Raw genomic sequence first — 72,089 nt, forward strand, 5'->3', positions numbered from 1 at the left:
AAGGTGCAGATAAAAAGTCGAACAAAACAAAGCCATAAGCAATCAGAATCACTTTTCAACATTTAAGGAAACCGTCAGAGATGGGGGCAACACACCAACAGTAACACACGGTACACCTAAATTAACAAATTAAACATGGGGCAAAGGTAAATCATATAAAAAAAAAAACAATACGACATACCTTTTGTCTTTTAGCCACCAACATCTTAATTTGTGACACAATAAACATACATCCCCCCTACTTATTAACTGTTATTACCAGTCCTTTTCATCAAAATTCTACCCAGAGATTCTATTTATCTTCCTCTCTTTCTGGGGTAAACAGTAAAACCCCGCAACTTGAGACCCGAGAGAGAGAGATTCTGAGCTTCAGATAAATCAAACCTCTTTACTTCATCGGTCCCTCACAGCCACAGACCCTTGATATTGAAAAAGAAGAAAAACACACACAAACAGACAAACAAGAGGTCTTAAGATTTTACGACAACTCATCGTGTCTTGCATGAACGTGGGCCCGTCCAATTACCCCCCCCCCCAAATGATCTACCATATAAGAGCAAGACACATTTGTACGGATGTGATGTTGCATCTTATGCGTCAGCATGGCCACTGGTTTTTTTTCTAATCTCCCTTCATAAAAAAACCCAGATTAACTTCGACCCCGAACGCATCCATATTTGTGTTTTTTTTTTCTTTTGGGAACCATCCAATGAACCGGTCCTCCAGATGAGTGAGAGTTCGTTCATCAGACGACCAAAGCGAGTGTGAGGACTCTGTTGTTTACCGACCTTTTGGGTTACAGTCAGAAAGGCCCCATGTGCAAATTTTGTCGGTTCATATATACATCTATTCATATCATGTAAATTTGATCATGAATGATGGGGCTTACTTGAGAAGAGATAGAGATCCCCCAAAGAGTTGAAGTTCAGAGCAATTAAATAGACATGCAAAAAGGAAAGGAGCACAAGTTACGACATTACTTGTGTGCCGGGTAACTAACCTGATTCAGGATCAGGATGTCCAACATTGCAGTGGGCTGTAGGCGAGGACCCCATCACAAGAATTACAAAAAAAAAAAACGAAAGCAAATGTGGGGTCTTCCTGAAGGATCCCTTCCTCTCTCATATCTTTGTCCATACAAAAAGATGGGATAGGACTTGGGAGACAAGATTCCCCTCCCGAGTGAGAGAGATCATAGCAAGAATTCCACTGCTGCAAACAGAGATAGGTAACAGACAATAACTCTTTCCTAGAAGACACACACAAGCAAGGACTTAAAGGATTCCACATATCAGAGATAGGTAATGCCACCAAATGCTACAAAATTGGGGTGGAGATGATGAGGACTAGATATTGATACAAATTAATGTACTCGGGCAGACAGTGCAGCGATGCCTGAGGGCTCGGGCAAATAGGATTGCGTATCATGCGGAGAGCCCAACATCCATTTCAACTTCAATCACCAACATATCCTTGGTTTCTTAGCAAAGAGGGAAAAAATCAACAATTTTATGATAACCAGTCCAGTCATAAAACGTGTCAAGAACAGATAAAGGTTAAGAGTAAGACTATTCTTATTCTATCAACAACTTTTAACCCAATGTATCATTATCCCCTAGTTTTCTAACACCCAAATCAAGAGAAAGCACAACGTATCTAATTGGAAACCCTTGTTCCTCCCCCCCCCCCCCCCCAATATCTTAAACCACATTTCTTGCTTCCTACTGCTCAAACATGGATATCCTGCTCTTGTGTATTCCACTTTCAACGCGAGCCCCACAACTGACCCATCCTCGACATATCACATGTAGACTTTATCTCTCTAGAAAATGGAGAAATTACCCATCTTCTTTCCTTGTATTTCCTCCTATAATTTTCTTTTCCGTGTTACAAACAAGAAACATAGCAAGACACATGAAAAACACAACTTTTACAGTCAAGCTGATCTGCACTATATAGCCCATGGTCTTATTTGTTCTCACAAATTTGGTGGGCCTAAGATTTAGTTTTAACATGCAGCATTAGTTTAGGTCGAACAATTCTTTATAATCTCACAAGGCCAGTGTTTTACTGTCTGTAAGACATCCAAGTTAAGATTAAGATGTGTTTTTCAGAAATAATTAAACTCAATTGTTAGAAATATCAAGTGTTTACTAAGCATCACTTGCTAGGCCCAGCTTCAGATCTACTGCTCAAACAATTTATAATGCTGATAGGTAGCAATATTAACTCAAAAACCTCTGTCAATTCAGACATAGATCTCTGCATTTAAAAAAAAATTGCACAATTCTATAATTCTCAAGTCATCTTTGCAATGCAGCCAACTACAACCAAAGCTCTATGAGAACAAGTAACTGTATCTTCATTGGCAAACAAGAGTCATTGTAAACTATGGTAGAAGAACAGTTTCCCATAGATCGCTATCAAATCCACTCAATAGATTTATGATCCTGCTGATTAAAAGCTTATCAAACAGAACCAAGGAAAATCTAAAACTATGATTAAACAATTTATTAATTGAACCACTTGTCCTTCTATACAGGTCAGAAATTAAATTCACAAATGCTCTAGAAGTGAAAACAATCCTCGTCACCTTCCATCCTGGAAAGTACTTTAGGATATAAGTTAAAAAAAAAAAAAAAAAGAAGAAGAAGAAGATAAATTAGAGATATATTTTATTGCATTACCAACAAATCATATATTTTCTTGCCAAAGCATTTAATGTGGGGCCAAAAATGTAAGAAAAGAGAATTCTTCATGTGTTTGTCCCAATAGACAAGCAATAGAATTTTCCACAAATCCACACGAATCCAGCTCAACTCCACACGTCTAAAAAGTAGGGAGCATTGAGAGGGGGAAAATTGTCAACACTTGAATGGGACAAAAAAATGTCCCTTTTAATAATGGATTTTTATGGCTAAAATAGCCATTGCCTTATTTACATTAGAAATAAAATTTACCCAGATAAATAACTTACCGAAAAGCGAACGAGGCCTTAGTATAATGTCACTAAGTCGTGCCCAAGGTCCACAAACTTCAGCCGATTCCAAAAAGCCCAGCAAGCTAGCTGTCAATTCGAGAGAACCCCCATATGATTTGGATTTGACTCTCCCAACTATGTCTTTGATTTGATTCTATACATATGTTGACTAATGGGTGGACCCACCTATTCTAAATATATGGTGAAATATCTTTCATAAGTGTTCCATCGGTTCAAGACACTACCAATATTCTGTTCCTTCTTCAGCAAGGACATAGTGTCTCCATCTTGGTCACCTCCATATCTGCATCAGATAAAGCTAAACTTCAATAAAAGCAGTATGGGCTAACCAGGGAGGTCAGGAATAGGAAGAGTATTTAGGAACAGCAATGGTGTGATATGGTTCTGTACTCAGGACCTATAAGTAAAGGTGACTCAACCAAAACTGAACAGCTAGCAATACATCAAGGCTTAAAGCTAGGAAAGTTGTCAAATTACAGAAACATTATATGGAAGATGAATACACACATTTTGAGAGAAGGCAGCTGGCATGGATGCCAGAGCCCAATCTAAGTGACATATATATCATCTTTGTAAATAATCCTATATTTTTTATAATTAATTAACAAAGTGGAAAATTGCCAATAAAAAAGAACTGGTTAATCCTTAATATTTACTTCAAAGATTCGATATATTTTAAATATGTTTTTTATTGTAAGTATTTTTAGTTCCTTTTATGATTAGGGAAATCTGATATCTTGTAGATCTTATAAGATTCATTTTGTTCCTCTATAAATGTTCCATGTATTAGCACATTTGAGCCATTAAATAAATGAATGAAAAGTTTTTCTATTGATGCATTTGGCATCGATTCTGAATTAGGAGTGTCAATGGACCAAATTTGGGTTGGAGCCTGTCAGAATCAAAATCAATTTGAACAGATTGAATGGACTAATAAGACAATTGGACCAGTCCAGACTTAATGGTCCAAAGTATTTATTGGATTGGATTGGGCGTAGTCCATTTGTAATGGATTTATATTGGACTCGGTTGGATTGAACCAATATCCAGTCCACTGACATAAGATAAAGAGTACCGGTGCAATGGACCAGGTTTGGGTTGGACCCGATCTAAATTAAAATCAATTTAAACAGTTTGAACGGTCCAGACATTGAATTGGACCAGTCCAGAATGGTCCAAAGTATTCATTGGATGGGATTGGACCTGGCCCATATGTAATGGACTTATACTGGACCGGCTCGGATTGGACCAATGTCTGGTCCATTGACAGCCCTACTCTGAACTAATGAAAATGTTGACTCAATCTCCAGGCACTGATTTCTAGAGAAACCTAGTGGTGCTGACTACAGTAGGACTATCTTTAAATTACAGCAGATACTTGAAACTAATTTGATGTATTATTTTTTAGATGTGTTACTTCTATTGCATTTTTCTTTCTTCATTGCTGAATTATCCCATACCGTTATTTTTTTTCTTATTCTTCTTTTGTTATGGCTCTGTTTGTTTCTGGTGATTTGCATTGGTGTAAATTTCTGGTTTACTATTGCTTCAGATTTGACCTTACCTTGTATGTGAGAAGTACAATAGGAAGTAAAATCATGTAATCCCCACTTTATATGAGAAAGAATGGAAACAAGAGAAAGATTATTTGTTTAGGGTTAAGGTAAGAAGCAAAATGATGTTGTCCCCACCTTATATAAGAGAGAATTAAGATAGGAGGAAGGTGATGCAAATTTTACACCAGGAGAAGTACAGATCATTCACAAGCAAATAGATGCAAAACTAAACCTGGAACAAAATTTATATCCAGTTCAGATTTGGACCACAAACAAACAGAGCCTAAGTTTCTCCTTTAGGTTGATTTGCTTACAGCAACCTGCTGTTTCAATTTTAGCTTTAAAAGCCATCTTGAACCTACCATACCAACCCTTGTTTTCCCCTGAAATTTTCAAAGAAGCCTCATCATGAATTTCTAAGTTTTTTTTTTTTTTTAATAGATAACAGAAAGTATTTCATTAATATAAACAAGCATATACATAGGATTACAACCAGGGTCTAGGTACCCCTAAAAGCAAATGCAACAACAGAAACCCATACGGACACTCTCTACCCATTAACATACAAAACTCCCTGTCCTTCCCTTACCCACAGGAGCAGTTGCACACTCACACCTTAAAACAACTTGGCCCAAAATAACTGTTCCCTTTCAACCCCTTGTCTTGCTAGAGGGTCTGCCACCCCATTAGCAACCCTTGGAATCCATTGAAAAGTTACTGTTACACCTCTCAGATGCCACTTGATCTTCTTTACCAAATCTCAGTAGCTCCAAGCTGCCTTCTTTTCATTCTTTAACCAACTTACCACTACTTGGGAGTCTCCTCCTATTAACAGCCTTCTTAAATTTAGATTTTCTGCTAATTGGACCCCGTACAATACAGCAGACAATTCAGCCTTAGTTGAATCTTCTTGGGCAATAGGACCCAAAAATATAGCTAAGATAGTTCCATCTTTATCCGTAGATATCCCTCTATGCCTGAAGTGCTTGGGTTGCCAAAACAGCTTCCATCAAAATTAAGTTCTACAAAGCTTTCTGATGGTGGTTCCCAAAGCTGAACTCTTCTAGTCTTTCTTGTAGCTGAAAAGGCCACTTCCCTCCAATTCCTTTTTATGTCATCAAAGGAAAATGGAGAGAACAGATCGAAGGTCTTAACCCAGTGAATCACCCTTAGGAGGATATAATCTAAAATTGCTTCCAGGTTTCTCTCCTCAACTTTGAAGAGTCTCGCATTTCTTTCTTCCCACAATGTCCAAATGATAGCGGCCCTAGTGCATTTCCATAAAATTCTTCCTCTTTTCCTTGGCCACCTAAAAATTTCACCTGCAAACAGACCAGGTAAGCTTGTAGGTAGAGTCCACCTGCACCCAAAGAGGTCAAAGAACCACTCCCAAATACAAGTTACAAACAGACAGGAAATTAGAATGTGAAAAGCAGTCTCACCATTTGCCTTACAAAGTGTGCACCAGTTAGGGGATAAACAAACATTTTTTCTTCTCTTTTGCAGCATGTCCAAGGTGTTGATTTTTCCATGATAAACCTCCCAACAAAAAGTCTCTACTTTTAAGGGGATTGGTTTGCACCGAACCTCACTCACTGGAAAGGCCCTAAAGGAGCTTGAGCAATCAAGGAATGAAAAAAGGAGGCACAAGAAAAAGAACCTTTAAGTCTGGGATCCAAATTCTTTCATATGGGGTGGAGGGGAACATAACAACTGAATCAAGGATGAGCAGCAGCTCAGAGATTGGTGCACATTCAGCCTCTCTTAAACCTCTTCTAAAACCCAAATTCCAAGACACTCCCTCAAAAATGGAATGGAAAGAAGAAATTGGCTCATTTTTTAAACAAAGATAACGAATATAAAAATGGGCAAGCAGTTTTTAAGAATAGAATCACCCACCCAAAGGTCTTCCCAAAACCGAATTTTAGACCCTGAATAAGAATCATACCTGATTTGCTTCAGGAAGCAAGGAAGAACTGCATGAATTGCTTTCCAAGGAGAGGAAAGAGTAGCTCAATTTGAGACTCCAGCATCCCAGCCATTTTGCAACAGTCCATGTTAGCTATTACCTTGTGCCACAGTTTCTTACTCTCCAAAGGGAATCTCCACAAGCATTTCCCTACCAATGCTTGATTCTTACAAAATCATGTTCTCCACCCCTAACCCACCTTCCTCCTTACTCCTGACCACTACTTCCCACTTCACCAGATGATCCCTCTTTTCCTCTCTAGGTTCCCAAAGAAAATCCACCATTACCTTTTCCAACAAGTTAGCTAGGGGGTCTTAAAGACAAAGAGGTAATACACTGGAAGGTTTGCCAAGGTGGAATTGATCAAGGTTAACCTACCACCTAAAGAGATGTAATTCTGCTTCCAAGCTGCTAATCTCTTTCCAAACCTTTCTACAATTGGAGTCCAAAAATTCATACTCCTTGGATTTCCCCCCAAAGGCATACCTAAGTACATCAACGGCCACTCACTAGTTTGACAACCTAGAGTCTTCGTGACTGCTTCTACCTCCCCCTCATCTAAGTTTAGCCCTGCTACACCTCACAACCCCTCATCTGAGAAAAATATTTTAGCCATTCATCTATTGATCCAGCATCACAAAACCTCACAGATTCCGGATTCTGTGGAAAAAAAAAGACCATCCTTGAGAACTAAAACCCCTGAATAAACCTGATGTCTCCCTATTTTTCATTTCATAAGGAAACATGACAACTTCCCATCAAAAGCATTGACCTTCCAGAACAAATCTGAACCCTCTGAAAAACTTAATCCCTTCAAATAGATGAGTCCAGAATAGCCACAATCTAATCCCTGCATCTTAATTCCTGGAGTACCATCTATTTTCTAGTGGATCTGGGGATTTCCAAAGTTAACTACCAAGAAAATTAGAATCCAGCAAACTTGTTTTCATGATGGTTACTCAGAAACCCCTTCCAATCAACTTTGAACTCTCAAATCTCAACCGTCAGAGTTCTTTTGTAACATGACCACACAGACAATTAATACTTAAGTTTCATATTTATATTTGTGAAAATTAATGATTTGTAAACAGATATAAATCTTCCAGCATTTGCTGATGCCAAACATTGAAGTAAAAAATCAGGATACTTTTCATCACCAGAAATGTATATTTCTGTTAATACTCCATTACAATGCTGGCAAAAAATTATGAATTCTTGTAATGCTCTACGAGGAAAATTCCTTTATATTCACAAAAATGCAATCTTTCAACAAACATATTGTGCAACTTGGAATGTAGTACATGTATAAAAAAATACTCTGATGTCCATCTAAAAGGAGCACAACGGTTCAATCATTAATTCTCACCTTTAATTAACTCAATAGAATAACAGATAAACAGATGAAACAACTAAGAATTTTCTATACCCATAGCCAACCTCAGCACCTTCTCCAAGAAACCATTTTTCCTTAGTAAACTGGAATCCCAAACTAAAGTTGGTCAAAACTACCATGCTCCTCTGGCCAACAAAAGGAATGAGTTTTCCCCCCTCCTTTTCCCTTGCCTGGGAAGATGGAGATCAAATCAGAAATGCAGGATCTGACATGGAGCAAGCACAATTGTATGTCCCACAGATGACATGCACATCTTAAGAGCATCAATTTCCAATAGTTTATATGAATCTGTATTAAACACCATAGAACAATAGGTGAATGGGGCTAGGAGCTAATACCACTCTCTTTAATAGTCCATCTCAAGCTATAGAAAAAGAGGGTTTCACACATGTCATCATCATCCAAGCCTTATCCCAACTAATGGGGTCAGCAACACGAATCCTGTTTTGCCATTCCATTCTGTTTAATGCCATATCCATTGTTAAATTATTGGCACTCAAATCATTTCTTACTATTTCTACCCATGTCCTTTTGGGTCTACCCCTACCCTTCTAACCCCTTCAACTTGCAACAAATCACTTCTTATGGGTGCTGTTGATGGTCTTATATGCACTTGACCAACCATCTTAATCTACTTTCCCTCATTTTATCATCTATTGAAGCTACTCCTAGGTTCTATTAAATGACTTCATTTCTAGTTTTTCCACTCATCCATCTAGGCATATAGATTTTTGCCACACTCATTTTCTGGACATGTTTCTTGTTTCTTGACTACCTAACACTCTGCTCCTACAGGATACAGAATAGCTGGCCTTACAACTTTTTTATATATCTTTCCTTTTTGATCAGCAAATGATTTCATTAGAGATGAAGACTAAAATTAATGCAACTGTTGGAGATTCAAACACCCTTTGGTAACAGTTTTACAAGTTTTCCCAGAAAAGATTTGGCCTTTCAACTCCCTGTTTAGCCAATTGCTACCCCATTTGCAGACCTTCACACCCAGCAGAAATGTGAATTAAATTGCTTTGCATATCACATAGAACTTTGGATGCACCCCTCTGTTTTTCCCATCCTGCCCTAATTCTACGAGGGACATCCTCCTCAATCTCTCCCTTGTTATGAACTGTTGAACCAAGGCACCCTAATTTGCACTGCTGTTTACATATCATATATTCTACTTTAGTCCTACTTATTTTAAAACCTCTTGTTTCTAAGGCATTTGCCCATAAGCTTAATCAACCCTTCATTGGTTTCATCAATTAAAACTATGTCATCCGCAAACAACATGCACCATTAGGCCTCCTCCTGAATATGTTTAGTCAGTTCATCCATGACCAGTGAAAAAGCCATACATGTGATCTATGGAAATAAGAACCTACTCTAAACCTTGCATTTAATAGCATTTGCAAAACCACTTTCCACTAGTAGAGAATATCTACATAATGCAGCACCCCCTTGGCTAACAAGGAGGACCATCACTGATCACCCTTACCTCAATAGCATCAGCTTCCGTAATGCTCAGCTCTTGAAGCTTACAATTGTGTAGGACATCAATCACAGCTTTCATGTGATATGATAAAATCTTGGGCTGATAAGCATGTAATAAGAAAATCTAAGAGTTGCCATTTTGTGTGAATAAAAGCCAAAGATTAGCTGGGACAAACATTAGGTAATGGCCTTGTCACAGCTTTTGGAGGGTCCCACTGAAGACCCACCAAGTTCAAGTGGAAATCCAAAGATCATTGGCAAGATGCAAACATGGGGGGAAGATATCAATAGTTACGGCTCCTTATTGTTACATTCCGCAAGTGTTAATCTTGCCACAAGCAACTTCCCAAAACAAACTTCCTCTTGGAGAAGCATTTTTATCAGTAACAAGATCAAAAGAATTTTATTAAGAAAATATAAAAAGAAAGTACAAGGTGAAGGAAAGAAAGAAAAGAAAGAAAACCCAAGCTTTTCATATTACAGCCTCCCTACACACCAACAAAGAGGAAAAAAATACCTACCATAGTAATATAGGACTCTAATGTAACTCCTCTAGTCCTCTTATGAACCCTGTTTCTGGACAGAGAGTAAGCTAAATCATTAGCAGATATTCTGATCCAGGAAGAATCAGAATAAAAATTCCATTAAAATAGATAAGAGTCATACAACCTGGGGGTGTTAAGATAACACCCAACCTAGAAAACAAGCTGATTACATTACACTAGAAAAATCAGTAAAAACAGAACTGATCAAGATTACAAAACTGTAACTCAAGAACATTCCAAAAATTCTCCCCCAGCTCTGTTCTGCTAGTCTGAATGAAGTCTTGCACCAGGACCCAATCTGACACCAGATTTACAATTATTGCTAAAAGACCTTCAATGTTTTTCTGTTTGTTCTCAAATAATCTTCTATTTCTCTCATTCCATAAGACCCAGCAGACCGCTGTAGAGATAGTTGATAGACTATTAGTGTGTGTGTGTGTGGTCCCCGCCCCACACTTTATTTTACTGTTTATTTCTTTATGTTACAGTTATGGTAGTTGAGCCGGTTAGGCCATATTTATTATTTTTTGCTTTTAAGTAGGGGTATTAGAGTAACTCTACTTATTGTAAAGTTATGATTATAAATAAGATTTAGTGGGGTGGCCAGAATAATCTAACTGCACCCTTTCTCTCTTCTTTCTTCTCTTCTCTCTTCTCTTTTCTTCTTTCCTTCGAACCTAGGTTGACTTCTCTTCTTCTTCTTTCTAAATTACATCAGAAAACACATCTTTTTTCTGATTCTTTTATTCAAGTTGGTATCAGAGCCAAGTGAAGAAAGATTAGGGTTCTCATGTGAGCTTGATCTGGTCGGCTACATGAGAACTCTTTAGAACTGGATTTTCTGCAGTAGTGCCTGGTTCTTGGAGGTTGCTGGAGTACTGGAGACTGCCCAAGAAATTGAAAGATTCTTGGAGATTGCCCGATGACCAGGGAGAATCAGAGAAATCAGGCGTGACCAAGATTAGAGTTTCAATTTGAGGTGGCGACCGGTGTTCTTCTGAGAAAGGTATAATCTTTAGTAAGGCCGATCTTGGTTAGAAGTAGTTTAAGCCTCTCTATAAGCAGCAGCTGATAAACCTTAGTATCCCCTGCTGTTTTCTCTCTTTTTAAAACCCTACGATCAGTTTTTTGGGATTCAAAGACTGATTTTTTTACTGATGATGAACTAGGGAGTTGATTATTGACTATGGATGCTTTCTTGGAAGGTGACTAACAGCTGAGACTGAATTCTTGATGATTGTTCCTAGCTGTGAATAAATTCTGGGTTGTATTTCTCTCAATTCCTTAGGGTTTCGGCATAAAAGAAATTCCTTTTGGGTTATTTTCTTGAAGTCTTGACCTGTTAGTGCTCCACATAGAATGGAGAAGGCTGGAAGTGAGCTAAAAACTCAAGGGGAAGGATTTTTAGGGACTGGTAGCATGACTGAAAATTCTTTTCAGGTTACCACTGTTAGGTTTGATGGGACCAATTACTTGGAATGGGCCCAATCAGCAATGATGGCCATTGGAGGTAGAGGTAAATTAGGTTATGTGACTGGAGACACAAAGAAGCCAGCCAAGGATGACATATCACATCCCAAATGGGTTCAAGAGAACTATTTGGTGATGACTTGGCTATGCAACTCTATGCAGCCTCACATCAGCCAAAACTACTTATGGGCAAAAACAGCCAAGGAGATTTGGAACAACATGAAGGAGACATACTCCCAACCTCTTAATGTTGCTAGAGCTTATAAGCTGAAGTGTGAAGTGAATAATCTCAAGCAAGGGGAGAAGCCAGTCCCAGTGTACTTTGCTACTCTGAAAATCCCTATGGCTTGAAATTGATCACTTGGAAACTATTGAGTGGAAAAGTCAGAAGGATGCAGCAACATATAGAAAGCTGATTGAAACAAATAGAGTGTTTGAGTTCTTAGCTAGTCTGAACTCAGATTTTGGCATTGTAAGACAGCAACTTCTTACTACGGAGAGTGTGACATTATCTCAAGCCTACTCAATGGTTCACAGTGAAGAGAGTAGGAGAAATGTTATGTTACCATTTCAGGATGGAATGTGACGAGAAATGTTATCTTAGCAGCAACAAAACCTAAGGTTGGAGGGGAGAAGGAAAGGAAAATGAAGAAGGAAGATAAAAGAGACATTTTTTGAGATCGTTGTAAGAAGCCAAAACATACCAAGGACACTTGCTGGAAGTTGCATCCCCACCTGATGCCAGTGAGACACAAAAACAATAAGGGAAGTGCTAATGTGGCAGTTATTATAGACAGTGCATCCACTTCCAACACAAGGACCACATCCTTAGATGCTTTAGTTGCTATTTGGGCTGCCTTGACACAATTAGAGAACGAAGCTGGTATCTTTGGGTCATCATCTCATCCTTCAGCTACTACATTTGCTAATCCTACTTCATCCTTTGCTCACTGAGGTACAAGAGCTACAGCATATCACACTTCAGCCCCAGGTAACACTAGACCCTTCTGGGTAATAGATTCAGGTGCTTCTAACCATATGACCGGTTTATTCACCTTGTTTACCACCTATTGTTTATCCTCTGGCAGAGATAAAGTATCTATTGTTGTTGGCTCCCTTGTGCCTATTTCTGGCAAGGGAGACACTAGACTGTCTGATGCCATCTCCCTGTCCTCAGTTTTGCATGTCCCTAAGCTTAGTGCTAACTTGCTTTCAGTTAGTAATATTACTAAGAATCAAAACTATTCAGTGACCTTTTTCCCTGATCACTATGTTTTTTAGGATCTGGAAACGAGGAAGGTGATTGAGATTGGCTGTGAGATGAATGGAGTTCACCTGCTTGAGCATCCACAAGGGAAGGAGAGTGAAGTTGGGAGATTGTTGGTTTCTCAGTCTTTGAGTTAGATTATGCTTTGGCATAACCAATTAGGTCTTTTGTCTTTTGGGTCTTTGAAAAGTCTGTTTCCAAATTTGCTTGAGTCAATCCAACTAGTTTGAGGTGTGAAAACTGTGAACTTGCAAAACATTGTAAATCAACTTATTCTTTTAGCAATAAAAGAAGCAATCTTCCTTTTGAAATTGTGCATACAGATGTTTGGGGGCCATATCATATTCCTGCTATAGAAGGGGTACAGATAGTTCTTGTTATATGTTGATGATTATACCCATTTCTTGTGGGTTTACCTTATGCACTCTCGAGATGAGGTCCCTTCTCTGACCTAGGCTTTCCATCAGATGGTACTGACCCAATTTGAAATCAGGATCAAAACTCCCAAATCCGATAATGCCAATGAGTACTTTGCAAAACCCTTGGCATCATATCTCCTAGATCATGGAGTCATTCATCAGAGCACTTGTCCCCATACACCTCAGCAAAATGAGGTTGCTGAGAGAAAAAATAGACATATCTTGGAGGTAGCCAGAAGCATCATGCTCAACTCTAATGTTCTCATACGCTTCTGGAGTGATGCAATCCACATAACTGCTTACCTTATTAACAGAATTCCTTCACGGGTTCTAGACATGAAAACACCATTCAATCTTCTATATCCAAACAAGGACTTGTTCACTATTCCCCTTAAAACTTGTGGGTGTACTTGTTTTGTTCAAATCCTTAGACCTCATCGCTCCAAATTTGATCCCAAAGCTGCTAAATGTATTTTCCTTGGATATGAACAAAATTAAAAGGGGTATTGTTGTTATGAGCCTGTCTCGGGGAGGCATTTTGTGTCCATGGATGTCACTTTTTTTGAGGATATGCCCTACTATCATAGGGCTTCTCCTCAAGGGGAGAGTAGTGTGGAAGGTATTTCAGCCCTAGAAGTTCCATTACCTATTCCAGTTACTGAGGGGGAGTGTCGTGAAGAGGGTTGTCAGAAGTGTAGGGAGTTGATAGTGTATCACAGACAGTGGTGGAGGCAGGTTGATTCCTGTCCTCAGCAGTCTAGGTCGATCCCAACACCTTCTACAACTTCAGATCCAGGCACTACTCCCACTGTTGAGCCCCCTGTTGCAGATACTTTGCCTAACACTGTTGAGCCTCAGCCTCCTCCTTCAAATGACCTTGATCTCCCAATTGCAATTCGTAAAAGGAAGCGTCGTTGTACTTCATCCACTGCTCATTGTATCTCCTAGTTCCTTTCTTATGATTGTCTCTCAGAATCCTATAGATCTTACCTGGCATCTATTGCTACTATTCCTATACCCAAAACAGTGCAAGAAGCTCTATTAAAACTTGAGTGGAAGAAAGCGATGAAAGTAGAGATGGATGCTCTTGTTAAGAACAATACATGGAAACTAGTTGACCAGCTTGAGAGGAAGAAACTTGTTGGATGCAGATGGGTGTTTACAGTGAAGTGGAAGGAAGCGATGAAAGTAGAGATGGATGCTCTTGTTAAGAACAATACATGGAAACTAGTTGACCAACCTGAGAGGAAGAAACTTGTTGGATGCAGATGGGTGTTTACAGTGAAATATAATGTTGATGGTTCTGTAGAGAGATATAAGGCCAGATTGGTTGCAATGGGATTCACACAAACTTATGGCATAGATTATATGGAAACATTTGCACCAAATGCCAAGACGAACACTATCAAAGCCCTACTATCTATTGCTGCAAATTTTTCATAGCCATTGTTTCAAATGGATGTCAAGAATGCATTTCTCAATGGAGATTTGCAAGAGAAGGTGTACGTGGTTTTACCCCCTGGTTTTTACAGTACAAAGTAGGAAAGAAAGCTTGCTGGGTGAAGAAGGCTTTATATGGGCTGAAGCAATCTCCAAGAGCCTGGTTTGATAGGTTTAGAGTGGAAAATTTTGGTTACATGTAGGCTCAGTCAGATCACACTCTTTTCTTTAAGAAGACTGACTCCTCCTTGACCTTACTTGTTGTTTATGTGAATGACATTGTGGTGATGGGAAGTAATACTAGTGAGGCTGACTCTCTTAAGTAGCATCTTCACAAGGAATTTGAAGTGAAGGACTTGGGGGAATTGCGTTATTTCCTAGGAATTGACTATTGAGGTAGCTCGATCTAAGCATGGCATTTTTATCTCTCAAAAAAATTATGTTCTTGACTTATTGGAAGAAACTGGAAAGCTAAGAGTAAAGCCTACTGACACACCCATTGAGTTGAACCATAAAATAAGTGCAGAAAGTGGAGAACTTCTTGAGGACAGGGCTATGCATCAAAGGTTGGTTGGGAAACTTCTTTATCTTTGCCTAACATGACCAAGAATTTCATATGTTGTCAGTGTTGTTAGTCAGTACATGCATTCTCCTAGGACCACTCACCTTCTTGCGGTGGAAAGGATACTTACTTACTTGAAAAGATACCCAAGGAGAGGCATACTCTTTAGGAATAGTGGTCACATGAAGATAGAGGTATATACAAATGCTGATTGGGTTGGATGTATTGATGACAAAAGATCTACCTCTGGGTATTGTGCATTTGCGAGGGAAAACCTTGTTTCCTGGAGAAGCAAAAAACAAAATGTTTTTGCTCGCTCTGGTGTTGAAGCTTAACATAGGTCCATGGCCAATGGTGTCGTAGAAGTGTTATGGCAGAAATCTTTGCTTGATGATGAGCTGAGAATTGACTATGAGAAACCTCTAATGCTGTATTGCGATAATCAAACTGCAATTAGTATTGCCCACAACCCAATACAGCATGACAGGATTAAACATATCGAGGTGGACAGCCATTTTATCCGAGAGCGAGTTGCATCTCAAGAAGTGTGTCTTCCCTATATTGCCTCAGACATGCAGCTAGCTGATCTCTTTACTAAAGCAATCACAAAAATCAAGTTGGAGACAGATTTACACAAGTTGGGAATGACGAATATCTACTCCCAACTTGAGGGGGAGTATAGAGATAGTTGATAAACTATTAATGTGTGTGTGGTCCCAGCCCCACACTTTATTTTACTGTTTATTTCTTTATGTTACAGTTATGGTAGTTGGGCCATTTGAGCCATATTTATTTTCTTTTGTTTTTAAGTAGGGGTATTAGAGTAACTCTACTTATTGTAAAGTCATGAAGATAAATAAGATTTAGTGGAGCGGCCAGAATAATAAAACCGCACCCTTTCTCTTCTTTCTTCTCTTCTTTCTTCTCTTCTTTCTTCTTTCTTCCTCTTCCCTTCGAACCTAGGTTGACTTCTCTTCTTCTTCTTCTTTCTAAATTACATCAGAAAACACATCTTCTGTTTCTCTCATTCCATAAGACCCAGCAGACCACAAAAGGGATACAGCTCCATATGATCTTTGTTTTCTTGCACCCATTAAATCTTGGCCAGGAGGAAAATAACTCTGCCGTTGACAAAGGCTGAAATAAGTCCATTCCAAATAAAAAGTAGAAGAAACTCCAAAGGATATGAGCCATCTTGCACGCGTAGAACTGGTGGAAAGCTGTTTCATCATCCAAACACCAAAGATAAAATAAACTTGCCGTGTAGAAACCTCTATTCTTCAGGTGGCCTGAAGTTAAAATACTGTCCAGCGACACTAACCAATTGAAGGCTTCCACCCTAGGAGGGATAGGATTCCCCCACACTCCTTCGACCTGATCCCCAGGCATCTGCTCCCTTATCAGAGCCAAGTAAAAGGATTTCACAATGAAAATCCCATTTTTGCATTCTTTCCACCACAGACCGTCTCTAGCAGCAGTAGAAATAACAACCTGTTGCAGCTTTTCTAACAGCAGTATACATTCCTCAATTTCCTGATCTCTCAACAGCCTTCTAAACTTTGGGCTCCACACCAATTGGTCTCCTCTCATCTCAAAGCATTGATCCACCCTCACCTGCTGATCAGAGAGCCTGTAAAGTCTTGGACAAACCTCCCTCAGCTTCCCAACCCCACACCATTCATCTTCCCAGAATCTCACTCTTGACCCCTCCCCACCTTAAAACTGACCAAAGCTTTGAACTCTCTATTAAAATTCATTATCCCCTTCCACACACTCATCCCATAGGAATTCAAGACTTCTCTTGATTCCCAACCAAACCTCACTACCCCATATTTCCTGGCTGCCACCCTCCTCCATAAAGAATCTTTTTCTCTATCTAGCCCAAACCTCCATATCCACTTACCCAATAGAGCCCTATTAAACAGCTTCACCCTTCTAAACCCCAATCCCCCTTTCCCTTTTGGTCTGCAAACCTTATCCCAGTTTACCAAATGAAACTTCTTTTGACACCGAACTCCTTCCCAGAGGAAATCTCTCTGAAGTTTTTCAATCTTTTCAGCCACCTTCCTTGGGATCTTTAAAAGTGACAAATAATATGTTGGTAGGCTTGAGAGAACACTCCTTATAAGAGTTATTCTACCCCCAAAGGACAGGTATTTGGCTTTCCACTTCTCTAGTCTCCTCTCCACCCTTTCTAACACCAGCCTCCATACCCCTACATCAGAAATCTCGGTCCCCACCGGGAGACCCAAATAGTTGAAAGGTAACTCCCCTAACCGGCATTCCAACACTGCAGCACAAACACCTCCCTCTCCACTTCCCCCACTCCATTAGAAGACTCTTGGAAAGATTCATTTTCAGACCTGTTAGACTCTCAAAATTTGCCAGAATGGCCCTTAAACTCAGCACCTGGTCCACTGAGGCATCTAAAAAACGAGTGGCATCTGCATACTGCAGATGGGAGATGTAGGGCCCCTCCAAACCTACTCTAAAACCTTCAATCCATCCCAGTTGAACACCCTTCACCATAAGTAATTTAAGCACCTCCATAACCAAGACAAAAGGCAAAGGGGAGATTGGATCTCCTTGCCGCAAGCCTCTAGATGCCTGAAAGAAATCTGAGGCAACTCCATTAAGAAGCAGAGAAAAGGACACTGAAGATACACAAGCATACACCCAGCTCCTCCACTTCTCCCCAAAGCCCATCAAATGCTGCATCTCCTCCAAAAACCCCATTCCACATGGTCATACGCTTTCTCAATATCAATCTTACAAACTAGACCTGGCCTCCTGCTTCTCAGCCTAGAGTCAACACATTCACTAGCCACCAGCACCCCATCAAAAATTTGCCTCCCCTCCACAAAGGCCACCTGAGTTTCACCCACCACTTCATAAACTGATCTCAGCCAAGGAGATGAACATCAGAAAACTCTTAATTGAAGGGGATTCGGAGGTACAAACTAGACCTGGCCTCCTGCTTCTCAGCCTAGAGTCAACACATTCACTAGCCACCAGCACCCCATCAAAAATTTGCCTCCCCTCCACAAAGGCCACCTGAGTTTCACCCACCACTTCATAAACTGATTTCAGCCAAGGAGATGAACATCAGAAAACTCTTAATTGAAGGGGATTCGGAGGTGGTGAATCTGATGATAGGGTGGCTGAATGCAGACAGCAATGGTTTATGGAGGTACAGTAATCAGAGGAGGAAATTTGAGTGGCTGGTGCGAGAGATGGAAGTTAAAATGTGCTGGGTCAAAAGATCAGCCAATTCTCTAGCTGATGGATTAGCTAAACAAGGGGCAGAAAGGGATTCAATGTTTTGGGCTAAGTTGTAATTTTTTTGTCTCTACCTATTCTTTTGTTTTCTTGATTGTACTTGGAAGATAAGGGCTGCTAAAAGCTAATTGGTCCGAAATCTTTAATATTCACAGCCCCATTCTTCTTTTGAATCAAAGAGATAAAGATGGCATTCAGCCTTTTGTCCAGCTCTTTTGTGTTGCAGAATTCCTTTTTTTTTTTTTTTGATAATTATGTGTTGCAGAATTCCTTGATCAATTGAACAAAATCCTTCTCCAAGTAGTTCCAACCGGCCTTAGTGAAGCTAAAATTAAACCCATCAGGCCCAAGCACTTTGTTTCCTTCAATCCTTTTCAAAGCGTCTCTGATCTCCCCAACCTCCACCTCCCTTCCAGCCACAATACTGAGTTGTCATTCAACTTTCTAGGCTCCAATCCCCCCAAGGACACCCACCTCCAACCCTTTTCTGAGAATAAATTCTTGTAGTACTCTACCACCTCTTTTTGAATCCCCTCCCAAGAGTCCACCACCACCTCTCCTACCTAAATTCTCGAGATGAGGTTCCTCCTATGCCTAGCACTTGCAAAAGCCTGAAAATATGCTGTGTTCCTATCTCCCTCCTTCAGTCAAATTGCCCTTGATTTTTGTCTCCAGCTCACCTCCTCCCTCAAGATTAGTCCTTCCAGTTCTCTTTCTAGGGAAACCTTCTCGATTAGAGTCTCTCTTGAGAACCATCCCTCTTCTTCCAGCCTATCCAGTTTTGCTAGCTTGTCCAGAACTTCTTTCTTCCTCAACTGAGCCCCTCCAAATACCTCTGTTCTTCTACCCCTCAACTTCTTTCAGAAGCTGAAATTGTCTCAAAATCCTAACAGCTGCTGACCCTTCCACCTGCACACTCCGCCTTTCTTCAACCCACTCCAAAAAGTTGGGATCTTGCAACCAGACATTTTCAAATCTGAAAGGTCTCATTCATTTACAGCAATGAACTTTCTTAACATTATTGGTTTGTGGTCTGACATTCTTAGAGACCTCTGTTCTTCTACCCCTCAACTTCTTTCAGAAGCTGAAATTTTCTCAAAATCCTAACAGCTGCTTACCTTTCCACCTGCACACTCCTCCACCTTTCTTCAACCCACTCCAAAAAGTTGGGACCTTGCAACCAGACATTTTCAAATCTGAAAGGTCTCATTCATTTACAGCAATGAACTTTCTTAACTTTATTGGTTTGTGGTCTGACATTCTTAGAGACAATACTTCTTGAACCACTTCCCCCATGTACTCCACCCAATCCCCTGAAAATAAGAACCTGTCCAGCCTTCTAAGGATAGCTGGGAATTGACCATTCGACCAAGTGAATTTCCCACCACTTAAAGGTGGGTCGATAAGTCCATTTCCTTCAATAAATTCTCCAAACTTCCTCATTCCCGTTAAAATCCTTCCCTCCCTCCCTCCTTTCATTTCGCTCCTCCTTACCACATTAAAATCACCTCCTACCACCCAAGGACCACCACACAAACCCCTCAGCTCCTCCAACTCTTCCCAAACTCAGCTCTTTCTCCCTCTGTATTTGGGCCATAGACATTTGTTATTCCCCAGCACCACTCCCCATTCACCTCTTTCAGACAAATCGAGATTGAGAACTTCCCACCTTTTTGAAAACCCCCGGGTCCCAAAAACTGAGCAAACCCCCTGACAAACCCACTGCACTTAGCTCCAGCCACTCACAACTATTCCTTCCCCAAATTTCCTCCTTCAGACCCAGATTAAAAGATTCTAGTTTTGTCTCCTATAGCAGAACAACTGTAGGACAATTTTTCCTTACAACAACCTATAAATCATCCGGCTTTGTATTCGACTCCTATAACCTCCTCTGTGCATGTTTTGTTTTCAAATATATGAGCATTTCTTTCCAACCATACTCTCATCCAGAAATAGGTTCATTCCTCATACAGTAATACAACCTTTCAGTTTTCTATAATGATTTGTCCTTGCTCATTGTTCTGGAGCTAAGTCAAGGAGGGAGCATGCTCATATTCATGCCTATGAAAAAACATCAACTATTTTAATAGTATATACTTTTCCATAAATGTGTTTGCAAGTCATGTTTTCTCATGTCGACAAGTCAGACTCTTGGATATGCGTCAGATTCCACTTCCCCTGTCCATGTCCTGCAGGCATGCACCATTGGAAGTTTGGAACCCAGGCTTTTGAAATCCTCCATGTCTCTTTTTCTATTGGTTTCTCTCAACTTTCACTTAGATTCAAGGATCAAAATATTGATACACATGATACCAACACCTTGAGTATCTGTGCATATCAATTGACTGATACTCTCTTTTTTTTCATATTATCGACCTGATAATTTCACGAACAGGCTACGAAGGATATGTTCTATCATCAAAACCTCCAAGGCCTGTGTATTTCAGTGTATCAAAGTGAATCAGACCCTTTGGATATGGATACGATATGCCTGATATGGGACATATCGTATCAATATTTTGATCCTAGCTTAGATTCTGACTTTTAGAAATTTAAAAGTCATACAGTCTGCTCTCTTTTGATTATTAAAATAGGAATTAAAAAAGAAGAAAAAAATTTCTCAAAAAAATTATTAAAATAGTATCTTACTTTTCAAAGAAAAATAAATCTATACAAACAAGCAACTGGTGATAAAAATATATTCAAACAACTCCCAGACTTAACTCAATTCAACTCGGTCTTGTCCCAACCATATGAGGTCCACTACAAAAATTCTGTTCAGCCATAATTTTCAGTTCCATATCCATTGTTAAGCTATAGACCCTCAAATCATCTCCCAGTACGTGTCCTTTTTGGCCTACCCCTAGCTCTTCTAGACCCTTCAACTCTCCAGACTCCCTATTGTCAAAGCACACACATCAAGAAACTTCACCACTTCCATAGCATTCTCAATAGCATACCAAGAAGTGCCATTGTTCTCAGTTCTAAGAATTTTATTTCTTTATGATGTTATAGAATGATTTAAAATCTTAAGCACCAGGACCTTTTTCCTTAAAGGCCTCTAGACTTACTCTGCTGTTTTGATCTACTCTTGATATCTGGTATAAATTGATCCAAACTAATCAGACAGTGAATGACAGACCCATATTGTTAAATCAATCCAATATATGATTACTTTTAATTTCTTTTCCAAAAATAAAATAAAATATAATCATTTATCAAAAAATAAAATATAATATAATATAATCATTGAAGATATATCTTGCATGCCATGAGTTCCTTGTTAGATTAAAAATTTAAAACCAATAAGCATTTAGGTGTCTAGTCAGTCAAATCCCTAGGCTTGGCTGGGACTTTTAACAACAATGCAGGTTACTATTTGATACATGGTAGAAGCAGAGCGATTCTGTAATAATGTTTTTTTTTCCTTTGATCAATGAAAGGAAATCCCATTGGTATAAAGAGGATTACAGAAATTACAGGTTACGAGTAGCCTTGGCTACCTTGGCTACCCCACTATAATTAACATGTCAATTATCAGATTGATTTTTCATTCTTACAACTGAGCCCAAAAACAGTGATCCCTATTTACCCCTTGTTTAGCTAGCACACTATAATTAACCTGTAATAATGTTAATTCACCAATGTTCTATTAGCCCTTTCAAATTCAACACCCAAACATTGTTCAATAAGTTAGTCTTCCAAAATGTACTGTAACCCTCATGAACAACTAAAGCATTCCAAAATTTTCATAATTTCCCTTAAGGAATTTGCTAACTTAATCCTACATCTTTTGGTAATTCACTTTTCTTTCTTTTTTTTTAATGTGACTATAACTTATTTCAGGTGATCCAATATTTTCTTTGTTAAATCATGAGATTTTCTCTTTTTTTCTGTTATTATTTGTTAAACCATAACAATTAGAAATCCATATTATTGGAAATGGAAGTCCTCAAGAAAAAAAAAAATAACTTGGGCATGCTCCACCATCATCACAGTGGAAACTTGGCACAGATTGTACATTTGTATGTGGTGCAAAGTAAATGGGACCATCAAGGTACAAACTACAAAGCATTTGTGGCAAGCAAATTTACTAAAACATATAAAATAAATAGACCATCAAGGAAAAACTGTTCCTGCTACAAAATCAACTTCGAAAGGAACAAGACTTTTCATGCCATAATGAGGTCATGATTGTGTTTAGTGGTCAAATATGTCTGAATGATTTGCCCAAACTTGTATCACGCTTAGAAATAAGGAAACCAGAGCATTAGGAAATTCAGGGAAACATTTGGTTGCAAGCACATTTTCAACATCTTGACGTGAAAGGAATGTTTCTTAGGGTTTTGGAAGGTATATTCCCCATTGCATGAAAGTAATCTATGGCCCAAGTAATCACCAGATGTCCAGTTTCAGACTTTCTGTTAATCAAATGGAGAATGAAACAGAACTGGTTTCAGGAAGTACAGTGCACAACAAGAGAAATGTTGGTTATAAAGCTTTAAACCCTTAACATCAACAAATGTTAGTTTCCTTTATTCAATGCAATTGAAGGTTGCAAAATCCAATTGCAGGTTTTCGCATCTCAACACAATGTCTTGGGTTTGCTTTAGTGAGATAGGTTATATTGGGGGGCAAACCAATCAGTTTTTCTGTGGGAATCAATCATAAAGAATTCCGAGTAGACTCTGCATATAGTGCTACAAGGCCATTTGCCATTTACAATTGAAGATAGGCATTTTACACCTTTTATTTTCTCAAACTTCCTTGCAAGGAAAAGAAATTATATAGAGATCTCTTCAAATAGATATCAAAGCTGTATTACATATACACAAAGACTATTCATAACATACAAAACCCATTACAGGTCAGAAATACTTTTTGAAATAAAAGTAGTGGATTCATGAGATCACTTAACAAATTGTCGTGTGAGAAAGGGATGTCTTCTTGCCATTTGATTTATTTGTTTCTTATTGAATTGTTATACAACAGAAACAAGGACGCTTACAACTTACAAAGACAATTTCTCATCAACGGAGCGCAACTGCATCTCAACCAACCAATCTCTGAATTCTCCATCACTAACTTTCAGCATTTGGGACAGAGGGAGTGAGAAGCCATGCTCGATCAAAAGTCTATGTCGGGGCTTTATCTTCCCTTCCAAACTATAAGAGAAATACTGAGGGAACTTCTTCAACTCAGCCAAATCCCCCTTCATCTCATTCAAAAAATACTCCACCTTGGGCCGAAAGTTATTGGAAATGCTGAATGTCAGTAGCCCAGGCGATCTCAAGACCATCTTGACCGTCTCCTTATATGAAAACCCCAAACCTTGAAGATAATCGAGCTTGGGTATGAGCGTGCCCTCGACGCTCGACACCAGAAGAAGAGTCGTCTGGCACGTGATGGCATGCGGCCCCACGAATCCCAACCTCCGAAGAAAGTAGAGCGTTGGCTTCAATTGATCGCGTACGCTGCAAATTAACAACCGGGGACACCGAACGATGGATTTGCGGATGTCAGAGAAAGGAATGTCAACTTCGTTAAGGAGGAAGTCGAATATGGGGTATAGATCAGTGTAGGGATCGCAGGTGAGGAGCTGCGGATGCATGCCGAAGATCCTTCCGATGTCGGAGCGTTCGATGCCCATGGAGTAGAGGCACTTCTCGACGGACTTGATGGATTCGACAGGGGCGGAGCGGAGATCAGGGTTCTTGTCGAGTGCTTTGGTGGAGTCCACATTGAGGCTTTCGAGGTAGAGAAGCTTCTGTCGGAAGCGGAGGCCGGAGTCGGAAGCTGGGCTGTTGGGGAGTGGTGCAGAGAAGATGGTCCGGGTCTTGAGAGGAGTGAAGCCGTGGAGGACTTGGGAATAATGCTTGTTAGGGTCAGGGTTAGGGTTAGGGTTAGGATTAGAAAAACGATTCTTCCGGCGAATTCTTGGCGAAGGGTGCCGTGATGAATGCCAATGGGGCGTTGAGGTCAGAATCTGCAGTCGAATTATCATGTTGTCTGAATCGAGAGCAAGAGAGACTCTATATTATATATATTTTGCAAGATGGTATACGTTATCGTGAGAATGGGTAAATTAGTAATTATATTTTAATTTATTTTTACTAAAACAAAGCTGTTGGGCCCCAACAGCCAAAACAAAGCTCTTAACCCCTTATATCAATCCTATATACCCCCTTCTCTCTGTTCCGTTAAATCTCACAACCTCTTCCCTAAGAAATCTAATCCGGCACCAATCCCTTCCCCTCTCTTCCTCTCTCTCTCACACCAATCCCTTCCCCTCTCTTCCTCTCTCTCTCTCCTAGATTATACCCAAAGCATAAGCCCCTCTCTCTTTATTCATTCATAGTTTAAACGTGATGGACCTCTCTTTTTTTTCTTCCCTTAAATACATTAAAAATTTAGAACACTACAAAGACTCACGAATAGGGTTGTCCATGAAAAACCGAAAAATCAAATCAAATTGGAAAATGTAGTTAATTAAATTGATCAGTTTAGTATTTTTGAAAAATCGAAGGATTGGTTTGATTTTCGATTAACCTATAAAAAAAGGCAGTTAATCGAACTGATCGGTATATATATTTATATGTATATTTTATATATTTTTTTATTATATGTCACATATTTTCTATATATTATATGTAAATATATATTCATTATATATATATATATATATAAATATACATATATTATATATATAATAATCTATTTATAAATATATTGTATATTTTTATAATACTTATATTTTATTATATATCATTTATTATTTATAATATTATATTATATTATACATATATTTATATATATTATAAATATAAAAAACCGAATAACTGAACCAATCAAAAACTGAAATCAAAGGACCAATTAACCAGTAGTACTAGTTCAGTTTCGGTTTGAGAAAATGGAAAAGACGGTAGTACTGATTTGATTTACAAAAACAGCCCACCAAACCGTAGACACCCCTACTCACGAACCTCCCTCTTCATTCCCATTATTCTACAAAGAAAAGCTATGGTTTTTAGAGGTTTAAAAGGGTTTGTGTTTTATTTGGAAGTAGAAGTGCCAAGCGGGATTGTTAAAACAATGCTACTTGGAAAAGAGTTGGTCTAATGAGGTAAACATTCAATTTTGATTTGATAAGATGGCCAATGTTAGGTAGGAAACCACCGCCGACTATTTGTGATTGATCTAGCCGGTAATACAATAACTAAATGTATTCGGGTTAACCCATATGTGATGCCGGGTGAAGAAGAAATGATATTCGGGCTTACATTGGCCCACCATCAATTGGCCGTAAATTAGAGTTAATGCACAAATACACCTTTTGAATGAGAGAAGGCATCAAATATTTTAACGGACACTTTAGAGCTATCAGTAAATATGTATTCGTAGATGACTAGATGTTGTACTTAGGCCACGTTTGTTTTGGGTGGAAAATATGGGGTAAATTTTACACCTCGTTTTGATTTTACACATGTTTGGAAATAGTATAATTTTATACCATAAATTGGTGTAAAACTGGTTTTTGAATTTTTTACACCGACAATCATGTAAAATATACATTGAAATTATCGGTGTAAAACTAGCGTCTCTTTATTCATCTATCTATTTCTCTTCTCCTTCTCTCCTAGTAGATCTGAACTCAAGGCGCCAACAACATCAACAGCCTCTCTCTCTCTCTCTCTCTCTCTCTCTCTCTCTCTCTCTCTCTCTCTCTCTCTCTCTCTTCTTCTTCTTCCCCCCTTTTTTCTTTCTCTATTCCATCGTTGTCGTTGCAACCAGTTGCAACGAAAGATCTAAACGCAAGGCGGCACCAGCACTGCGCGATCTCTCTCTCTCCCCCCCCCCCTTCTTCTTCTTTTTCTTCTTCCCCTTTTTTTCTTTCTCTGTTCTGTCACCGCTGCTACAATATTTGAACCCAGGGCAGCAGCAACACCGTCTCTCTCTCTCTCTCTCTCTCTCTCTCTCTCTCTCTCTCTCCTTCTTCTTCTTCCCCCATTTTTTCTTTCTTTGTTCCGTCGTCGCCATTGCGACCAGTTGCAACAAAAGATCTGAACCCAAGGCAACACCAGCACCAGCGATCTCTCTCTCTCTCTCTCTCCCCCCTTCTTCTTCGTCTCCCCATTTCTTTTTTCTTTCTCTGTTCCGTCACCACTGCTACAATATTTGAACCCAGGGCAGCAGCAACACCATCTCTTCTTCCCCCCTTTTTTTCTTTCTCTGTTCTATCACTGCCATTGCAATCTAAACCCACCTCTGACCTTTCTCTCACCATTTGTCTCTCTTTCGTTATCTCTCTTTCTCTCTTCTCCTCCTTTTTCTTCCTCTGCTTCCCTCCTCCTCTATGTAAATTTTCATAGAATTTACACCTTGACAACCAAACATGGTCGGTGTAAATTTTCAATATCTACTGGTCCCAATTTTCATTGACAACTAAACCGGTTCACATTCTCCATCGGTGTAAAACTAAATTTACACTTAAAACAAATGCAGCCTTAATGAATTTTCTATTTGTCAAGAAAATATATGTTTGTGGAACTTGGGCAGCAATATACATGCTCATTGGTCGAGCAGTCTAATGTGTTGGCCTGGCCGATCTGTTTTTTATTAGGTTGGACAAACTTTCAAGTTGACATGCTCAGCTTCGGGCTTTCTCAAATAAGCCCAGCTCGAATCTAAATAGAGTTAAATATTATCATATATACAATTCAATAAAATATACAACAATTGTAAAAAAAAAAAAAACCATACACACACAAATTTTATGAACTTTACAATCAATGTAATAGGGAATAGTAAATTTAGAAGCCAAGTTACCATTCAAATGATAACATTGGATATTTTGATAAACTTTCCACTTTCACCATCTCGATATAATAGAGGGGTGTAGATGCAACAATGACAGAAGGTTGAAGAAAGAACCGTGCTATTATCATAAAGCATCTTGAAAATTTTTGGAATTTTCTATATGACTTTGAAAAGTAACTTCAGGTGATTATACAAATGTATTAGTTTTATCTATTTTAATTAAATTAAACGCCAATTAAAGGTTGATAATGTTACCCATTAATAAAATAATGGTTGGATTGGATTTGAATTGGTACATCCAACTCGAGAAGAGATTATTTTCTTCAATTTCGCTTTGATAGGACTCATGTATGTATTGCATGGGTCTCATGTTTGCTAAGTTTGGGCAGTGAATTGGGTCCTAGGTTAATCGTTGAGTAATTTAATTCATTGTTAATTAACAACACATTTTAATTAACTATGAACTAAAATCCTGTAAATTAATTATAAATGTAATTAATAGTAAATTTCACTAAAACAATCATAATTTATGATAATTTTTGAATTTGATAAAATTTTCATTTATATTAGGGAGAATGATTGATCAGTCCAGGTCAGAAATTTCTAACCCCACAGTACACGGATGATGAATCCTGAGTTCCTGACCGTGGTTTATAGTGGGGGACTATTGGAGGTTCTAGCAAATAAGGGCAACTTTTTACCTGAATATTATAATATTTTTATAAAATAATAAAAATAAGGTAAATTTTTATGAAAAATATAAGGCCGGGCAATGATACTGTTCATCGTCTTCTTCTATGTCTCTTCCTCTGTGTCTGTATTCAGACTCTCTTATCTGCTAGAATCCTACAATTGAAGAAGGTTGGTAGAATCCGTTTTCCCAAAAAGGTAAGAGAGAAGCGAATATGGCGGTTTCAACTCTCCATCTCCCCTTCCTCCGCCTCCTCTTACTCGTATGCGTCGCCGCTACTGTCACCACCCTCATCAGCGGAACCGACCACACCGTCGGAGATCATTTTGGGCTTCCAACACATGGAGAGTGTTGGGAGCGTTTGGTGGGTGGTGCTGGCAGATGCCTAATTGCTAAACAGACGCAGCTGAACTAAAGTCTGAGAGCATTGCCAGGAAAACATGACATGATGACATCTCCCCATTCCTCAGTCAGTCCTTACCTCCGTTTATTTTTTATTTTATTCGTTTTCTTTTTATCGTTTAGAGTCTTACGAGTCACAGCTGTCGGTTATGCACAACACGGCGGACTGGTGGACGGACCTTGCATTTGTAGAGGGGGTCAGGTCCACCCCCCTCCTCGCAATCCCTGATAAAACCCCTAAAACCCACAGCTCCAGCCAAGATATCTTCCGGCCGGGATTGTCAACTCTGAGGACTCTGCTGGTTTCGTGCAATAGAGCATAGAATGAAGGGTAAAGGGTAAAGGAAGACAATGAAGAGTGTCATTGCCCTTTCTTGATATTAAAAAAAAGAAAAAACCTTATTTTAGTTACTTTATAAAAATAGTATCTTTTTATTGATATTCAAAAAACTTTTTTTTCCACCGATTTGATATTAGAGCGAGAAAAAAAAACGGTAATAAGCAAGAGCATGCTTCCTTTTCTGCCAAAAGAATGCATATAAGGGTGCAAACTGATAGAATTTGAATCGGAGCAAACAATACCTAAAATCAAATCCGATTAGAAATTTTGATATCAGAATTCATTTTGCTATTCAACGGATATTGAAAAGTGATATTCAAATTCAAATCCGATTAATTAATTATTTTGGGTAATTAATAAATATTTGTATTTATATAAAGTATATAAATATATAAATTATTTATATAATTTAATTATTATATATTATATAAAACATTAAATATTTCATATGTTATATATAAGAATTAAATAATCGATCAAATTTGGATATTTATTGAATCGAATAAGGTCATATCTGATTTTAAATTCAATTAATTATTCGATATGAATAAAATATCCGAATTCAACCGATTAGATATTCAAATTATTCGAATTCAATTCGATTATGTCAAATCTTGAATTCAAAATTTATATACATTAACATGAAACCCACTCTATCTAGTCAATGGCAAGTCCTCCAAGGATTTGGATAAATACAAGTAGCCACCTTGTACCAAGGGGGTAGTGGCACTTACTTACCACTCCCAATATTTTGTTTTGCGACAAACATCCTCTAAATTTACAAATTTCATTACTTTGTCCCACCGTTACCATTTATCCCTTAACATCATTAAATATTCCTTTTAATATTTCTAGAATCCCAAATTACCCTTACGTGTTTATCTTATGTGCCCATGTTGCCCTTTTAATTTAGTTTTTTTTTTTCTAAATTAACTCTCCCTGATCATGGCCCAGGTCGAGCTTAGCAACTATGTTAAAAGGCAATAGCTTGAACAAGACCCCATCCTAGACCATGAGCCCAAAATGTAAACTTGGACGGGTTGGAATTTGGGTGTAACTGGGTAAGTCACAACTCATAAATTAAATTTTATAATATACAATCTCTCCCTCTCCCTCTCTGTCTATACATTACCTTAAAAAGTACAAAATGGCCTCAAGAATATTTCTATAATTTTCTAAGGACAAAATTTATTCTCTCTATATTTAAATTTATTGATAAAAAAAATAAGGGCAAATAGGGTAATCGGTTCTTGATATTAGCTAAGTTGAAAAGAGGTAATTTAATGACATTCAATGCATTCAATTCTTTCATTAAATTCAACATTTAAGTTATTAACTTGTATTAATGTTCATTGAATCATATATTTAAGTCATTTTTTGTTTATTCTCATCATTAAGTTCTATTAATTAAATCAATACTTAATAAATTAATAATTCAAATAACAAAAAAACTTATACTTTTAAAATCTACATAGCAAAAATAGTGTTTTCATCTAGGTGGTGGTAAGAAATTAAATCATTGTGGGTCAAATGGGTTAATTCATATTGCCACGATTAAATATTAAAATAAAAAAATAGACAAAATAAAAATATAAATTAAAAAATTTGGGAATATTTTTACATACACATTAAACAATAGAATGTAAATTTTAAAATCAATTGGAAATAAAAATATTTTCCTATTCTCTCTCATTAAATCCTATATTAAAGACGTATTTTTCTCATCGTTAAATTATTATAATTAAATCCACAATATTAATTTTAATAGTATAAAAATAAATATTTTGAAAAGTAATTTGAAAACAAGACCATTCTTTTTCCTCTCGGTGGTGGGTAAACAATTCAACCATTTGGGGGTCTAATGGATTAATAAATAATGTCATAATTAAATAATATAAATAACTATGAAATGTAAGAAGTATTTTTATTAATGATGAAAATGGAATGCCAAATTCAAAATCTACCTAGGAATAAAATGATGTCATAGTCAAATAATAAAATTTTTAATAATAGAAAATACAAAGAATCACAAAAATAAAAAAGAATGATAGAAAAAAATTTGGTCACATATCTAATGTTATATATTTATAAAAAATAAAATATTTGGCACATCTCTAATATTGTGCATTCATTATATTGAACAAAAATAAGTTTTATACATAATAAATAATTTTATCAATGATGGAAATGTAATACAAAATTTAATGTCAACTTAGAAAAACAATTTTTATTTTTAGATGGTGGGTTAGTGGTTCGAGCCAAATGATTCCATAGACAAACAAAAATTAAGTGTAGTAAATAAAAAAAAATTTATATAATGTAAATGAAATATATATTTTAAAGGGAAAATTATAGTCAAAGTCAGTTGTACATTTAAAATTAGGATGTAGGTTGGTCCAGAAACCAACAAAACTTTGACAACTAGCTCTACGTTTCAAATTATAAAAACCCCCGCCATGTCATTAAAGGCTTTTGTGGCTGTTGCCAACATGGAACTCTTAGTTCATGTTAGACATAGTAAAAAACCTATACCCAAATTAGGTTTTCAGTTTTCTCTCCCACTCCCTCTGTCTCTTGATCTCCCTTTCTTCTCTCTCACTCTCACAGTCATTTATTGATATATTGCTTCCTTTTGTCTTTCCCACTCTTTCATCTTCAGTCTATAACCAAATCAATAACCTCTCTCTCTCTCTCTCTCTATTGTTCTCCCTAAATCGTTCTCATTCTTCACCCTCACTCTCCCTCTTGTTTAATATCTCCTTTTCCCTCAATCTCTATCGTTCTCTAGTTGGTGTATATATCTCATTGTTACTTGAAAAAATAGAAGAAAAATAAAAGAAAAATATTATATATGTTTTTTATTATATAAAATATATTTTTATTATATAATACATTATTAAGCCAAGTTCGGGCTCAGAGCCCAAAATAAAGTCAGGCCTAATATTTTGCACCTGAGCCTGTGGGCCTGAAATATTGTCCAAGCCCGACTTAGATCGGGCCGGGCCGAGTTGGCCCGTTAGGCTACTCAATCCATGAATAGGTATAATTAAGAGTACCATGTTGGCAATAGCCACATAAGCCTCCGATGGCATGGCAAGCATTTTTATAATTTGAAATGTAGAGGCGGTTGTCAAAGTTTTATTGGTTTATGGACTAACTTGTAGCCTAATTTTAAATTTACAGCCAACTCCGACTATAATTTTCCTTAATTTAAAACTAATCCAAAAGCAAAGATATCCATGATGTCATAATTGAATAATAAATATTTGAGTTTATTTTTAATCATATTGTTATTTTTGTTCATTTTCAATTTCTATCTTAACTATGATATATCTAAAATTCAAGTAATTAGTATGAAGAAAAATTTATCACATGCAATGGTCCTTGTCACTTTGTTTTTCCTTGCTTTATTATCCCAACCCTTCATTCTTCTTGCCTCTCTCAAACCCCTTCCCACCACTCCCAATTTGCCATTTCAGCTCCATCTTTCTTCATTCCTCTCTCTTCCCATTGGATTCTCTCTCTCCCCCCCAACTCACGTATCTCACTTTCTATAACAACCTAACTTATCTCCTAAATTAGCTCAGTTTTATTCTTCTCCTTCACTCCCTTCTCTAATTCTCTTTTATTCTCTCAACTTTTTCATAAAAATAAGGCCATAATTTATTAAGATTTGGTTTTTCAAATCAACAATATTAGTAAGTAGGCACATGATTACACGTGGGAGTAGACTTGCTCATAGGCTAGGCTTTGAACCTAACTTACACTGTGTCGGGCTTGGGCTTCGGGCCAGGCCCATTCAAATTTTGGCAAAAGCCAAGCCCGAGCCCGGCCCATAAACAAGTCTAGCGAAAGGTTTGTCATGATAATGATTAAGGTATGAAAAATAAAAAATTATAGAAATAAAGCAACATACCTCTACCTTATCGAATTTAATCTTTTACATCACTAATTGATTTGGACAGTTCATTGGGCAGACAGTTTCAAAAATATCATATGACATATCACACCCCTCATCCTGCATCTAATGCAAATATTACGACACAAACTTCTGGAACGTTGGTTGAGGATGACCTTGGGACAACCCCATGCAAAGATCACAACAATACTCCCCAATAGGTATTTAAAAGGCACACCATATAAGGTAAAACTCCTATTCTCTAACATTTTAGCTCTCTTGCTATCTTAGTTCACTTGCCTTTCGAACTCCACTATTCGGTACTTACTGAAAAATCAGCTTGGGGCAACATCTTGTAGTTGCAAGCTGCTAAATCTCCGTGCGCTAAATGGAATCTACTCGTGTGAGTAGATTCCATTGCATGAATAACACGTGTTCCACTTTTCTCCTCTCTCTTCCCTGTCTATCTTCCCACTACCCCCTCTCTTTCTTTCTCCGCTTCCTCTTCCCACTCTACCTCTCTTCGTGTTTCATCACTTCCCTCACTCTCCTCCTCTATCTTTCCTGGCTTTTTTTTTTTGTGGTTTCTTATTTGCATGCTTGAGCAGCCTTCTCCGTTGAAGAAACCCTAAGTATAGGTCTAGGAAGAAGAAAATCTAGCAGTTCGGGTTTCTTATTTTTTCACGTGCTCCACTTTTCTCTGCTCTCTTCCCTGCCTATCTTCCCACGGCCCCCTCTCTCTCTTTCTTAGCTTCCTCATCCCACTCTACCTCTCTTCTTGTTTCATCACTTCCCTCTCCTCCTCTATCTTTCCCAGCTTTTTTCTATGGTTTCTTATTTGCATGCTTGAGCAGCCTTCTCCGTTGAAGAAACCCTAAGTCTAGCAGTTCTGGTTTCTTATTTTTTGTTATAAATGAAACCCTCCTTTCCCCTGATTTTAGCTCAGTTGATAAGGTGAAGGACTGCGAATGGGTTTGTCGCTACTTTGAATCTGGTAGGTCTGTTTTTTATTTTATTTTATTTTTCTATGGTTTCTTATTTTTATGCTTGAGCTGCCTTCTCCGTTGAAGAAACCCTAAGTCTAGCAGTTCGGGTTTCTTATTTTTTTGTTCTAAATGAAACCCTCTTTTTCCCTTATTTTAGCTCAGTTGATAAAGTGAAGGACTGCGAATGGGTTTGTCGCTACTTTGAATCTGGTAGGTCTGGTTTTTTATTTTATTTTGTTTTGTGTTCATGATTTTCTCTATTTTTGTTTTGAGGATTTGGGTTTATGGTGCCATGAAGAGTATTACTGTTTGTTTTTTGATTGTAGGGGTTTCTTTGGCTTTTCCCTTAATCTTGCTGGTTCTCTTTGTTTTCCAATTGCAGGGGTTTTTGCTGACATTATTTCCTCTATTCTAGAGGTGGAAAGGTTGATTTCCATTGTAATGGATAGTAATACTATTTGCTTTTGTATTGTAAGGGTTTGGTTGGATTTTCTCGCAAAATTTGTTGCATTTGGGTTCTTAGTATTACTATTTGTTTTCTCAATCCGATTACGTTCTTTTGAAAAATTTCCTTTTCATGTTTTTTTTTTTTTTCAAAATTTCCAGACTTGAATTTTTGGTTTTGTAGCTGGTTTTGGGTTTTGTTTCTTGTACTAGCACTAGTGCCCGACGATGACCTTCTTGCTAACAATTGTCTTTGGTAACTTCTGATTTAATTTCCACTATCTTTATAATTTCTGATTTAATTTCCATTGTTCTACCAAAAAAATCGCATTCGCATTTTTGTTTGTTGATTTAATTTGTTTTCCATTTTTTTAAAGTGTCTCTTTTGGTTTGTACTGCAGGCTACGCTTATTGTAGAGTTGTTGCTGGTTTCGGTTGGTGTTTCAACTTTTCTTTTGTAGTTTGTACTCCGATTTGGCAGTTGTTTAGTTTTTTCCTAGGGTTCCTACATGGTACATCCATGTTCCTTGGTTTTATTCGTTTTGATCTATTACTAAACAGGTACAGGAAAAGGTTTTTTGACCACTATTTTCATTTGATTCACCTCTATTTTTTGTATTTTGGAACGTTTGGAAATTTAAGAAATTTTGCTATTGTATATTTATTTCACATGTTGTTGCTTTAACCCTTGTTTATGCAATTTCTACATATTTAACATGTTGGGGTTTCTGTTCCTCAAGTTAACTCCATGGATCATGATTAGGTCTATGCTTCAAAAAGGGCTTCTTCTTTCTGTATGATTCATGTTTTCCCTTAATTTGTTGTCTATTTAATTATTTGTTGCCTATTTGATTCCGGTTTATTAAATTGTTTCTTGCTTGTTTGGTTATTTGATTTGTGTTTTGTAGGGTATTTTATTTAATTGTTTATTGCTTATTTGATTTGTATTTTTGCAAGGTATTTTTATTTCTTGGCATTTATATTTGGCTTTTATTTTCTTTGATATTTCCTAGTTCTCTTTATTCCCACTACCTTTGTAATTTATGATTTAATTTAGTTGGATCTATGCATTGCCATTAGGGGTAGCCAATGGATGCATTAGGTTGGTTTGTGTTGGAGATGGAGGTTGAAGGCTAACCAATCCATCCACCAGCCACCCATGTCAAATTGTCAATTATGTGACTGATGGTATGTTAAATTAATTGCAGGTTGGTGTCTATTTGTGATTTAATTCCATTGCATTTCTCATATAAAGATATAGGTTTCAATTACTCCCCTTATGGAATGCTTTTGTCTCTTTATAGTGATAAATTTGCATTGTACATTTCTATATCAGTTTGTAATAATAATAATTTCACTATTTTCTTTTAAATGTTTTTAGCTCCCCTCCACAAAAGCTTATTAAAAGACAAAAGCAATAAACTTTTTAATAGTTCGATCATTTCACCATCTGATTTGATTTTTGTTCCTTTTTCGATGTTTTGGATGAATTGTTGTTTAAAATAGGGCTTTGTAGTATTTATTTTTAGTTCAGTTGAATAGGGTTTTAGTTCTCATTTGTTTTGTATTCAGATGAAATCATGATTTTAGGGTTTCTTTGTTTAAGTCGGGTTTGGGTGTTTATAGGGGCTTCAGCGACATAGGGCTGAAGCATGATTTCATCTTTTGTTGTCTCTCTGTCTTCCTTTTTGTTAAATTTTCTTATGCTTTTGTTTGTGAAAGTTTGGATTTTGGGTTTTCAGCAATATAGTATTTTCGGAATTTAACATCAAATTACTGGTTTTGTTATTTTAATCAAACTGATACAATTTGGATTTTGATGCTTTTGTTTGTTATTTTAATCTATCTGCTTTGTGATCTTTCAGATTTAAGTTGAGGAGAAAGAGGGAAGATCTCCATCTTTGGGCTCAGAGGCAGGTTCGTGGTTGGTGTGTTGAAGTCTTGCATAAGGTAAGAAAGTTGTATCAGTTTTCTTGATATATAATTTTATGCAATGTACATGAGTAGCTTGCTAATTAGGCAACAAAGTTATATATGTAAACATGGCAGACATTATTTCCATTTTCTTAAGAATGACAAATATAATTAGAGCTATACATTTCTTACGGAATTCTGAGTTTTTAGGTGTTTTTATTTCATACTTTGATGACTAACAGACCCACAAACTGTGTTCAACCTCATTTCTTTGTATCTGCCTTTATTTTCATGCTTTGAGACATAGCAGACCCATAAATTGTGTTTTTATTTTATACTTTGAAAACTTACAGACCCAGAAATTGTAACATGAATCAATGGTGCATGGCTATTGGTACCCATGTTTCATGTTGGTTATTGATAAGATTGGAGATAGGGAAGTTAAGGCCAAATGGTACTCATTGGAAATTTCCTAGCTGCCTTCTTTTCTTTTGTACCTTTTTTTCCTTTGATTGGGATGGTGGTGGTGTGCAGTGACTCTGTGCTACAGTTGATTTTAAGAGATCCTATGGGATAGATGTGGGAGTCCTTGAATGCCTAAGTTCTAAACATATTTCAAGGTGATACCTTTATTAGTCTAAGGTGATTCAAAAAATGCTAAGGCAAGGGCATTGGGAGATGTGGGATATCCTTGGGGAGATGCCACCGAAAGCAATTGTGTCCTTGGAGACATTCTGCATATTCATACTTTTTTCCCCCTATCTTTCTTGCTTTTCTTTTTTTGTTTGCACAACAAAGCTTGCACATTTTATTATCTTGTTGCATTTGATAGTTGTCTAAATACTGGATATTTAGATTCAAAATTTAATACTGACATGTATCTTTATTTGCCTATTAAGAAGTCTGTATCACAAATTCCACTTAGCAGTTCCAATAATTTTTCATGTTTGGATCTTAACTATATTTCACACTGTGCCATATTTGTGAATCTAGAGATCTATTAATCTGATTGAAACTAATTCACAAATATGGCATAGTGCAAATGAAAATGCAAGACATTTAACATCACACCAGTTACTTGAGGTGATGCAAGTAGCAGATACAAATACATTGAGAGTTTCACACTACTTGATTATCAAGTGCTTGAAGCACTTCGATATTTTGCATCTGTTTGCTTTCACCCTGAATTTGAATTTGTTTTATATTTTGTGGTTAAGGCTCAGTTTGTTTGTAGTGCAAATTTCATTTGCACTGGTGTAAATGCATGGGTGTGCAAATAGGCTGTGTGTAAATTCTGGTTTACTTTTTTGCTTTAGATTTTATTTTTTATTATTTGTTTGTGAGAAATAAATAGGAATTAAAATGAAGCGGTCCCTGCTTTATATGAAAGATAATGGAGATGGGATGAGAATTTTTTGTTTGGGTGTTGTAGGAAGCAAGATGATTTGATCCCCACTTTATATGGAGAGAATAGAGGTATGACGATGATGGTGCAAATTTTATTCAATATTTGGAATTGAGATGCAAAATTTTCACTTTCAGTGAGAATTATCCAAAAAAAAAAACATTGCAGTGAGTGCAAATGAGAAAGTACAAATTTTGTACCAGTAGGTGTAACAAATCATAGTTACAAATAAACAAATGCAAAAACTAACAATTCCAATTCTATGATTTTGTCTCGATTAATGATTTGGTTGGTTTCCTTTGGCAAATGAGCTTTGCTGTATTTAATTTTAATATGTGACCATTTAAAAACAACACTCAAATAAATCCAGTTCTTTAGCATGTGTTGACAACTCCAACAAGAAATAAATTCATTTGCTTGATATGTTATTTGACTCCTTGTAATGGTTGATTTTATCAACTTCTCCCACTGGTGAAGAGTATGGGTTCACTTTTCCTCTTTGGTGATATTTTAGTATTGTCTCAGGCTCTTAGCATGCAGATCCATAAAGGAACTGAAAACATTTTAAACATTTGTGTTTATTTTGTTTCTACTTTAACATCTATAACCTGTGTTCTTTATTTCTAGTATTGGAGGCAAACCCATGGAGAGAAGCTTCAAAGCCCGTATATGTGCCGACCCATAGGGAAAACCAGTTATGCACAATGAAAACAAGAAGAAGCCGCAGGTCTCATTTGGTTTTGTGAGTTGTGTTTACCTGAACAAATCCTATCTTATTCACAGCTGATGTTTTCATTTCCTACAGTGAAGTTGAAAGAGAGCTTGGGCTCTTCTTTTCCAGAGGAGGAAAATGGAGATCTGAAATAGGAAATAAGACTAAGCAATTAAAAAAAAACTTTAGTAGCAGGAAACCTTCTGTATTGAGATACCAATCATGTATCAAAATCATGAGTTTGAAATTCCTTTACTTTTACATTAATCAATCACAATGTGATAGGCATTCCATTATATGTGTAAAAAGCCCATACATATGAGAATAACTGAGGTTTACACCAAGTCCTGGACACCTGCCACTCAGTGATTGGTTAGTGCAGGAAATCCATACTCAAATCATTCTGCTTCCATTCTTAATCTTCCTTTAGTTTCTAAATAACCGACTTATGTATCCGGAATTCAGGATTCAACATGAACCAGTCAATGACGTCCCTACTTTGTTTAGGTTATTCCCATGTTTAAAAATCTTGGTATCACCTTGAGATTCATGCTGAGTTAATATTGTTGTTGCTACCTTAGATACTGATGAACTTCTTGAGCAACAACTGTTTCTTCCTTTGTGCCAAATCTGTAATGTGAGACTCTAGACATTCTATATATGATTGATAAGTAATGTGATTCATTAAATAGGCCACTTGAGGATTAGAAATATCTTTCACATAGAAATTAGCTGGAAACTTGGTACTTGCCATTGCCATCTTTGCCTATTTGTTCATCCACTTTTCCTATAAATCATTTCAAGTATTCGAAGATGAGAATGAGGCGGTCAGATATTGCAACCTACTACAGGGAGGAGGTCAAGGCAGTCACAACATGTTCCAATTACATGGTGGGATGTGGTTGTGAGGTCGGTGTGAGGAGTGTTCTCTGAGATGTGGCCATTAGATTATATTTGCTAATTAAATTAATACTAAAAAAATTGTAGCAAAGAATCCAATGCGATGTTGATTATAATATATTGTTTAAGATTTTTATTACAAATAAACTCCCAACTTGTCATTTTTTTTTCATATTGAATACTTTTCAAACCATAGACATCTCTCTCTCTCTCAGTCCAAGCATCAACCCTCGGTACTCTACACACTCTTTATCTCCTCTTCTCTTAGGTACACTTTCTCTCCCCCTCAATTAAAATTCATTCATTAATTAATTATTTTATACAAGTCAGTTAAAATAAATAGTTAGTTAAATCGCTTAATCAACTAAATCTAGATTAATTAATTGATTTAACTAATTAATTTATTAGTATTAATATAATTATTTAAATTAAATTAGTTACTTTAACATATTTCTATGACATATAAAGAATGGGGGAGAGAAAAGGAAAGAGACGGTTTTCAATGGACCCAAAATCATAAAAGAGGGAGGGGGCTCGTTCTTTCTCCAAGCTACTTCTCTTAAGATTTGGGGTATAGGGTTCAGTACACCCCCTCTCATTTTGTTAAAAGATCGATACATTTAATCTAATGCTTCATCAAATGTTGCAAGCATTATGTTACTTGTATATAAAATTTTATTATAAATATGTAGTGATATTTATATGATTTATTTGTTTTATCATTTTATAGAAATTACTTTCACAATTCCACTAGCCCCTGCAACGCCAAATCCCAATACAACACATGAGAAATATAACAAATAATGTAAATCTAGGTAATTATTTGATGGCAATTTCCATGGATCCCTCTTTTTCATCTTTTGAGTCCTTGTGCAGCCTAATTCAACAATATGAGTTGTTACTATAGTTTCCAGTGAAATAGTTGTATTTATCCATTGACATTCAATCTAACGGGTGAATTTCTCCATTCCTTAACTCCATTTTAGTTCCCAATAAAGATGATCTAGTGAGTGCAAGTGTTTGGCCCAATAAAATATAACACTAAGCTCAATGGCAAGAAAAACATGAATATCTATTTAAAGGAGTTCCTACAATTTTAGAGTAGGATGAACCATCTATTGAACCGGAAATTGCTGTTGTTTAGAGTTCAAGGTTGGAAGACTTCATGAGCCACACATGATGAGTCACCACGGACTCCATTAAACTTGTATATTTCCCAAATAAACCTTGCTCATGTTCCCACTAATCTTTGAGCTTAAGACTTGGACTGACAATTAGACACCCTAATTGGGACCATTCCAAAGGTGGAGTTGTTTTCCATGATTGGTAGTTGATTTTTCTTAATTATTAAGAGGAAGTTACATGTCAGATGGCGTCTTTATCCGATTTATCTTAGTTTTAGCTCTAGAATTCTTTGGATAGATACAAATCAGACACAAAATATAACTCAAACAAATGTAAATTGAGTGATCTTCCTATACTTCATGAACATCCTGTTGAAACAAAAGTTAAAATAACATTAATTGTACCTTAGAAACCTGATGGAGTTCTTCACTGAATCTGGTTCCGTTCAGCATCCAAATGCCTTTAATGCCTTTGACCTTGACCCGCAATTTCACGTAGGCATTTGAGTATGAGCAATGACTAAACATGTATTGTCATGCAAGAAGTCAATATAATGTGCAAGGGGAAGAAGAACAATTGTCAAAATGAGAAGTGAGGGCCCATTTGATTCACATGAATATGGATCTGGAATTGAAATTGGAATGGCAAAAATTGGCGAAATTCCAACTGTTTGGTTGGGTGGAATTAGAATCCCATTCCCATTCCCTCTCCCTCTCTTGGAAGGAAATGCCATTTCATCCGATTCTAATTCCAATTCCTGTTTGAACCAAATGGACCACGATAATAGATCACTCCATCCAAAGAATTTAAATTCCAACTGAACCAAACGGACCCTAATAGTTGTGTTACCTGAATGTAGCCTAATTGTGGGAAATTCGATACTGTTGCGACCCTCAACCAGCCTGGTAAGCTCCCTTTGCCTCTCGTTCTCCATATGCAAAGATATCAACAATATCTTTGCGCCCTCTCACCCGAAGGCGATTTCTGGCACACGAAAATCTCAATTGTTCTCTTCTTCCTGACGCAATAAAGTGTTCATGAGATGCTGGTGGTTCAATGATGTCTGAATGCTCTCCATCATTTTCATCACTCCAATTCATTGTTCATCAGCAAAGTCACAAAATTCAGAACTACCAAAAGAGTAGGAATGGCAACGGGGCGGGTTTCAGGCGGGGCACCCCCCTTCCTGTCCCTGCTCCGTCCTTTGTGGCGGGGCAGGTTCGGGGCAGGGCATCCACTCCCAATTGGGGATGGGCAATCTCCAAATTTTCATTGCTTCAAGGCAATTTCTTAAAAATTATTTATTTTGTGGACAATTTATACATATAATATATGAATTGTGGGGTATTTTAGGAATTGAATTATAATACTTTGGGGTACTTCAAAATGAAATTATGGGATTCTAGGATTTTAAGAATTTGGGAAAAACTTAGAGATGTTTTAAATATCAATATTAGACCTAGTGATATTTTATTAATTTTACCTTCGAGTTCGGGGAATTATTTACAAAACCCATCCCCACCCCGTTCTCCATTCGGGGAAAAACTATTTTCCCCATTCCCGCCCCTGTCCTCATTTAGGGTTGGGGAAAGCTTACCCCGTTCGAGGCGGGGCCCCGGTTTTACAGGGGAAATTGCCATCCCTAGATAGAGGGTTCTTTTGCATATGAAGAAAGCCGATGAGTCCACCCTATGAATAACACCCCATCTTGAGTCATCTTTCATATATTCAAATTTGGCCATAGGTCCACCCTCCTAGGTAGTATAAAGTTGTAAATTTTGTTATGTTCATTAATTGGAGGTTTTGATTACGATGGGAGTTCAAATGAAGGAAATAGTTTGTAGGAGATAAAACAGTTTGCAAGAAAGATTTTATGGGAGATAAAATCACTGGTTTTATAGTTGAAGGGACGATTGGAGGGAAGAGTTTGTGGGAGACAGGGAAGATATTGTGGGAGGTACAACCATTTTTTGTTTTTTTTTTGTTTTCTTTTTTTTTTTTCCAGTTTCTATTGCAGTGGGAGTAAAGGACATATATGTCCTCTATATATATTAACAGGTGGGGGTAGAATGTGTGTCTAGTGAAAATTCTAGAAAGTGATGTTATTCGCTCTTTTATAAGTAGTATAGATTTATATATATAGACGTGATTTCAATAAAAGAGAGGGGAAGAAGGAGAATTCGATGTTTCCCATATATTCACTAGTGGGGACCTATGCAATGCACGGGAAAATTTGGAAGATTAAATAATTTTATTTACTATTAATTAATCAATAAATTAATAATCAAAATTTGTTGTTAATTGACTAAAGATATTCAAAGTTATTGTTAATATTTAAATTTTTAATAATTGTATTTTTTATTTAATGTTGATATATAGAAAATAATTATTGCTAATTTAATATGAACAAATATTTTTAATAACTTTTTTTTATTAATCATTTGTAGTAATTTTAATAAATGTTATTATTTTCTTTGTTTTTAAATGAACTTTTGATTGACTTTAAATAAATAAAAATAATTACAAAAACTAACATTTTTATTAATTTCATTAATAATTAACAATTATATAGGAATGACAATGAGGTGGGTTCGAGGTGAGGCACCCCATCCCTATCCCCGCCTCTTAGTCAAGACACTTTACCCCATCCTTGTGGCCATCCCCAGTGTTAGGTAGGTTTAGCGCAAGGCACCCACTCCTCGTTAGGGACAAGGAATCCTCGAATTTCCCTATCTTGTCCTCAATGTCAGGCAAATTTAGGGCAAGACACCTACTACTCATCAAGGATGGGGAATCCATCAAGTTTTCCCTACCCCGTCCCTAGTGTTATGCGGGTTAAAGGCAAGGCACCCACTCCCTGTCAACCCAATATTCAATTTGATGACAAAAATGATCAAAATGATATGTTGAGTATCAGCTACATGGTAAATTTCTAAAAGTATACTAAATTGTCTTTAATTTTCAAAAATGTAATTTATGAGAATTTATTACATTTGTGTAATTTTGAAAAAATAATCAAATTTATTTTTAAATTATTATTAAATATTTATTTTATTTTTAAATGGTTTACCTACAGAGTTACACTAATTTATCTTAAATTTTCTAATATAAACTAATCAATACTTTCATTTTTCCAATATAATACTAATTTATCTTAATAACTTGTGTAATTATTGGTAAAATTACAGTTTTTCCTTTCCCATACTCATTTATATTTAATAATTTTCACTAATTTACAATGAAAAATACATAATTTTTCAATAGTTTTCTAAAATCTATCAAATGTAATAATTTTTCTAATTTATTTCAATATTTTCAATAATTATTTAATTAAAATTTCAAAAACTTTCCAAAAGTACAATATTATATATTTTAATTTCTAAAATATTATTTTATGAAAAAATTATTAGATTTGTATAATTATGGAGATTGATTAATTTTTTTTTATTTTATTAAATATTTATTTTTATTAAGTAGTTTAGTAACAAAATTACACTAATTTATCTTTTATTTTTCAATATAAATTAATTAATAATTTCATTTTCCAACTTTATAATATATTATTCCCCCATCTGCATTCGGTTATTAACTATAATAATAGCAATAACTATTTTTTTTTTATTTTTTGGTAATTGTTAAATAAATTCTCAATTTTATAGAAATTAGTTAAAGAGTTTTCAATTTCTATAAAATGTTGTTAATTAACTTGAATATAACAATGTTTGGCCAAAATACTTTAAATAGACACGATGAGTTAATTAATAACTATATTTATTAATTTTTTGTAATTTACTAATCGTATTTATTAACTTTTGGTAATAACACTATTTGATGTATTTAACTATTTATTATAATTAATATGTGTATTTTAAATGAGAGAGAGTGGATATAGATTGGGGGAAGAGATTTTATGAATTGATTGGGGAATAGTGACATGGCTTAATGGGAGTGGTGGAAGGGAAGAGGATAGAGAGGCAAGGAGAACGCAGGGTGGGGGTATTACACATTTTTTGTTAATAAAGAGACCCATGTTAATTATAAAACTATGATTTTTTACAAATTAAAATTTTTATTTAATTATAGTCTAGTACACAAAATATATAACATTTATATATACATATATATATATATATTAAATTATTAATATAAATTTGTTATTTAAATATTATATAATAATATTTACCATATATGCATATAATTTTTAAGTTGAGCTTATTAGGGGTTGTTTAGCTTGGGCCCTATTTGCTAAAACCATCATTAGACTTCAAAAGTTTGATACCCAATTAGACTTTAAATTTGATTGTCCTTGATAAGGTGTGGGCATGGTGCACATCTCAGCTAGACCTAATTCAAAAGGAAATAGTTGCTTGAGCCTACAAATTTATAGATCTAATCGGGTTAGGTTAAATTATAAATAAATTGTTACTCTTTATTATTAATTTTTAATATTGTAATTGTTAAATTACTGTATTTATTTAAAATATAGTACTTTTTGGAAATTATTATATTTTCAGAAATATTGCTAATTTATTGGCTAAAACTAATTAAATATATTTTTTTGTTAATTAAATGTAAATTTCTAATATTTATAGCTTAAATTATAATTATTGTTAATTACAGTTTAAAAATAATAATTATTAATTATATTACTAATAATAAAAATACATGATTTTTCATTATTATTATTTAGTATTTTTTTGCAATAAAATACAATTATTTTAATTTTTAAATTATTTTTAGCATTTTAATTAAGAGTTAGGTTTTCAGATTTTTAATTAATTTTTAGTGTTTTTCATTATTATTTAGTAGTTTTTGCAATAAAATACTGTTAATAAAATGAGTTATGCATTTTAAAATTTCATTAATTTTTATCATTTTTAATGAGTTCATTATGCATAATAAAGGCCTCAACTCATAAGTTATCTAATAATATTATTAAAACTATCAATTAATATTTGTATTTTTATTAGCATTTATTAAGTTTGATTTTTAAGTGGAATTGAAACACATTTTTATTATTTACTAAGTTTAGTTAATATTTATTTTTAGTGAAACTTTTGTGGATTTTTAAATTAATAATTTTTTTATTGTTTAACCTCAACCTATTTACATTATTACCACTCTCTCACTCTCTCTCTCTTAAATGTAACAATAACATGCATTAAAATAAGAGTTATTGGAAAACCCAAATCTCTCTCTCTCTCTCTCTCTCTCTCTCTCTCTCTCTCTCTCTCTCTCTCTCTTAAATGTCTTTTTTAAATGTAATAATAACATGCATTAAAATAAGAGGCCTTAAAAAACCCAAAGGTCTCTCTCTAATAGTGTTCAATTTTGTTAATCTAATTAAGATAAGCAACGATTACTGTTTATATTTTTAAAACAAAAGAAAATAAGAAAAAAATGCAAAAAATTGAAAAAATAGATAAATAGCTTATCTAAAATGAAAGATGTACTAACATGGACCGTCTAATTTTATTATATAATATATTAAAAAGCATGTACAATTATATATTTTGTCATGTATATAAAATAATATAATCATCATGATCATCGAACCCTCATATCAAATATATGGGGTGGACAACATGAATCATGTTTTGGCCATTCTATTATGTTTAATGTCATATCATTGTTAAATTATGAACACTGAAATCATTTATAACTACTTTGACCCATCACCCATGTTTTTTTTTGCTCTACCCTTGGCCTTTCTAGCTCTTTCAACATGCAATACATCAATTTTTATTAAGAGTGATGTTAGTGGTATTCTATGCATGTAACCAAACCATCTTAGTCTATATATAAGTTTTAATTTTATCACTTATTCCAGTTACTCTTTAGGTTTATTTGAATTACTTAGGTCCTGATAACACCATCGTTTCTAGATTTTTCACTCATCAATTCTTCTTATATGTATATAAGATATATTGCATCTTATAGTATATATGAATATGGCTCGATATACATAGAATTACTTTGCCATGACCTTCTTTTTGAACCACATTGTTTTGCTCAAAAGCATTCATAAAAAACAAACGGAGATTTTGTTAACTCTAGAATATGCTGATTCTACAACCACCAATAAAATGAACATGTCTTCAAACTGGTTTTGTTATGTATCATGATGCAAGTAAAGTGGCAAAGAGTCAAAGGCAAAGTTCAGGACTAAGTGTCACTACCCCCAAGTATAGGGTGGCTGTATATAATTTACTTGAAAAAAAGCAAAATAACATACTTAGTTTTCCATTCATAAAAACAGCTATGATAAATACTTTTTTTTTTTCTGCAAGCATTGATTTTTTTTTTTAATTTTTTAATATGCAAATTTGATAAATAAACATAAGTAAAATAGTTAAAGTAAAAAAAAAAAAAACTTACTAATTATAAAAGATGATAATCAATTTATGCAACAAGTTACTTTTTGATGGGAAATTTATAAATCTTCTAGTGAACCAAATACCACCTAAACTGTTTGTTATCAAATGACAACAATTTACAGCAACGTCACCATGGTATAAGCACTACCGTGCCAAACACCTTCATGCATGTAAATGATAAAATCAATAGAAGCTAGAGAAAGAAGACTCTTCACTTGCTGCGATGTTTTTTAAAAATCAAATCGGAAAATACCAAAATAGAATTACCTTTTCCCATTGGTGTTATGTCAACGGTACAAATTTTTGGGTTACCTAAATTAATTCATGGTGCTATACTTAAATTTAAAAAAATGTAAAAATTCAAGAAAAAGACATATTTAATATTATATATTTTTCATATTAAACAAAAAAATACAATAAAAATTAATTACTTTTTTAATTATAACATAAATAAAATATACAAAACAAAAAATTTAACTGACTTTAATTCAGTTCAATTGACTGGGTCATCAGATCATTAACTAAATCAACATTTCAATCAATCATATTAAAGACATGCTATTTTTAATTATTCATGTTTTATAAAATTGCACGTTTAATTAACAATGTGATCTTTAATATTTAACAAGACATATACTAAAAATACCATTAATCCACATCTTTTAATTTGCTGCACGGTGCATAGAATTTTGCCTGAAATGAATCTAAATTTTGGACTATTGGTTAAAATCACTTTTCACCTCTCAATTTGTGTCTTGATCTAGCGTAGTTAATTTTCTTGTACTTTCATTATGTGAGAGGTGCTTTCATCACTCATCAGTTATGACTTTCATCTTTGAATTTGCTATTCACAAAATGCTCATCACACCAACCTCACATCACTTGAAGTTCTACATATAGAATGAGATCGAATCAGCCCCCCCATAAGATTGCCCTCCATAACATCCCATAGCACATTTTCGTTGTGTATTGGGAACATCTTCCGATGATGACATCATCATTCTTGGTATCATCATTGAGAGATGTTTCCAATACACAACAGGGATGTGTTGTGGGACGTTGTGGGGGGGCAATCTTGTGGGAGGCTGATTTGAATTCATCTAAAACACCTCTATACTCATAAATTATCATACATCTAGAACATCTTTATACTCGTAAATTATCACCCATGGTGAGATGTTCTTGATGCATGACTGAAACATGCTGTGCCCTAGGTTTGAATTCTAGATGTATGATCTTGTAACTCAATTAAGATCTCCTACCCACATCCCTGCCCACAAGATATAATTGCCATGTGTTAAAAAGTTGGAACACTTCCCCATGAATGGAGTTTAGATCTGCATCCCACCACGGGGTGTCCCACAACGTCCAACAACACATCCATGCCTTGTGTTGGAAACATTTCCGGATGATATCATTGAATCTGGTATTATCATGAGGAGATGTTTCCCATGTATGGGGGATGCGCCGTAGGATTTTTGTGGGGCGCAGATGTGAACTCCAATGAATGGTGACGAGTGGGTAGGGATGTGGGAAGAATTGATAAATAGGAGATCCCGAGATCCCAAATCTTTATTATATAACTTTTATGTGTATGAGAGAGATCGGCTACGGTACTCTCGCACAGTCCCTGTTTTAGGAATATTCGAATTTAAAGAGAGATAAAAAAGCTCGCATGCGAAGATTCCATTTAGCGAGCCCCGAAGAAGTGAAAGATTCCATTTCGCGACTCGAGAGAGCTTGGACTTGCAGGATTTCATCGCTAGTATGAGATATTTCATTGTATGAACGGTGTGAGCACCGTCATGTGAGAGGACAAAATCGATTTCTGTATGAGATATTTAGGCACGTGTAAGAATGGAAGTGCCGAGTGCGGGAAAACTGCAGGGGATCCCGAATCCGCCAGTTATACCGCTATTCTTTTGGTACTATACGATATTGATCCAACTTTTGACTATTTAAAAAAAAAGAAAGTAATCTTTTTTTTTTATTCAAATAAGAAAAAGTAATCCGATACTTGTAAACATATATCCATAACGTTTCACGTCGGTCAAATATCGGAGATGTAGTTCGTTTTGGGCGATTGAGTAAAACTGCAGTAGTCTAGTAGATCCCGACTCGGCTAATTATATTGATGTTTTTTGGTTGATTATTTAAAACAGAGTAATCCGCTACTTACATTACGTATACATACATTTATAGCATTCCATATCGGCGAAATATCGGATTTCTGGTTCGTTTCGGGCGATGGGCTCCTCATAAAGAGGAGCATCCTTGGTCGACAGGGTTTAATGATTCTCTCAGGAGGTTGCACTTTGAAGGGCGCGATCTCACCTTCCGTTTGAATCTCGTGGTTCTTTGAAATTAATTTCTAGTTACTTGCCCTTTCTCTTATTCCCGCGTTTTTCTTTCTTCCAATTAGTTGGTTGGTTTTGGAATTTCGGACGCTTCCCGATTCCCCCGCTCGTTTAACGACCGATTTTGCAGCTCGGCCGGTCATGCAATGTAAGCTATACATCTCTTCCTGCTTCTCTTTTATTTCTTTTTTTTTTTTTTCATTTTTCTTTTACCTCTGTAATAATTTCTTCTCTTTGATGGGTCATGGGTTTATCGACATCGTCCCGTTTTATCGGCTCCGGAACTATGTAGTTTTTACTTTTTAGTTCGTTTTTCGATTTCCTCATCTGGGTTTTGTTTGTTCGGTATTGTTTATTTTCTTCGTACGATCTTATGCCGTTTTGGTACACAGATTAGTTTTTGCAGAAGGTTAGGAGTCTACAAGTGGGAATCGTTTGGTTTTGTTTTTCTTTGATCCTCTGTATTTTTTTTTCCATCTGGGGCCCGGGCTTTCTAATTTGAACTTTGGTTTGTCATAGTTGCGCCTCTATTGTTTTTATGATCTCGGTTACATTTTTAGCAGCATATGAGTGTTGTCAATAAGTGCTTTTGATATTTTATTTTTTGCCGAGTATAAATTGCCCTGAGTTGCCTTCTTCCCTTTTGACTTTGTAATCTGGTTTTAACTTTGATGTTAAACAAAATTTTCTGAGAATACAAGATGTTGAGAATAGATGCTTCCATTGTATTTTTTTCCAGAGATTTCTGTCGATTCAAATTTAAAATGGATTAACGGGGGAAGCATGAGGAAAGGGATGTTTCGTAGCTAGTATTCGTATTTCAGGGGATCAGAAAGTTTAGGTCGATTGGAAAGAGATAAGTGGTTACAGGGTTTGAGTGAAAATCTGTAAGATGGGGAGGGTTAAGCTAAAGATAAAGAGATTGGAAAATACAAGTGGCCGACAAATAACCTATTCGAAACGGAGGACTGGAATCTTGAAGAAGGCTAGGGAGTTATCCATATTGTGTGACATAGACATTGCCCTTCTCATGTTTTCACCATCCGGCAAGCCTACATTATGCCTTGGAGAGCGCAGGTACTTAGCTTTTTCTTCTTAGTGTACCTATTATTATGTGCAAAAATTTATCTGATAAGTTTAGTCATGGTATCAATAATTTGGCTATTATCTAGATTTACTATTCAAGTCTGTAATATCTAATATGGCTTAAACAACAAATAGATTAGGGTACAAATGTGATAGAGAAAACCTGATCATTTCATTACTGACTGCATGTCTGATCAAAATTGGTGTGTGTTTACTCACTATTGACATGCATAATTCATAATAGTAATGGCCAGATGGTTGTCATAGTGTCCAAAGAGGTAACATGAAGCAAGTTTAGACAGCATTACAGATGTTCACCTTATGTCCTTACCTCAGAGCAAGAAACAGAGTAGAAAATTTGCACTAGGTCATAAATGATTTGAAGGAAGTGGCAAGGGCAAGTAAGTTGTTCTTCGGGCGGGGGGGGGGGGGGGCGCTTTTCTTAATTCATAAGTGTGGTTTATATTGTTTATCCATAAAAAAATATTTTCTTTAATTTGCTTATAAACCCTTTGTAAAATATATATTCCATCAATATATCTGCAGTTAGGCTAACATAGAATGACTTTACAGCGGAAGGTTTGATTTAGTTGATAGAAATATCTCCTTGTATTTTGCTTTTGGATCTGAATATATTTCTGGTGCCAAGAAATACCAATATATTTCTGATTATTGGCAGTGCATAAGACAAGTCCTTCTAAGCCATGGTTAACATTCAAATAGATTTTTAATAGTGATATTTTGTACATTTTAAGGTTACATGATTGTTTTCTTCCATGTGTTATAGATATTTGTGTTCGTAGACAGACACACCTCTGTTTAAGTGTAATGTTCTCAAATAGCCATGAAAATTTTCACCATCATCCTTTTCTTTTCATTTTCATGACTAACTGGTTTCATTTCTATGCAATGCATGCATATATTTGTCCTCATTTATTATTATTAGGATTAGGATTAAATTTTCCTATTTTTATAATTCTTGACTTCCCCATATTATTGTCAGTAATATTGAAGAGGTTATCGCAAAGTTTGCTCAATTAACTCCACAGGAAAGGGCAAAAAGGTGCTCTCAGTTTTATTTTTCAATTATAACTTGTTACTTCTTTCAGTTCAGGTTTAGATATGAATGTAACTATTATGTAATAGTTTTTCATTGGATTGAAACAGGAAGTTGGAGAGCCTCGAAGTAAGCTAGTCTTTCATGCTATATTCTTCTACTACAGGCTTCATTTTCTTGGCTTTTTATATTAAATAGGGATTTGAACCATTAATGCTGCATGTTCATACAACATTCTCATGGTTTCTTTGAGAGTATAGGCACTAAAGAAAACATTTAAGAAGTTGGATCATGAAGTGAACATACAAGACTTTTTGGGTGCAAGGTATGTGCTAATATTTGTGAATTTGGTGTTTTTTTCCATCTTAACTTCTCCTTTACCTGACATTGCCTTTTTAAGAAAATGAAAATGATATTTTCCTTTCCTTTTTGTTGCAGTACTCAAACGGTCGAGGTATGCAACACAAATCAGCGAATGTTAATGACCTTCTTGATCTTTTTATTAATCAAATTGTCATTCATGCCATTAACAATAACTTGTTATGTTTTGTCTAAATTTCTCTATGTAGGAATTGACCAACCAATCAAGGCTATTGCAAGCTCAACTTTCAGAACTACACAAGAGATTGAGGTGCATCTTCAACACCTTTTGTCTTTATTTTATTTTGCTCTTTCTGAGATATTATGCATTTATTCTATTTGGAACTTAAAAGCTATTTAACCATGTTTAGTTTGTGTTATCCTTTCTAATTGGTAAAATTATTCCATTAATTGGTCTCCCAACTGTTGTTTCATTTTGATGTAAGGGGCTTCCTTAGTTATATAAGGGCAGCCTGGTGCATGAGGCTCCTGCCAATGCGGGGTCTGGGGAGGGACAGATGTATGCAGCCTTACCCTTGCACATACAGGGAGGCTTCCTTAGTTATATATGAACTTCAAATCCTTGAAAAATCAGTGAGTTGTCCAATAATAAGGCATACAATTCTGACTACCTTATACTATCTGTTGTATAAGTGATAATGGATTTTCCTTTTTCTTTTTTTTTTTCTTTTTTCCTGATAGGTAACTGAATAATGGAAATTTTCCTCCTGAAAACTTTAGTTTTGTTTTCAGTTTTTCAAGATAAAAGGGTAGAAAAATCATTCACAGTCGTTTTATTGTACTGGAAGCCACAATATGGACTGGAGCAAACAGGATTCGTTAACTTTAAATGTGAAGAAATTTATGTCTTCTATGAATCCAATGGTTTCTGATTTCGATCAAGAGTGAAGTAGAGAAGAGAGGAGAAGAAGAAGAAGAAAGAAAGAAGAAGAGAGAAGAGAAGGAAGATTGAGACCAAAAAAGTATGGCTGGCGGCACCAGTCTTTGTGTTTATATGTTAGGAGACAATATAAAAAATAAAAACATGTAAAGACAAACATGCCCTTGCGACACAACTAAGATTACATCACTCCCCCTCAAGTTGGGGCGTAAATATCAATCATCCCTAACTTGTCACAAAGATTATAGTGCCGCATGGAGTTTAATCCTTTGGTAAGGGTGTCTGCAAGTTGTTCCTCAGAGCTGATGTAGGGAATGCAAACTTCTCCTTTTTCCAATTTTTCCTTGATGAAGTGTTTGTCAACCTCTATGTGTTTAGTTCTATAATGGAGAGCAGGATTGGCTGCAATGTTGATGGTAGCCTTATTGTCACAATAGAGTGACATAGGGTCATTGAGAGGAAAGCCCAATTCCCCATTCTTTATCCATAGAAGTTCTACCACACCATGAGATATGGCCCTTTATTCAGCTTCTACATCGATCTGGCCACCACACTTTGTTTCTTACTTCAGGTAACAAGATTTCCCCCAACAAAGGCACAATAGCCACTAGTGGATTTTTTGTCATCCACAAAACCAACTCAATCTGCATCAGTGTAAACCTCAACTCTCATATGCCCATGTTTTCCAAATAGGAGTCTTGTCCCAGGGAATTTCTTCAAATATCTAAGAACTCTGTATGTTGCCTCCAAGTGTGTAGCCCTGGGAGCATGCATAAACCGACTAAGGACTCCCATTCCATACGCAATGTCAGGTCTTGTCATAGATAGGTAGAGAAGTCTGCCCACCAATCTTTGATACTGCTTTGTGTTTGCTATGGGCTCATCATTGCAATCCCCAAGTCTGTGGTTGATATAGGAGTGTCAGCAAGTTTTGCTCCAAGCTTCCTGGTATCTTTCATGAGATCGAGAACATATTTCCTCTGGGAGATGAAGATACCCTAATTAGAGCGGGCAACGTCAATTCCAAGGAAATAACGTAAAGGCCCCAAATCCTTCACTGAAAACTAAGTGGCCAAGAATCTCTTCAATCTTTGTATCTCTAAGTCTCAATCATCTGTGATAATAATGTCATCGACATACAAAATTAAAGCTGTCATTCTTCCTTGTTTTCTCTTCACAAAGCGTGTGTGATCAGACTGGCACTGCTTAAAGCCCATCTGTTGAATTGCCTTGTGGAACGTACTGAACCAGGTCCTTGGAGACTATTTTAAGCCATACAGAGATTTCTTTAGTCTACAGACTTTCTACTCATTTTCCTTAGCACAAAAACCTGGAGGTTGGGTCATGTACACTTCTTCTTCCAAGTCACCATTCAAAATGGCATTTTTAATGTCCAATTGGTAAGCTCCCAATCTAGGTTTGTTGCTAAAAAAGAACTCAAATAGAGTTCATTTTTGCTATAGGTGCAAAGGTTTTCATATAATCAATTCCATACACTTGTGAAAAACCTTTTGCAACTAGTCGGGCCTTGTACCTCTCCACTATGCCATTTGCCTTATGTTTCATAGAGAATACCCATTTGCACCCCACAGGTTCCTTTCCCTCAGGAAGATCTGCCAACTCCCACGTGCCATTTTTGTGAAGGGCATTGATCTCCTCCTTTATTGCATCTGTCCACTTAGGAACAAGTAAAGCTTCTACAACACTCTTAGGAAGGGAAACACTATCAATAGCAGAGAGGAGAGCACAGAAAGAGGGTGAAACATTCTCATAGGATAAGGAAAGAGCCATTGGGTGGTGTGTGGTGCGTGATTTGACACATTTTCCTCTAAGCAATAGGAAGATCTAGATCACAATTAGAAGTATCAATATTAATGGGTTCAGGGACATTAATCGGAACAATAGTACTTGGACGCGGTGATGGATTCAATCCCTGAGAGTCCGGTGGCATAGGTTGCATAGCTTCAGGATGCTCTGTGTCTATTGAACTTTGTTGATCCCGGCTTTGACTTTTGTACCACTGTCTATGAAAGACTCGAAATGGAGGAGGGTCAAGAGGAGAAGGCAACAAAACCTGTCTTTGTTTCTCCTCACTTGGACTCTCCCCCTGAGGAGAAGCAGGAAAGAAAGGCACATCTTCAAAGAAAGAAACATCCATGGATACAAAGTACTTTTTGGAAATAAGGTCAAAGCAATGATAACCCTTTTGGGAAAGGGAGTAGCCAAGGAAAACACAAATAATGGCTTTGGGATCTAGCTTACCACGAGTAGGAGACAAATCATGGACAAAACACATATAACCAAAGACACGCATAGGGATAGGAAACAATGTAGCTATAGGGAAGATGAGCTGATGAGGGGACTTGTACTCCAAGAGATGAGATGGCATCCAATTGATAAAATAAGCCGCAGTAATAGCAACACCCACCCAGAAGCTTTTGGGAACATTCATGTGTATCAACAACCCTGAGCAACTTCTAGAAGATGACGATTCTTTATCTCTACAACCCCATTCTGTTGAAGGGTTCTAGCACAGGAGCTACGATGAATAGAGCCACAAGTTTCAAAAAATTCTGTGAGGTCACCATGAAATTACTCTTGGGCATTGTCTGATTGGAAAATTTGAATCTCTGTTTGAAATTGTATGTATACCATGCGCTAGAAGGCTTTCACAGGTTTAGGAACTTCGTCTCGAGAGTGCATAGGGTACACCCACGTATATTGAGAGAAGTCGTCAATGAAAGATATGAAGTATTTGTATCCATTCTCCGTTGGAATATTTACAAGTCCCCAAACATTAGAATACACAATGGAAAAAGAAACATCTGATCTTATCTATAAAAAAAAAGCATATGATCTTTTATTACGTAAAGAAAATGAAGTTCTACAATGCTTGCTTAGCTGACACACTTGGCATTGAAAATCATTAATTGACATAGACTTGAACAATTCTAAAAACAGGTATTCAAAGACTCAAAGGACAGATGACCCAAATGATTGTGTCACAAAGTAACCTGACTCTTATTTGACTGACTCAAAGACTCTGGGGCTGCATGACCAACTTTCTTCTCCAGCACATAGAGACCATTCACCGTGTTCTCTTTACCAATCGTCCTCTCGGAGGCCAAATCATGAAAGACACAAGATTGAGGAAAAAAGGTTACTGAGTAGTTCAAAGAGTGTGTAATGCTACTAATAGATAGCAAATTAATAGGCAGTTTTGGAACCTGTAGAACATTTGATAGAGGTAAGCCAAATGGCAAAGATGTAGATCCTCGATCAACAATGGAGGAGAAGGATCCATCAGCTAAGCTCACTCTATCTTTTTCAGAAAGAAGGGTGTATGATTGGAAAAAGGTTGACTTACCGGTCATGTGATTGGAAGCACTAGAATCAATAATCCATGGAGATTCAGAGGTATTAGTTGACACATGGAATGTAGAAGGTAAGTTATCTGAGGAAGAAGCAAAAGAGGTTGAAGGAGTGGTTCCAGAATTTGCTTGTGTGAGAGCCCTACCATATTGCTCCAAATGGTCACGAAAGGCAGTTATAATATCTTCCTTGAGATCAGACCTAGGGGGGCAATCCTGAGGGTTCACAATAGTTCCTCCACTTTGTGACTCATGAGATGCCAAGTTAGTCGAGGTGAACATCTTCTGATTTGGTTTCTTGTTCTGTTCTTGTGCTGATTTCTTATTTAGGTCTTGTGCTCGCTTTGGCTTACCATGCAATTCCCAACATGTCTCCCGTGTGTGTCGGGATTTCTGACAATGAGTGCACCATAGTTTATCTTTATCATTAACCATTTTCTGACCATCTCCCTTTCTTGCTGAATTGGTATTACCTCTTGCGGCTAAAGCAATTATCTTCCCCTCGGGGGGATTCATGGCAGATTTTTTACTTTCCTTGAATTGAACCAGTGCATACACCTCTTGGACAGAAGGAAGATCCTTGCTGCCCAAAATTTGAACTCGAATGGGTTCATATATGGGATTAAGCCCTAACAAAAAAGCAAACACCCGCTGCTGTGACACTAACTGTTTGTAGGCTTTGGCATCCTTTTCATTCTCCCAATCAATGTTCTGATAGTAATCTAACTCTTTCTAGATAGATGTGAGGGCAGAATAGTAGGTGGATAAGCTTCTTTCCCCTTGTTTACATGTTGCAGACTTGGCTTGTAATTGATAGATTCTAGCATAGCGTCTCTGCTTGGAGTAAGTTGACCTTGCTTGTTCCCATATTTCCTTGTCAGTCTCAGCCCACATAAAGTTCTGCTTTACTGATGGTAGCATAGTAGTCAAAAGCCAAGACATAATCATGCAGTTTTCTTGGTCCCACTTGGTATATTCAGCAGTACCAATCCTAGGTTCCTTCACTTTTCCATTGATATACCTTGCCTTGCCCCAGGCTGTGATGTACAGCTGCATCTCCTTAGACCATGTCAAATAATTTCTGCCATCTAAGGGAGTAATGGTCGTTGGAAAGCTCATAGAGTCAAGACTTCTGTTCATTCCTTCTTGGTTGAAAGAAGTTCTAGAGGTTGAAGAGTCTTCAGAGGCCATGGCAAAGGCTGCTATAGAAGTTTCAGACCTAGAACCCCTCTCCCGCAGTCCACACACTCACAAACACACAACCCTCACTGTAAGGTTCAAAATCAAATTGCAATCACAGTAACACAGCACCTGCTGTCACAGATTTACAGGTCTAACTGACCTCACAAGGGCTAGTTTAAGCCACACATAACATCTACAATTCTGCTGATGTATTTCTCCATCTGAACCAGGTCACACATGACCTACACAGGTTCTTCACCCACACAGTTTTGAATCACCGACTCAAAGGAGGTTATTAAACAAGCCTACACCATTCGGCTAGGGCAGATTTTAGGATGTTCTCGGTAACAATACCAAGAACTAATGAAAAAAAACTTCAGTCTAGGTTCCTGATCAGTTTGACTGACTTTTAGAAGTTACAGTCCAGAAAAGAATAGGAGAGAAGAAGAAAAGCAACCACTGACCTCTAGAAAAGCTCAGTCAATCATCTGCCGATCTCTGAGAGAGATTTTCTTTTCAGTTTCTGTTTAAAAAAGGATGGAATAGGGTCCTCCAACAATTATCAGTGCAAGGTCAAACTTGTTTTCCCCATTCTCAGTCTAGGTATGTGATTGGTAAGACCTTCGATCAAATAAGATGCCTTTTACAGCGTGCTGTCCTGCTAAGGTACCATGGTTTCGATCAAGAGTGAAGTAGAGAAGAGAGGAGAAGAAGAAGAAGAGAGAAGAGAAGGAAGATTGAGCCAAAAAAAGTATGGCTGGCAGCACCAGTCTTTCTATTTATATGTTAGGGCGACAATATAAAAAAAAACATGAAAAGAAAAAAGTGCCCTTGCAGCACATAACCAAGATTACATCAGTTTCCAATAATTTTAATATAAAAAGTAAAATACTTATGATTTTTTATAGGAGTAATAAACAGCATAAAATTCTAATATATTAAAAGTCTCTAAATATTGAGTGTAAAAGGTGAAAGCCTTATATGTCAATAAAATCTTCAGCACTCTTATTGATCCAAAAGAATGGTGAAGGATGAAAGTTCAAGTAGATTTTTTATGCAGTACACATTTCTTAGAGCAATTTTAAAAAGTAAACCATCTAAAAGTTGTATTTTAAGGGTAGTAGCATTACTCTCTCCCTTGCAAATGGTCTCATTTTTAAGCCCAACATGCCACCCATTTTCTTGCATTTTACATTTGATCAAACTCCATCTATACCGTGCCATTTCCTTTGGCCATGCAAAGTTCTTGTAAGACTTTCAAGTTTCCTCATTTTCAAGGGTAGTTAGAACAAAAGCATAATCAATAGCAAGAGTTGGTTATGCCAAAATTAATTTAATATTTATCCTTAATATCTTCTAAACTGAAATTGATCTGTTAATGTATTCAAGTAGATGTGGATAAAATTAGCCTGAGTTGGTGTAGGTGATCCTTAATGGAATCTTTTTTTTTTTGACGAGAATTCTGTAAATGATTTCCAATGCATCATCATGTTTTATAGTTTATCTTTCTGTGAAAATTTTACCATTTTCTTTTTATATTATTTAGAACTTTAAAATACCTTTTTGTATGTGCCATTTTGCATGCATATTAACAAAACACAGGTTTTAATTGATCATTGTCATGGTAACATTGTTCAACTTTTCATTTTCTTCAGCTATTGGACTAATCCAGATAAAATCGAACACATAGAACATCTGAGGGCAATGGAAGATTCCCTCAAAGAATCACTTAACCAAATTAGAACTCATAAGGTATGCCTTTTATTCTATACTTTAGGTGTCTTTTTACAAAGATGTATTTTCATGTAACATTTCTAGCACCCTTTGGAGACTATATTCAATTCTTAAAGAATTTAAGATTATACCATAATTTTTATGACCATTTAGTCTTACACTCTTTAATTTTAACAATTTCCACAATCTTTTGTCAGACAGTATCCTTATATGATGTAGTGCTCATTAGTTAGTACTACTTGGATTCGTTAAAAAAATAGGTAGTACTACTTGGCAAGGTAGTACTGTATTGAGGCACTTATGCTATCTACTTATCTGACCTCTGTCTTGATGCATTTCTGCCCAAGGATTAAAACATTGATGCATATCGTATCCATATTGCTGCACCCAGATACACATTGATATCGGTATTGGGTGTATTGATATTTTAATCCTTGCCCCTGCTGTTCATGTGAGTCAATAACGGCCCGCCAAGTGATATATGGCTCTATATTTGGTTCCTTTGATGATTGTATTGTATTGACAAAGTTTACTTCCATTTGGCAGGAGCCAAGTATGAATTATTCTACCCATGTTGTAATTTGCTTATTGTTGCATAATGATAAAAGTTTTGTAAGTTCCTTTTGGGTAATTGTCTTAAATGTAGTATTTCAATATTGTAGTTCCAGAATGAAATGAATCTACCCTTGGGAATGAGCAGTGAGCCACAAGCACAATCCATTTCATGGCTTCCTGGCAATGATAGTCAACATATAATGTTACCAGAGGATCCCAACTTGCTGTCTCAAAGGTGAGTGATCTGCCCATATAAGTTGTAAATAACTAATTCAACACTTTCTAATTGCCCAACTTGGTTGGAACCAGCTGCATTGGTTTCATAGGTATCGTCATCATCATCTAAGCCTTGTGCCAACTGCTGAGGTGTCAGCTAAGTACAAAGCCTTTCTGCTTTGAGAAGTGTTAAGAAACTCTCATGCATGAACTATAATTATGTTTTCCAAACAAAATTGGAACATCATCTCATCTAAAGTGAAGTGTTTTTTCTGATAATTATCTAAAGTGAAGTTATTCCACTCTGCTGTACCCCATTATAGGATTCAATTACAGTCTGTGGAAGTATCTGTGCTGATTCAACACTTATTAAAGGGACCTGATCTTTATGTTTTCTCTGGATTGATTCATTTCACTTATGTTTGACTTCCAAAGGAGTTTGATCTTACAATGTAGAAGTGAAAGAAACCAGCCAGCTTTGCTCCAATGCTTGTTGGGGCAACTTAATTTATATTGAAGAGCAATGATTAGTTGTTAATATAATATGGTAGATGCTAGTGTCACAGGCTTGGCTGTCACAGTCCCCTTAAATCACAAAAGGCCAAGAAATAACACTCCATAAACCCCTGTATTTGCACACAAACCCTGCTTATGTCTTGTCTTCTTGTGATTTGAGGTATCTGTGATGAACAAGGACCATGATGTTAGCTTGCTCATAAATATGCATGTGTGTTTGTGCATTCACTTCATTTAGTTTCTTTAATGTATGTATGTAGGTACTGAATTCATTTAATGTGTTTTGCCTTTAAATTTCTATAAGATCACACATCTTGTGCTAAATAATCAATATATGCACTACTAAACTGCATTTTCTGTATTGCTACTAAAACTATGTTATATTTGTAAAACGATTTTGTTCCATTAATAGTAAGTTTATAACCATTCTAGTTTCTGTAGATGAGTGGAAGTTCTCTAGATAAGTTTGTGCCTAAAGAGGTTTTGGTTTTACTATTCAATGGCCATAATAATTAGGAAGGTTATGTCTTTCCTAATGATAGACTACAGCTATCTTACAGCCTTTTCAAAATGGGCACTGGACCCATTTCAGACATTTGCAAAGGTTCTCTCTTGGTCAAATCTGTAGCATGTGAATAAAAAACTTTGGATTATTAAAATAAAATTCGGGAATTAACCATGAAATTGAAGTACTTGATAATTGATTATGATCAAATATTAAACAATTTTAATTATTTAGTGCTGTTTAATTTATGTTGGCTTCAAAGAAAATATTTTGATTTATGCTTCTATGTTTTATTTGCTTTCTGTTAAAAGTGTGTTCCATTATAAAATAAAATAAGGTAGATTATAAGAAACAAATATAAGAATTGAAGGGACTTGCCAAATCCCTGAATCCTACTTTTCAGGTTCACCAAGTCTGGCATCTCTCTCTCTCTCTCTCTCTCTCTCACACACACACACACACACACACACACGTGTAAGAGCACATGCATGGCACACTACTTTTCAGGTTCATCCATATCTTTAAGCCAATCTGCTTAATTTACTCAATTTCCTGTCTGGAATATTTTTCTGAACCAATTATTGGATATCCCTGCCAACTTGATATTTTTCCATAAGCCATTGAATGCAAATTCACTGTGTTCCCCTAGAGATCTGGACTGCTCTACTGATGCATCCATTCCAAGCTTTTCTACATACTTTACTGCGGTCAAACCAGAGGTTGATAGTTCAGGACAAGAAGGTGGAGCACTGAATGAGTTGAGCAGAAATGCATGCCTGAGGCTACAACTGGGTGGGCAATATTCATATCCACCATATGGATTTAACTTGCTAAGCGAGAAGAAATTCAAGACTGAAGTAGAAATGAGCTTACATGAAAACCCTGTTGATTATCAAGTTAATAGTGGCTTTGAGGCAGCTAGACCTGGGTATGACCCAAGCAATCGAAGCTGGGCTTCTTCTTCTGGCTCATGTTCCATTACCATGTTTGATGAGCATTCATACCCACAAGTAAGTGTTCTCATATTATGTTACGGCTTTGTTCAACTCCATATGATTTTCATTTTTATGGCACTATATGCTGAGAAGCTAAGATTTATCTGGATACAGTTCATGGCAAAATGCTTTCTGGATGGATAGGATATCAATGTAGACAACAGGAAATTGAGACAGTTTTCCACTTGCAGTGTCATATTTCTTTCTTTGTTAATATCTTCCATGTTTTTTTGCCACCAAGACCGGTTGGAGATATTTACAATCTTAAGAACATCTGGGTTCAGAGAAAGCCTCAACCCCAAAATTTTAGTGCACTAGCTTTTATTTAAATTATTTATATCTTCAAATGGGATGATATATGACCATTAATTCAATGGATTTTTTTTTTCTTTTTTGATTTTTCTGGGCCAATGTCCAGGAAGACTTTCTAACATACAGATGAATGCAGCAAGTCTAATTATGGGGTCATCTGATCTATTAACTGTCAACGTAGAAATTTATTAATTTGAAGATTATCATCTGATTTTTATTCCTATTCCTGCTACAACTGTTCTTGGTTTTTCTGTTAGCTAGGGACTGCCTCCCAGTTTTGAAGAAGCTGGCAATTGTTTTCAGCAACCAAACTGAATTTCAAAGCGATGTTAATGTTCCCTTTCTGATCAAGTTGGGTGGCCATAATGTGCATCTGCACCAAATCTTTTTGTATGCAAAATCCACAAAGATGATGCTGATGTACCAGTTTTGGATGTTGAACCAGTATCCTTGATGCAGGCGGTCCCATGTGGTATGGTGCAAGTGTCATACATGTACATGACTTGCATTGTTCGGTTGCAAAAATGGAAGGGCAGCACCTATTCGATCATTTGAGATACCGAATCTGTAATACCTAATTGTTTGTATAGTATTAACCATATATGAAAAGGTTTTTCAATTCATCTTTTCCGTTTTCCCTTGACAATGTTACCCGTGACAAGGGGAGATTCTCCTTTATTCATTTCTCAGTAATCTGAGCTGTAAATTAAATTCATAGTAATAATGGTAATTCAGTTAAACACCTGTACTCATTCTTGATGGTTTTCCATGGGAATGCTTTTATTTTATTTTTCATCGTTAGAAATTCATGGGCATCTCATCCTTTGTTTCATTGTGTTAGGAAAGCCAATAATAAATGATCAAAGTGATGAATAATAAAGCCAAAGAAAATGTAGATTGAAATACAGTAATACTCTCTTCTCAGATCCCCTGTACATTGAAGGTTTCACTTTTCTACATTGAAGCTCATCTCATTTCACTCAGATCCCATAAACTCATGGTTACAAAAGATTAAAATACAGTCGCTGTATCCCATTGGATTTAGAAGCCCCTGAGCGTTTGGACAATTGTGTTGTGCCACGGGTCAGAGAGATGCTGTAGAAGGTTGTCGAAGGGTCCTTTCCCGGTCACATTGTGTTGGACGACAAATCCCAAGAATGCCAACATCGCCAACCGCCCTGCATATGAGATTCAGATAAGCCTAAAAATGTCAAGTAAAAAACTAGCAACTGTGGACTCAGTGGAAACCTCCAAGGTGATTTCCGCAGCTTAAAGTTAAATATATAAACTTGATGAATGATGGCGAGCATTAATGGTTTACCATTGGCGATCTCCTTCTCCTTGGCCTCCATGGTTGGCGCAAAATTGAGGGGGTTAAAGATGCCGCCGGGGTATCCAACTTCATTGGGAGGCAAGCTGTAGTTCTTGAAGATGGGATCTTGGTTCACACTTCCTGGGTTTTTTATGTCTTGCCACCTTCTGATCTCCACGTAGTGGAACAAGATGAACTCGATCACGAAGAGGGTCGAAGACGATGCAAAGTATTCAGCCTTCCCTGCGTCGTACCATGCTGGTACATTGATTATGCCTATCTTGGTGAAGATTTCGGGCAACAGCATTCCTGCGACACCCAACATGGCCCATCTCCCATTCACAAGCTCCGCCTGGACGAACCATTTCAAGTTCTCGGGGTCCTCTGCCAATCCCAAAGGATCAAACCCGTTGTCGCCCGGGAGGCTGTCGTCAATCAAATTATTCACTTTTTAGTATAAAAATAACAAAGCCACCATTGAGATATATAGTAAAGCCTGCATACGAAGACTGTAACAGAAAGATCTTTTCATTTACCTGCCATTAAGATACCCAGGCGAGGCCAAACCCGGCAACCACTCTCCCTTCTTGGCTTCGATCTTAAGCGAACCGGACGACAACGAAGCAGCCGTTTTGACCGAGATTTCCCTAGCGAGTTTGCCGGATGATCCAGTGAGGAACCTTGATCTTGATGTGCATGGCCGGAATACAGCTGAAGCTTGAGTTGTGACCGTCGCCATCGAAATTCCGGTAAATAACAAGCGGATCTCCGGCGGGGGGGAGTTGCAGTGGTGTAGGCTTTGGCTATTGAGTGTATTTTGTGTGTCCTTTTGTATTTCATTTCTACCGTATTCTTGTGGTTCACATTCAGAGTTGGAAGCTGACGAGAATCCAACGGTCAGGACCTGGTGAAGGGTTAAACCGACCAATCAGAGCGTTGGATCCTTATCCTTAATTCCTTACTTATCTTGTTGCCATATCCACAAATCTATATCTTTCTTGCTGTTGGTCGGCAAAAAATCTTGCGGGTCCCACAAATCTTCGCGTAGCAGATTCTAGTCTTGTCCCACGTGGAATTTAGAAATCCAATCAACTCCAGACAAGTGGCTGGCTCAAAGCTTTCCGGTGGCTGTGGAAAATGATGTCTCTCTGTTTTGCTTACATCAATGTTTCATCATGTGACATATTTGCCTACTGATGCTCCCCCATCATCTTTGGCACCTGATCTAACGGTGGCACTATCATCAATATGATATAACCGTGTTATTTATCAAAATTCATTCATGTGACTCTTACTTGGTCAAAACTCTTTTCATATACGGGAATACGTGCAAAGTACGTATACGGGAATACGTGCAAAGTACAAACTAATCGGACGGCCGCGAACATCTTTCTGGCCTTCTGGGTGGGTGTATCATCTGATAATGTATTAATGTCATGCTGCATTGCATCCACTGATTGAGATTAATGTGGCACAAAGTTTTGGGCTTGGATGGCCAGAGCCCAAAGAGTATTTGCTCATATTATACAAGCCCATTAAAAATTCTGAAAATTGGGAAGGTCTGTGATCAAATCGAGTCGAACCGAGTATCAAACTGTTTGAGTTCGAGGACAAGGCTCAGTTCGGGAGGAGTATAAATACATATACATATAAAATAAAAATATTTGCACTCTACACATTTGTATTCGTATTCCTTCCAAACTAAGCCTAAAATTCAATTTGAGCTCGATCAAGTTTTATGTGTTTGGCTTAATTCTACTGGAGTTGATGCTCGCGAGTTATTCAACTTGAATAAAATATAAATAAATTAATATTATAAATAAAAATATATTATAAAAATCAATTGTAAATATATTAAAAAAAGTATTTTATTATGAGATTGATTAAGCTCGCATGCCACTCAAGCTGGTTATTACAAAACTTGGATTCAGCTCGATCAAGTATTTGATTCGAGTCGAGCTCAACTCGAACTTGATTACTACAACCATGTTTGAATATTTAGCAAGTTGAGCCCGGGTAATTCATGAATAGGATAGGCTCACTCACAGAATGTTATAACATTTTGTTGCCACTACAACTTTTGGGATCCTATTCCCATGGGAATTTAACTACTAGGCCCCATTTGTTTTTTGGGAAGTTATTTACATGGATAAATGCACTTATCCGAGTAAGTTTTTCCTATGAAATACTTACTCGAGTAAATGCATTTACCCATGTTCTTTTATTTTCCAAGTAAATAAGACAATGACCATTTTAACCATAAAAAGCCATTATTAAAAGGGGCAATTTTGTTCCATCCAAGTGTTGGCAGCTTCATCCTCCCTCCTCTCCACATCTCAAGTAGGGATTCAAACGTTATATCTGAATCCGATTCGAGGATCCGATCGGATCTCACAAATAGGGATTTGAATTCAAATCCAATGAGGAAGCTGGATATTTGGGTTTGTTCCAATCCAATTTATTTAAAAATAATAATAAATTGTTAAAAGAAAAATAAGATATAACAATTTAAATAAAGAAAAACAAAAAATACAAGTATCTTTTCAACTATTTTTATCATATACATGTTTTTCTATAAAAAATAAATAGCAATTTAAATAGACCGGTCATGACTCGGTCTATTTACACCCCTACCCCTCAAGTGGAAAAGTTACTTACCCACCTAGGTCTTAAGAAAATAAAATTTTCATGAACCCCACACAAATATGAAAAAAGAATATAAGTATTTGGAATTTGGATCACATCAAAATAACATTCACCAATTTTCCCTCTTAAAGTCCAAAAAAGGAACGAGCCCTTAGTCAGTGACAAATGGATGGTGATTCATTTGATTCCAATTGATGTGCATGTCATGGATAAACATTGAATTAAAATCCCTATAAAACTAGCGGGGACCCATGCGATCACGAAAAATGAAATGCAATTTTTAGCAAATTACTGTAATTTATTTAGGTTCATATTATTTGATAATTTTAAGTAATTATTATCCTAAGTTCTACTAATTTTTGGAATTTAATGGTTATTTTTACAAAGTTATACTAATTTCATCTATTTTATCATATTTTATGGAAATTAGTGATTATTTTTCCCTAAGTTCTACTAATTTCTGGTAATTTTTATTATATAATAATTTATGATAATTCTTGGTAAATATAATGTTTTATGGAAATTAGTGGTTATTTCTGGCTAAGTTCGACTAATTTTTGGTAATTTCTATTATATACTAATTTCTTGGTAAATATATACTAATGTATTATATTTATTATCTGATAGTTTATTGGTAAGTTATAGTAATTTATCGATTTTATGGAATTCAGTGGCTATTTTTTGACATTTCTACTAATTTATGATAAATTTTGGCACCTTATTTTAATGTATTTAGGATTATATTATTTGATAATTTCAAGTAATTATCATCCTAAAGTCTACTAATTTATGATAATTTCTTTTGATTTATTTTTAGTAATTTTTTTATAAATATTGGTAATTTATGTCTAATGATGGTAATTTCTTTTAATTTATATTTGATAATTTTTATAATTATTTGACAATTGTTATTCTTACATTATTTGACAATTTTAGGTATAACAGTTAGCAAATTTCAAAAAAAAATAAAATCAAATAACAATATTTTTAACTTACAATATTTAACAATCTTCAAAGCACAAAATCTATAAATGTAAACCAAAGCAATTCAAGGTTCAAAGTATTAACACGTATCGGCCTGTATTGACCGATATGTATCGTGTCGGTGGCTTCCCGATACGCCCCTACAAGGGTTGTATCGGGTCAATCACTGATTTAGAGGGTAGCCAAGCCTTAAGCTGGCTTCTCTAAAATGATTTAAAAAAAAAGTAAAATATAAAAAAAAGCACCGACACAAGGCGTATCGGCCCGCATCAATATTTAGAACCTTGAAGCAATTCATTAAATTAAATGCAAATAGCATTTTTAACTAGCACAATGTAATAATCTTCAAAGCACAAGACCCAAAAATTTAAACAAAAGAAATTCAATAAGCAAAAAGACCCAAAAATTTAGTTTTGCTGATTTTTGTTAACATTATTTATTAATTATTTAATTATTGACAACATTATCAATAATAGTAAGTAACTATAATATTTTATTAAATAATTAGTAGTGATATTTTTAATAATAATATTTAGTCATTTTTAATATAATAGTAATTATTAAATTTATGAATAGGATTTATTAACAATATTCATCAAATTAATAATTACCAAAAATAAATTAAATGATCAATATTTGTATAACAGTAATAGTCAATAATTATAATATTTTATTAAATAATCAATAAAAATACTTTTAATAACATTTTTAATTATTTTTAACATAACAATAATTACTAAATTTATTAACAATATTTATAATTTTGATTTAAAGTAAAATTAAAGTAAATATCTATTTATTAACAATATTTATAACGATAGTAATTATTAATTATAATGACTAATTATATATTTATTAAATTACTGTAATAAAATAATTCAAGGCTGACCCAAGCCGAGTTGAAGCTGATAAGTGGACCAACCTTGGATGTTGTTTGTGTATTGCTATCTACGTGGTCATGTTCAATACTCAATAGCTTGATCCGGGTCTATAGAGGTGGCAATTGGGCTGGTTGGGTTGGGTTCGGTTTGAGTTGAGTTTCAACCCAATCCATCTAACTCATCAACCCATTAATGACCCAATTACATAGAATTAAATGAGTTGGGTTCAACCCAAACCCACTTGAACCTAACCCAACCCAAACCATTTGGATAAAATAATGAAAATTACACAAAAATAATCCAAAAAATTAAGAAAAATAACATAAATTACAAAAAACAAAGAAATAGATGGCAAAATAACATAAATTATGAAAAAACCCAAAAATTGAAGAAAAATAACATAAATTACAAAAAACTAAAGAAATACACAGAAAAATAACGTAAATTACAAAAAAAACAAATAAATACATGAAAAATAACATAAATTACAAAAAAACCAAAGAAATACACGAAAAAAGAACATAAATTACAAAAATAATCTAGAAAATAACATAAATTACAAAAAAAAAGTCCAGAAAATGAAGAGGAAATTTCACCTCCACTTCGATGTCCAAATCCATCTAGCTTGTCTCCAGATTTAAGAGTTAGGAACAATTCCTCTTGGGAATAAAAGAAGATTTTAAAATTTAAGTAGGAAAACCTCAACTAAAAAGGCCAAATGTGAAAATCCTAATTTAAGCAAAATATGTAGAAGTGAAGAATGAATTTTTGTTCAGAAAAAAAATCAAAATAAAATGCAGAGAAAAAAAAAAAAAAACAAGTAGAAAAGGAATGAAATGTTCCAACATCGCCAAAATCCTCTGCTTATATACAAATGATAAATGAACAGTTGCAACGAGTTTGAGAGATGTGAATGGCTTACCAGTAGTTAGAGGTGTAAATCGGGCTATCCTGGCCATGGCCATAGCCTGGCACAATGGTCTGTAGGTTGTGCCAAACCCAGCATGATCGTGCGAGCCGTGTTAGGCCTAGGGTTTTAGAGCCACAAGTCGGGTTGGTACGTGGACTTGCGACACGAGCCATATATATTATTTATATTATATATATTTATATAATATTATATAAATTATATTTATATAATATATTAATAAAATAAATAAAAAAATTAATTTTATTTTACTGATTTATTTAATTATTGTATATATAAGCAATTGTATACATCAAAATTCATATGAAATTAAAATTTTAAGTTTTTTGTCATTTTTTTAAATAAATAGTTTTGGCCCGATGCACGGCCCGACCTAGCCCAAGGCTTGGTCCACGGACCAGCCTGGCTTGCGACATAACACGGGCCTGGACCATAAACCATGTTGAGCCAACCCCACAAATTATCCCAAGAGAGGGCGGTACAGCCCGTTTTACACTCCACTAGTAGTTTCCACACCGGTATCAGATTTCTAGATTGAATTACGACTTCAAGAAACAATGCTATTACGTTAGTGTCGAACTCCACAATCGACGATGCACTCTAATGTCGAAAGTAATGTTCTAGAGAGAGAGAATTGTGGAAACATGAGGAGTAAAGGTCTTTCCAAATAAAAAAGAAAGTAGCTTATTGGATAACCATTGGACGCCCATGACCCAACCCACCCAATCCATTAAAAATAATTTTAATGGGTTGACCCACCCACTAAAGACCCATGATTAATAAATACAATCCAACCCGCTAATAAATGGGTGGGTTGGGTTCCAAATTGCCACCCCTGCGGGTCCGGGATCAATGGGCCGGTTCAAGGGTAATCTGTAATCTAGTCCTACCCCAAGCGGAAAGTAATTTACCTAAAAAGCGAAAAAGGTCTTGGAGTTGTAGGTTCCTTCGATGGTGTCTCACCAAGGGGAAATGAACACCTATTGCCAATGTTCATGGTTTATGATGGAGGGTGATTTGGCCCGACCTCGTAGCACGGGGACATGTGGGTACAACCTGGTATAAATGACAGCTTAGCGTGGCAGCCTGGCCAGAACCCGGCATACTAAACTTGCCGGATCCCAACAATAGAACTAGGCGGATGTAGCAGCTCGCCGAGAAGAAACATCCAGCATACTCCGAATTCTCCCTAAGGGAGGAGGACTCCCGAGCTCCTCCCAAGACCCGATCTCCTCCCAGTAGGCCCCGAACTCTTCCTTCCTGAGAAGGAAACACCCCGATCTACGGGAAGTATCCCGAAGTGTCCCCACTTCGGGATAGCCCATTATCGCTCCTGCCCATACTTGCTTAAGGTTCGCTTTAAGCACTCGCACCTCAGCTACCCCCAGCACCTCGGTGTAGGGTAGCTCGGACCAAGGCAGCTCAGTGCAAAGTAGCTCGGCAACCTGTAGAAAAGATCTGCTTGACAATAGTACTTGTCGAATCTGGAGGTTGCGCCTACGTCTCTTGTCAGGCAGCATCGTGCCTACCACTTTTGCCAGATGTGGCACGCCTGACAAGTCCGTACCCTGCAACGGCTGCCCACATCCGCCACCTCGGCTCTAGCAATAACAGCTGTGGTAGAGGCGGTTACACCTGATTTGAGAGATATTCAATATAAAAAGACCCCGACCCTCGAAGAGAAGAGGTATTGAACTTGCGCCATCTGCACTCTCAGCTCTTTGTTTGTATTCTTCAGTTCTCTCAGAGTTCTAACTTAATCATCGAAGTGTTCCCGTCGGGCGAGGCCCTCGGAAATTCTTCACCTTCCTCTTTGCCTCAGGTACCGTCCGTCACCAGCTAGGAGCTAGGTTTCCACCAATTAGGAGTGCCCGGATCGCGTAGCATCAATTTTCCTATTAATTGTTCACTGTATACTGTATACCATCTACCATGAAGAAGAAGATAAAAGAAAGAAGGAAAAAAAGAACTTGGTAGGAACTATTACTAGGAAGCAAAGATTGTCTTGTTTGTCTTTGAGACTTGTTAGAGAGGTGGGCTTGGACTGACCTAGAATTCTAATATTGGGCATTTGGATTGAATGTGTCCACTGTCCAGTTCGTATGCATTAGAATATTCATAATTTGCTATCTAAACCTGAGTTATGTCCATTCAACACATGGTCCTGTGGATGATCCTGAAATTCAGTCGAAGCCCTGCTTCAAAGTTCAGTCCCCGTCCAATCCTAAAATGGCTACATCTATGATTTTACCATATCCATTATTTAGATTGTGGAAAGAGGTTTTTTTTAGGCTGCATTTGTTTGGATGTAAAGGTGCAAAAAATTAAGGTTACCTTTGGAAACGATGCAAATAAGTGTGAATGCAAATATATAAAGTATAAAACGGTTCATATAAATTGCAAAATTGGTTTAGTTTTGTACTAACAAATTTACCTCTTACAAATAGATTTCTAGTTATAATGGATGCAAATACAAATTCCAATAAAGCATGTCTTTTTTAATTTTATTTTTATTTTTTTATCAAAAGCTCACTTGAATACAAATTTACTTTTTTTTTTATTATACTTTTACATTTCAATATCGATGTAAATATGCATTAGAAAATATGTTTTCTGCCGTTTGTCAATACATAAATACAATATTGCCAAATACAAGTAAAAATGAAACAGAGTACAAATTTATCCTGAATCAGAATTTATATTCCATTTACATCGTTTCCAAACGCAGCCTAAACAAATGCAACTCCAATCTATCTGAGTGACACAAACAGAATAGTAGGAGCAATTTCCAAAGACCAACACTGTTCAATAAGAAAGGCACTCCCTTGAATTTTGTTCGCAGAACTTCAGCCTGATAACAAATCTGGCCTAATGTTTCAAAATGTGAACATTCTTTCTACGGAATTGTCAACAAGATTTTAATATTATTAATATTAAGATATGAAAAAAATGGTTTCCTAAATGGGTCAAGTAGGAACGAAGTCTTTACCCCCCAAATAAAGTAGGAACTAGAGAGCTTCTCCACTTGGATCACCTCTTTCTTGCCAAGTGGAAAATCCTGTTACCAATTCAAACAGTCCATCAGATAGGAGGCCAACTGAGTTGAATATTTGTTCAATCCGTAGTCCATATTTTTTCACAAGTAATACTAGCCACGCGAAGTTTTAACTTTTCCTAGAATTTATCTAAAATAGTGTTTATTTTGCATGTGGCAGAATATTTTAGGCTGTTTTTGTTCTATAAATTTGTGTGAGACAGAAATTTGAAGACATGTTTGTGTTGCAATTCCTAGTCATATAGGAACTCATTGGGGATTGACCTCAATTCCTCAAGTCTTCCTTTATGATCTCAATCAATTAATAGTTTAATACATGTAGCTCTCACACCATTATTCACTATTTAATCTTAAAACATGAAATATAATCTCCTTAACTGTATGTATTTGTGCTCTTACGATGACCGATGAAAGATAGTCTTTTATGAGCCTTGATGCTTTCGAACTCATGACAGTGAAAGTTTCGTAAACCATTTAGGTTGTGTGTTTGGTTTGATATAACTTCAAACTTGTTTGTCCGGTCATCCTGTGCGGCCCCTAACTCTATTATTGGTTTGATAGAAAATAAGAGAGAAACAAAGTTAGAGATAAACTTGAGAGGAATTTTCTGACAAGTTATTGATCAGGCCAAATGGGGAACTTCTCCACATGATCTATTCTGCCATGTAGAGGCATGGTGCCAAGTAATATTGGCTATTGAAGGGTTGATTTGAATGTACAACTGGGGAAAGCT

At 36.2% G+C, this 72,089-nt stretch overlaps 3 protein-coding genes and 1 long non-coding RNA gene across 11 annotated transcripts; 2 read left to right on the top strand and 2 right to left on the bottom strand.

The window, feature by feature from the left end:
- Positions 1-2,736: 2,736 nt before the first annotated feature.
- EMB93 (Mitochondrial transcription termination factor family protein) lies at positions 2,737-24,418 on the bottom strand. The gene is made up of 2 exons (XM_088982670.1): positions 23,408-24,418; positions 2,737-3,284 (listed from the first exon to the last, which is right to left on the bottom strand). The coding sequence occupies exons 1-2, from the start codon at positions 24,394-24,396 to the stop codon at positions 3,167-3,169; spliced, it is 1,107 nt and encodes a 368-aa protein (XP_088838796.1). The 5' UTR covers positions 24,397-24,418; the 3' UTR covers positions 2,737-3,166.
- An 8,379-nt stretch (positions 24,419-32,797) lies between these two features.
- On the top strand, positions 32,798-38,690 carry LOC148854280 (uncharacterized). Of its 6 annotated transcripts, XR_016112904.1 has the most exons (9): positions 32,801-33,534; positions 33,684-33,736; positions 33,909-33,951; positions 34,372-34,404; positions 34,879-34,927; positions 35,051-35,158; positions 35,836-35,920; positions 37,917-38,016; positions 38,095-38,690. It is a non-coding gene; the product is annotated as an uncharacterized LOC148854280 (long non-coding RNA). The 6 variants fall into 6 exon arrangements; XR_016112903.1 differs by lacking the exon at positions 34,879-34,927; XR_016112905.1 differs by lacking the exon at positions 33,909-33,951 and having other exon boundaries at positions 32,957-33,534.
- A 10,000-nt stretch (positions 38,691-48,690) lies between these two features.
- LOC148854281 (agamous-like MADS-box protein AGL65) lies at positions 48,691-62,294 on the top strand. Of its 3 annotated transcripts, XM_088982707.1 has the most exons (11): positions 48,691-48,908; positions 49,500-49,837; positions 50,850-50,909; positions 51,014-51,032; positions 51,164-51,228; positions 51,342-51,357; positions 51,473-51,534; positions 58,373-58,469; positions 59,114-59,241; positions 60,893-61,253; positions 61,812-62,294. In XM_088982707.1, exons 2-11 carry the CDS (start codon positions 49,653-49,655, stop codon positions 61,863-61,865), a joined length of 1,047 nt encoding a protein of 348 aa, XP_088838833.1. In that variant the 5' UTR covers positions 48,691-48,908; positions 49,500-49,652; the 3' UTR covers positions 61,866-62,294. The 3 variants fall into 3 exon arrangements, with proteins under 3 accessions (XP_088838833.1, XP_088838834.1, XP_088838832.1); XM_088982708.1 differs by lacking the exon at positions 48,691-48,908 and having other exon boundaries at positions 48,935-49,837; positions 61,808-62,294; XM_088982706.1 differs by lacking the exon at positions 48,691-48,908 and having other exon boundaries at positions 48,935-49,837.
- Positions 62,295-62,419: 125 nt separating this feature from the next.
- On the bottom strand, positions 62,420-63,797 carry LHCA4 (light-harvesting chlorophyll-protein complex I subunit A4). The gene is made up of 3 exons (XM_088982709.1): positions 63,399-63,797; positions 62,872-63,287; positions 62,420-62,728 (listed from the first exon to the last, which is right to left on the bottom strand). Exons 1-3 carry the CDS (start codon positions 63,599-63,601, stop codon positions 62,592-62,594), a joined length of 756 nt encoding a protein of 251 aa, XP_088838835.1. The 5' UTR covers positions 63,602-63,797; the 3' UTR covers positions 62,420-62,591.
- Positions 63,798-72,089: the final 8,292 nt, after the last annotated feature.

Source organism: Nelumbo lutea, chromosome 4, assembly GCF_056320005.1.
Source record: "Nelumbo lutea isolate HS-2025 chromosome 4, American lotus-T2T, whole genome shotgun sequence".
Lineage (NCBI taxonomy): Eukaryota > Viridiplantae > Streptophyta > Magnoliopsida > Proteales > Nelumbonaceae > Nelumbo > Nelumbo lutea.

Excerpts from the sequence above, each read along its gene's own strand:
- EMB93 (XM_088982670.1), bottom strand. The coding sequence starts at position 24,396 with ATGATAATTCGACTGCAGATTCTGACCTCAACGCCCCATTGGCATTCA. Across the intron at positions 3,285-23,407 it reads GTTGATGAGAAATTGTCTTT|ATATGGAGGTGACCAAGATG; the intron begins GTAAGTTGTAAG and ends TATCTGATGCAG.
- LOC148854281 (XM_088982707.1), top strand. The coding sequence starts at position 49,653 with ATGGGGAGGGTTAAGCTAAAGATAAAGAGATTGGAAAATACAAGTGGC. Across the intron at positions 49,838-50,849 it reads TTATGCCTTGGAGAGCGCAG|TAATATTGAAGAGGTTATCG; the intron begins GTACTTAGCTTT and ends TATTATTGTCAG. Across the intron at positions 51,535-58,372 it reads GAACTACACAAGAGATTGAG|CTATTGGACTAATCCAGATA; the intron begins GTGCATCTTCAA and ends CATTTTCTTCAG.
- LHCA4 (XM_088982709.1), bottom strand. The coding sequence starts at position 63,601 with ATGGCGACGGTCACAACTCAAGCTTCAGCTGTATTCCGGCCATGCACA. Across the intron at positions 63,288-63,398 it reads CCTGGGTATCTTAATGGCAG|CCTCCCGGGCGACAACGGGT; the intron begins GTAAATGAAAAG and ends GATTGACGACAG. Across the intron at positions 62,729-62,871 it reads GGAGAAGGAGATCGCCAATG|GGCGGTTGGCGATGTTGGCA; the intron begins GTAAACCATTAA and ends TCTCATATGCAG.